A 72089-nucleotide genomic window follows, 5' to 3' on the forward strand; every position below is an offset into this window, starting at 1 on the left:
ACATTTAGATATCTTTAACTTGTAAAAAATGCTAATTAATTTATTATTATTTTTCATTATTATTCTCAAGGCATATAATATTTGTAGGCTACGGGGGAAATAGCCATTGTTAAGATAAGATATACAGTAACTGATAATGAAAATTATTTTTCTTTGGAATAATACTAACTTCCTGGCAATTTCAGAAAGAAACTTTAAGATATTGCTCCATCTCTTAAAAGGAAACTGAAGAGTATGACTTCCATCTGGGGCACATTAGCATATGCATTTAATTACTTTTAGTCTTGCTGTAATCTAAAATTTCCAGAAAGAAACAAATTCATCTGTAAACGACAGGAATTATTGGACCTGATTCTGATTTGGATGAAAAGCAAAAAAGGTAAGTAACTTTGTATCTGGAACAAACCATGGCCCTCATTCCGAGTTGATCGGTCGCAAGGCGAATTTAGCAGAGTTACACACGCTAAGCCGCCGCCTACTGGGAGTGAATCTTAGCTTCTTAAAATTGCGACCGATGTATTCGCAATATTGCGATTACTAACTACTTAGCAGTTTCAGAGTAGCTCCAGACTTACTCTGCCTGTGCGATCATTTCAGTGCTTGTCGTTCCTGGTTGACGTCACAAACACACCCAGCGTTCGCCCAGGCACTCCCACCGTTTCCCCGGCCACTCCTGCGTTTTTTCCGGAAACGGTAGCGTTTTCAGCCACACGCCCCTGAAACGCCGTGTTTCCGCCCAGTAACACCCATTTCCTGTCAATCACATTACGATCGCCGGAGCGAAGAAAAAGCCGTGAGTAAAAATACTATCTTCATAGTAAAGTTACTTGGCGCAGTCGCAGTGCGAACATTGCGCATGCGTACTAAGCGGATTTTCACTGCGATGCGATGAAAAATACCGAGCGAACAACTCGGAATGAGGGCCCATGTTGCCATGCAAGAGAAGCACATTTATATTTTTTTCTGTGCAGGGTTAATACAGGCTGCCTTTGCATGTAGCCCACATATGTTAGACAGCTTTATTTTTACACTGCAATTTAGATTTCAGTTGGGACACACCCCACCCAAATGTAAATCTCTCTGCACATGTTACTTCTGCCCCATCTGCAGTGCAACACGGTTTTGCCCAGGTGCACAGTTACTTGCATTTTTTTTTGTTTCCTTCCAAAGAAAATATAGTTTTCTCTGACGTCCTAAGTGGATGCTGGGACTCCGTAAGGACCATGGGGATTAGCGGCTCCGCAGGAGACTGGGCACAACTAAAGAAAGCTTTAGGACTACCTGGTGTGCACTGGCTCCTCCCACTAAGACCCTCCTCCAGACCTCAGTTAGATTCTTCTGCCCGGCTGAGCTGGATGCACACTAGGGGCTCTCCTGAGCTCCTAGAAAGAAAGTACATTTTAGGTTTTTTATTTTACAGTGAGATCTGCTGGCAACAGACTCACTGCAGAGAGGGACTAAGGGGAGAAGTAGCGAACCTACCTAACTGGTGGTAGCTTGGGCTTCTTAGGCTACTGGACACCATTAGCTCCAGAGGGATCGACCGCATGGAACCGGCCATTGATGTTCGGTCCCGGAGCCGCGCCGCCGGCCCCCTTACAGAGCCAGAAGCAAGAAGTGTTCCGGAAAATCGGCGGCAGAAGACTTCAGTCTTCACCAAGGTAGCGCACAGCACTGCACCTGTGCGCCATTGCTCCTCATGCACACCTCACACTCCGGTCACTGATGGGTGCAGGGCGCTGGGGGGGGGGGCGCCCTGAGCAGCAATATAAACACCTTGCCTGGCAAAATCATCACAATATATAGCCCCAGAGGCTATATATGTGATAAATACCCCTGCCAGAATCCATAAAAAAGCGGGAGAAAAGTCAGCGAAAAAGGGGCGGAGCTATCTCCCTCAGCACACTGGCGCCATTTTCTCTTCACAGTGCAGCTGGAAGACAGCTCCCCAGGCTCTCCCCTGTAGTTTTCAGGCTCAAAGGGTTAAAAAGAGAGGGGAGGCACTAAATTTAGGCGCAATATTGTTTATACAAGCAGCTATTGGGGGAAAAATCACTCAGTTATAGTGTTAATCCCTGCATTATATAGCGCTCTGGTGTGTGCTGGCATACTCTCTCTCTGTCTCCCCAAAGGACTTTGTGGGGTCCTGTCCTCAGTCAGAGCATTCCCTGTGTGTGTGCTGTGTGTCGGTACGGCTGTGTCGACATGTGGGATGAGGAAGGTTACGTGGAGGTGGAGCAGAGGCCGATAAATGGGATGTCGCCCCCTGTGGGGCCGACACCAGAGTGGATGGATAGGTGGAAGGTATTAACCGACAATGTCAACTCCTTACATAGAAGGCTGGATGACGTAAAACAGCTGTGGGACAGCCGGCTTCTCTGCCCGCGCCTGCCCAGGCGTCTCAAAGGCCATCAGGGGCTCAAAAAAGCGCCCGTTACCTCAGATGGCAGACACAGATGTCGACACGGAGTCTGACTCCAGTGTCGACGAGGTTGAGACATATACACAATCCACTAGGAACATCCGTTACATGATCTCTGCAATGAAAAATGTGTTACGCATTTCTGACATGAACCCAAGTACCACATAAAAGGGGTTTTATTTTTGGGGAGAAAAAGCAGCCAGTGTTTTGTTCCCCCATCAGATGAATGAATGAAGTGTGTAAAGTAGCGTGGGTTCCCTCGATAAGAAACTGGTAATTTCTAAAAAGTTACTGATGGCGTACCCTTTCCCGCCAGAGGATAGGTCACGTTGGGAGATATCCCTTAGGGTGGATAAGGCGCTCACACGTTTGTCAAAAAAGGTGGCACTGCCGTCTTAGGATACGGCCACCTTGAAGGAGCCTGCTGATAAAAAGCAGGAGGCTATCCTGAAGTCTGTATATACACACTCAGGTTATATACTGAGACCTGCAATTGCCTCAGCATAAATAGTGCTGCTGCAGCGTGGTCTGATACCCAGTCAGATAATATTAATACTCTAAGACAGGGATAATAGTTTGCTAACATAGAGCATATTAATGACGTCGTCTTAGATATAAAGGATGCACAGAGGGATATTTGCCGGCTGGCATCCAGAATTAATGCAATGTCCATTCTGCCAGGAGGGTATTAGAAACCCGGCAGTGGACAGGTGATGCTGCCTAAAAAAGGCACATGGAGATTCTGCCTTATAAGGGTGAGGAATTGTTTGGGGATGGTCTCTGGGACCTCGTATCCACAGCAACAGCTGGGAAGAAATTTTTTTACCTCAGGTTTCCTCACAGCCTAAGAAAGCACCGTATTTTCAGGTACAGTCCTTTCGGCTTCAGAAAAGCAAGCGGGTCAAAGGCGCTTCCTTTCTGCACAGAGACAAGGGAAGAAGGAAAAAGCTGCACCAGCAGCCAGTTCCCAGGATCAAAAATCTTCCCCCGCTTCCTCTGAGTCCACCGCATGACGTTGGGGCTCCACAGGTGGAGACAGGTGCGGTAGGGGCGCGTCTCGGGAACTTCAGGGACCAGTGGGCTTGCCCACAGGTGGATCCCTAGGTTCTGCAAATAGTATCACAGGGATACAGGCTGGAGTTCGAGGCGACTCCCCCTCGCCGTTACCTCACATCAGCCTTGCCTGCTGCCCTCGGAGAAAGGTAGTACTGGCGGCAATTCACAAGCTGTACTTCCAGCAGGTAAAATCAAGGTACCCGTCCTTCAACAAGGCCGGGGTTACTATTCCAAAATGTTGTGGTACCGAAACCAGACGGTTCGGTGAGACCCATTCTAAAATTGAAAGCCTTGAACACTTATATACGAAGGTTCAAGTTCAAAATGGAATCGCTCAGGGCGATTATTGCAAGCCTGGAGAATTTCATGGTATCACTGGACATCAAGGATGCTTACCTGCATGTCCCTATTTACCCTCTTCACCAGGAGTACCTAAAAATTGTGGTACAGGATTGTCATTACCAATTCCAGACGTTGCCGTTGGTCTGTCCCCGGCACCGAGGTATTTACCAAGGTAATGGCCGAAATAATTATCCCGTACTTGGACGATCTCCTCCTTATAAAGGCGAGGTCCAGGGAGCAGTGTTCGGCGGAGTAGCACTATCTCGGGAAGTGCTACAACAGCACGGCTGGATCCTGAATATTCCAAAGTCGCAGCTGGTTCCTACGACGCGTCTACTGTTCCTGGGTATGGTTCTGGACACAGAACAGGATAAAAAGGGTTTCTCCCGGAGGAGAAGTCCAAGGAGTTGTCGTCTCTAGACAGAGACCTCCTAATACGTATACAGGTGTTGGTGCATCAATGCACGCGAGCCCTGGGAAGGATGGTAGCTTCTTACGAAGAAATTCCATTCGCCAGATCCCATGCAAGGATTTTCCAGTGGGATCTGTTGGACAAGTGGTCCGGGTCGCATCTTCAGATGCATCGGCGGATAACCCTGTCTCCAAGGGCCAGGGTGTCGCTGTTGTGGTGGCTGCAGAGTGCTCATCTTCTAGGGGGCCGCAGATTCGGCATAAAGGACTGGGTCCTGGTGACCACGGATGCCAGCCTTCGAGGCTGGGGGGCAGTCACACAGGGAAGAAACTTCCAAGGCTATGGAAAAGTCAGGAGACTTCCCTACACATAAATATTCTGGAACTAAGGGCCATTTACAATGCCCTAAGTCAGGCTAGACCCTGCTTCAACACCGGCCGGTGCTGATCCAGTCAGACAACATCACGGCGGTCGCTCATGTAAACCGACAGGGCGGCACAAGAAGCAAGATGGCGATGGCAGAAGCCACAAGGATTCTCCGATGGGCGGAAAATCATGTGTTAGCACTGTCAGCAGTGTTCATTCCCGGAGTGGACAACTGAGAAGCAGACTTTCTCAGAAGACACGACCTCCACCCGGGAGAGTGGGGACTTCATCCAGAAGTTTTCAAAATGATTGTACACCATTGGGAAAGGCCACAGGTGGACATGATGGCGTCCCGCCTCAACAAAAAGCTACAAAGATATTGCGCCAGGTCAAGGGACCCTCAGGCGATAGCTGTGGACGCTCTGGTAACACAGTGGGTGTACCAGTCGGTGTATGTGTTCCCTTCTCTGCCTCTCTTACCCAGGGTAATGAGAATAATAAGAAGGAGAGGAGTAAGAACTATACTCATTGTTCCGGGTTGGCCAAGAAGAGCTTGGTAACCAGAACTCCAAGAAATGATCTCAGAGGACCCATGGCCTCTGCCGCTCAGACAGGACCTGCTGCAGCAGGGGGCCTGTCTGTTCCAAGACGTACCGCGGCTGCGTTTGACGGCATGGCGGTTGAACGCCGGATCCTGAAGGAAAAGGGCATTCCGGAGGAAGTTATCCCTACGCTATTTAAAGCTAGGAAAGAAGTGAACGCAAACCATTATCACTGCATATGGTGGAAATATGTTGCATGCTGTGAGGCCAGGAAGGCCCCAAAGGAGAAATTTCAGCTAGGTCGATTTCTGCACTTCCTACAGTCAGAGGTGACTATGGGCCTAAAATTGGGTTCCATGAAGGTCCAGATTTCGGCTCTATCGATTTTCTTCCAAAATAGAACTGGCTTCACTGCCTGAAGTTCGGACTTTTGTTAAGGGAGTGCTGCATAGTCAGCCCCCGTTTGTGCCTCAAGTGGCACCGTGGGATCTCAACGTGGTGTTGGATTTCCTGAAGTCGCATTGGGTTGAGCCACTTAAATCCGTGGAGCTACAATACCTCACGTGGAAAGTGGTCATGCTGTGGGCCGTGGCGTCGGCCAGGCGTGTATCAGAATTGGCGGCTTTGTCATGCAAAAGCCCTTATCTGTATTTTATATGGATAAGGCGGAATTGAGGACTCGTTCCCAATTCCTTCCTAAGGTGGTATCAGTTTTCATGTGAACCAACCTATTGTGGTGCCTGCGGCTACTTGGAACTTGGAGGATTCCAAGTTACTGGACGTAGTCAGGGCCCTGAAAAGTATATGTTTCCAGGACGGCTGGAGTCAGGAAAACTGACTCGCTATTTATCCTGTATGCACCCAACAAGCTGGGTGCTCCTGCTTCTAAGCAGACTATTGCTCGTTGGATCTGTAGCACGATTCAACTTGCACATGCTGCGGCTGGACTGCCGCACCCTAAATCTGTAAAAGCCCATTCCACGAGGAAAGTGGGCTCTTCTTGGGCGGCTGCCTGAGGGGTCTCGGCTTTACAACTTTGCCGAGCTGTTACTTGGTCGGGTCCAAACATTTTTGCAACAGTCTACAAGTTTGATACCCTGGCTGAGGAGGACCTAGAGTTTGCTCATTCGGTGCTGCAGAGTCATCCGCACTCTCCCGCCCGTTTGGGAGCTTTGGTATAATCCCCATGGTCCTTACGGAGTCCCAGCATCCACTTAGGACGTCAGAGAAAATAAGATTTTACTCACCGGTAAATCTATTTCTCGTAGTCCGTAGTGGATGCTGGGCGCCCATCCCAAGTGCGGATTGTCTGCAATACTTGTTTATAGTTATTGCCTAACTAAAGGGTTATTGTTGAGCCATCTGTTGAGAGGCTCAGTTATATTTCATACTGTTAACTGGGTATAGTATCACGAGTTATACGGTGTGATTGGTGTGGCTGGTATGAGTCTTACCCGGGATTCAAAATCCTTCCTATTTGTGTCAGCTCTTCCGGGCACAGTATCCTAACTGAGGTCTGGAGGAGGGTCTTAGTGGGAGGAGCAAGTGCACACCAGGTAGTCCTAAAGCTTTCTTTAGTTGTGCCCAGTCTCCTGCGGAGCCGCTAATCCCCATGGTCCTTACGGAGTCCCAGCATCCACTACGGACTACGAGAAATAGATTTACCGGTGAGTAAAATCTTATTTTTTGTGTTTTAAATGAAACGTTCGCCTGTCTGAGAAACTTAATCCAATCTTTTGTGGTCATTGATCTAGTAAAACATATTCAGTGTATAACTGTTATGAAGGAAATGGGGGATGGACTAACAGTGATAGGAAATTGTAATAGTAACCTACCTGGTCTTGACATGTCCAACTGAAATAGGAACACTGACCTACCATCAAGCAATATTACCCCACAATCTATGAAAAAATACAGCTGAGGACAGGGGGACAGGGAAAAGGAAATGTCTGAAGTACTAAGCTGAAATACTGTAGGGACTCTATACCCTACCCTGACCTTAGTAAATAACACTGTATGTTCTGGCATGGGATGTTGGACTACAGGCAACCACTACAGGTAAGACTTCCGCAGATATACTATAGTCTCTGGAGGTGATGGCAGACCCAAGAGTAACCGCAAAATGGAAGTGTAGAGATGAGCGCCTGAAATTTTTCGGGTTTTGTGTTTTGGTTTTGGGTTCGGTTCCGCGGCCGTGTTTTGGGTTCGAACGCGTTTTGGCAAAACCTCACCGAATTTTTTTTGTCGGATTCGGGTGTGTTTTGGATTCGGGTGTTTTTTTTCCAAAAACACTAAAAAACAGCTTAAATCATAGAATTTGGGGGTCATTTTGATCCCAAAGTATTATTAACCTCAAAAACCATAATTTACACTCATTTTCAGTCTATTCTGAATACCTCACACCTCACAATATTATTTTTAGTCCTAAAATTTGCACCGAGGTCGCTGTGTGAGTAAGATAAGCGACCCTAGTGGCCGACACAAACACCGGGCCCATCTAGGAGTGGCACTGCAGTGTCACGCAGGATGTCCCTTCCAAAAAACCCTCCCCAAACAGCACATGACGCAAAGAAAAAAAGAGGCGCAATGAGGTAGCTGTGTGAGAAAGATTAGCGACCCTAGTGGCCGACACAAACACCGGGCCCATCTAGGAGTGGCACTGCAGTGTCACGCAGGATGTCCCTTCCAAAAAACCCTCCCCAAACAGCACATGACGCAAAGAAAAAAAGAGGCGCAATGAGGTAGCTGACTGTGTGAGTAAGATTAGCGACCCTAGTGGCCGACACAAACACCGGGCCCATTTAGGAGTGGCACTGCAGTGTCACGCAGGATGTCCCTTCCAAAAAACCCTCCCCAATCAGCACATGATGCAAAGAAAAAGAAAAGAAAAAAGAGGTGCAAGATGGAATTGTCCTTGGGCCCTCCCACCCACCCTTATGTTGTATAAACAAAACAGGACATGCACACTTTAACCAACCCATCATTTCAGTGACAGGGTCTGCCACACGACTGTGACTGATATGACGGGTTGGTTTGGACCCCCCCCAAAAAAGAAGCAATTAATCTCTCCTTGCACAAACTGGCTCTACAGAGGCAAGATGTCCACCTCATCATCACCCTCCGATATATCACCGTGTACATCCCCCTCCTCACAGATTATCAATTCGTCCCCACTGGAATCCACCATCTCAGCTCCCTGTGTACTTTGTGGAGGCAATTGCTGCTGGTCAATGTCTCCGCGGAGGAATTGATTATAATTCATTTTAATGAACATCATCTTCTCCACATTTTCTGGATGTAACCTCGTACGCCGATTGCTGACAAGGTGAGCGGCGGCACTAAACACTCTTTCGGAGTACACACTTGTGGGAGGGCAACTTAGGTAGAATAAAGCCAGTTTGTGCAAGGGCCTCCAAATTGCCTCTTTTTCCTGCCAGTATAAGTACGGACTGTGTGACGTGCCTACTTGGATGCGGTCACTCATATAATCCTCCACCATTCTATCAATGTTGAGAGAATCATATGCAGTGACAGTAGACGACATGTCCGTAATCGTTGTCAGGTCCTTCAGTCCGGACCAGATGTCAGCATCAGCAGTCGCTCCAGACTGCCCTGCATCACCGCCAGCGGGTGGGCTCGGAATTCTGAGCCTTTTCCTCGCACCCCCAGTTGCGGGAGAATGTGAAGGAGGAGATGTTGACAGGTCGCGTTCCGCTTGACTTGACAATTTTGTCACCAGCAGGTCTTTCAACCCCAGCAGACTTGTGTCTGCCGGAAAGAGAGATCCAAGGTAGGCTTTAAATCTAGGATCGAGCACGGTGGCCAAAATGTAGTGCTCTGATTTCAACAGATTGACCACCCGTGAATCCTTGTTAAGCGAATTAAGGGCTCCATCCACAAGTCCCACATGCCTAGCGGAATCGCTCCGTGTTAGCTCCTCCTTCAATGTCTCCAGCTTCTTTTGCAAAAGCCTGATGAGGGGAATGACCTGACTCAGGCTGGCAGTGTCTGAACTGACTTCACGTGTGGCAAGTTCAAAGGGCATCAGAACCTTGCACAACGTTGAAATCATTCTCCACTGCGCTTGAGACAGGTGCATTCCACCTACTATATCGTGCTCAATTGTATAGGCTTGAATGGCCTTTTGCTGCTCCTCCAACCTCTGAAGCATATAGAGGGTTGAATTCCACCTCGTTACCACTTCTTGCTTCAGATGATGGCAGGGCAGGTTCAGTAGTTTTTGGTGGTGCTCCAGTCTTCTGTACGTGGTGCCTGTACGCCGAAAGTGTCCCGCAATTCTTCTGGCCACCGACAGCATCTCTTGCACGTCCCTGTCGTTTTTTAAAAAATTCTGCACCACCAAATTCAAGGTATGTGCAAAACATGGGACGTGCTGGAATTTGCCCATATTTAATGCACACACAATATTGCTGGCGTTGTCCGATGCCACAAATCCACAGGAGAGTCCAATTGGGGTAAGCCATTCCGCGATGATCTTCCTCAGTTGCCGTAAGAGGTTTTCAGCTGTGTGCGTATTCTGGAAAGCGGTGATACAAAGCGTAGCCTGCCTAGGAAAGAGTTGGCGTTTGCGAGATGCTGCTACTGGTGCCGCCGCTGCTGTTCTTGCGGCGGGAGTCCATACATCTACCCAGTGGGCTGTCACAGTCATATAGTCCTGACCCTGCCCTGCTCCACTTGTCCACATGTCCGTGGTTAAGTGGACATTGGGTACAACTGCATTTTTTAGGACACTGGTGAGTCTTTTTCTGACGTCCGTGTACATTCTCGGTATCGCCTGCCTAGAGAAGTGGAACCTAGATGGTATTTGGTAACGGGGGCACACTGCCTCAATAAATTGTCTAGTTCCCTGTGAACTAACGGCGGATACCGGACGCACGTCTAACACCAACATAGTTGTCAAGGCCTCAGTTATCCGCTTTGCAGCAGGATGACTGCTGTGATATTTCATCTTCCTCGCAAAGGACTGTTGAACAGTCAATTGCTTACTGGAAGTAGTACAAGTGGGCTTACGACTTCCCCTCTGGGATGACCATCGACTCCCAGCAGCAACAACAGCAGCGCCAGCAGCAGTAGGCGTTACACGCAAGGATGCATCGGAGGAATCCCAGGCAGGAGAGGACTCGTCAGAATTGCCAGTGACATGGCCTGCAGGACTATTGGCATTCCTGGGGAAGGAGGAAATTGACACTGAGGGAGTTGGTGGGGTGGTTTGCGTGAGCTTGGTTACAAGAGGAAGGGATTTACTGGTCAGTGGACTGCTTCCGCTGTCACCCAAAGTTTTTGAACTTGTCACTGACTTATTATGAATGCGCTGCAGGTGACGTATAAGGGAGGATGTTCCGAGGTGGTTAACGTCCTTACCCCTACTTATTACAGCTTGACAAAGGGAACACACGGCTTGACACCTGTTGTCCGCATTTCTGGTGAAATACCTCCACACCGAAGAGCTGATTTTTTTGGTATTTTCACCTGGCATGTCAACGGCCATATTCCTCCCACGGACAACAGGTGTCTCCCCGGGTGCCTGACTTAAACAAACCACCTCACCATCAGAATCCTCCTGGTCAATTTCCTCCCCAGCGCCAGCAACACCCATATCCTCCTCATCCTGGTGTACTTCAACACTGACATCTTCAATCTGACTATCAGGAACTGGACTGCGGGTACTCCTTCCAGCACTTGCAGGGGGCGTGCAAATGGTGGAAGGCGCATGCTCTTCACGTCCAGTGTTGGGAAGGTCAGGCATCGCAACCGACACAATTGGACTCTCCTTGTGGATTTGGGATTTCGAAGAATGCACAGTTCTTTGCTGTGCTGCTTTTGCCAGCTTGAGTCTTTTCATTTTTCTAGCGAGAGGCTGAGTGCTTCCATCCTCATGTGAAGCTGAACCACTAGCCATGAACATAGGCCAGGGCCTCAGCCGTTCCTTGCCACTCCGTGTCGTAAATGGCATATTGGCAAGTTTACGCTTCTCCTCCGACAATTTTATTTTAGGTTTTGGAGTCCTTTTTTTTCTGATATTTGGTGTTTTGGATTTGACATGCTCTGTACTATGATATTGGGCATCGGCCTTGGCAGACGACGTTGCTGGCATTTCATCGTCTCGGCCATGACTAGTGGCAGCAGCTTCAGCACGAGGTGGAAGTGGATCTTGATCTTTCCCTAATTTTGGAACCTCAATATTTTTGTTCTCCATATTTTAATAGGCACAACTAAAAGGCACCTCAGGTAAACAATGGAGATGGATACTAGTATACAATTATGGACTGCCTGCCAAGTGCAGACACAGAGGTAGCCACAGCCGTGAACTACCGTACTGTACTGTGTCTGCTGCTAATATAGACTGGTTGATAAAGAGATGTCTATGTAACTATGTATGTATAAAGAAGAAAGAAAAAAAAACCACGGTTAGGTGGTATACAATTATGGACGGACTGCCTGCCGAGTGCAGACACAGAGGTAGCCACAGCCGTGAACTACCGTACTGTACTGTGTCTGCTGCTAATAATATAGACTGGTTGATAAAGAGATGTCGTAGTAGTATGTATGTATAAAGAAGAAAGAAAAAAAAACCACGGTTAGGTGGTATACAATTATGGACGGACTGCCTGCCGAGTGCAGACACAGAGGTAGCCACAGCCGTGAACTACCATACTGTACTGTGTCTGCTGCTAATATAGACTGGTTGATAAAGAGATGTCTATGTAACTATGTATGTATAAAGAAGAAAGAAAAAAAAACCACGGTTAGGTGGTATACAATTATGGACGGACTGCCTGCCGAGTGCAGACACAGAGGTAGCCACAGCCGTGAACTACCGTACTGTACTGTGTCTGCTGCTAATAATATAGACTGGTTGATAAAGAGATGTCGTAGTAGTATGTATGTATAAAGAAGAAAGAAAAAAAAACCACGGTTAGGTGGTATACAATTATGGACGGACTGCCTGCCGAGTGCAGACACAGAGGTAGCCACAGCCGTGAACTACCGTACTGTACTGTGTCTGCTGCTAATATAGACTGGTTGATAAAGAGATGTCTATGTAACTATGTATGTATAAAGAAGAAAGAAAAAAAAACCACGGTTAGGTGGTATACAATTATGGACGGACTGCCTGCCGAGTGCAGACACAGAGGTAGCCACAGCCGTGAACTACCGTACTGTACTGTGTCTGCTGCTAATATAGACTGGTTGATAAAGAGATGTCTATGTAACTATGTATGTATAAAGAAGAAAGAAAAAAAAACCACGGTTAGGTGGTATACAATTATGGACGGACTGCCTGCCGAGTGCAGACACAGAGGTAGCCACAGCCGTGAACTACCGTACTGTACTGTGTCTGCTGCTAATATAGACTGGTTGATAAAGAGATGTCGTAGTAGTATGTATGTATAAAGAAGAAAAAAAAACCACGGTTAGGTGGTATACAATTATGGACGGACTGCCTGCCGAGTGCAGACACAGAGGTAGCCACAGCCGTGAACTACCGTACTGTGTCTGCTGCGACTGGATGATAAATGATATAAAAAATATATATATATCACTACTGCAGCCGGACAGGTATATATTATATATTATATAATGACGGACCTGCTGGACACTGTCTGTCAGCAGAATGAGTTTTATTTTTATAGAATAAAAAAAACAACAACACACAAGTGAAGTCACACGACGAGTGTTTAACTTTTTCAGGCAATCACAATATAAGTATACTACTAACTATACTGGTGGTCAGTGTGGTCAGGTCACTGGTCAGTCACACTGGCAGTGGCACTCCTGCAGCAAAAGTGTGCACTGTTTAATTTTAATATAATATTATGTACTCCTGGCTCCTGCTATAACCTATAACTGGCACTGCAGTGCTCCCCAGTCTCCCCCACAATTATAAGCTGTGTGAGCTGAGCAGTCAGACAGATATATAATATATATAGATGATGCAGCACACTGGGCTGAGCCTGAGCAGTGCACACAGATATGGTATGTGACTGAGTCACTGTGTGTATCGCTTTTTTCAGGCAGAGAACGGATATATTAAATAAACTGCACTGTCTGGTGGTCACTCACTATATAATATTATGTACTCCTGGCTCCTGCTATAACCTATAACTGGCACTGCAGTGCTCCCCAGTCTCCCCCACAATTATAAGCTGTGTGAGCTGAGCAGTCAGACAGATATATAATATATATAGATGATGCAGCACACTGGGCTGAGCCTGAGCAGTGCACACAGATATGGTATGTGACTGAGTCACTGTGTGTATCGCTTTTTTCAGGCAGAGAACGGATATATTAAATAAACTGCACTGTCTGGTGGTCACTCACTATATAATATTATGTACTCCTGGCTCCTGCTATAACCTATAACTGGCACTGCAGTGCTCCCCAGTCTCCCCCACAATTATAAGCTGTGTGAGCTGAGCAGTCAGACAGATATATAATATATATAGATGATGCAGCACACTGGGCTGAGCCTGAGCAGTGCACACAGATATGGTATGTGACTGAGTCACTGTGTGTATTGCTTTTTTCAGGCAGAGAACGGATATATTAAATAAACTGCACTGTCTGGTGGTCACTCACTATATAATATTATGTACTCCTGGCTCCTGCTATAACCTATAACTGGCACTGCAGTGCTCCCCAGTCTCCCCCACAATTATAAGCTGTGTGAGCTGAGCAGTCAGACAGATATATAATATATATAGATGATGCAGCACACTGGGCTGAGCCTGAGCAGTGCACACAGATATGGTATGTGACTGAGTCACTGTGTGTATCGCTTTTTTCAGGCAGAGAACGGATATATTAAATAAACTGCACTGTCTGGTGGTCACTCACTAGTAAACTCTCTGCACTCTCTACACTTCTACAGTACTCCTCCTAGTCCTAAGCTCCAGTAAATCTCTCTCTCTTATAATCTAAATGGAGAGGACGCCAGCCACGTCCTCTCCCTATCAATCTCAATGCACGTGTGAAAATGGCGGCGACGCGCGGCTCCTTATATAGAATCCGAGTCTCGCGATAGAATCCGAGCCTCGCGAGAATCCGACAGCGTCATGATGACGTTCGGGCGCGCTCGGGTTAACCGAGCAAGGCGGGAAGATCCGAGTCGCTCGGATCCGTGTAAAAAAAGCTGAAGTTCGGGCGGGTTCGGATTCCGAGGAACCGAACCCGCTCATCTCTAGTGTAGACACTCAGTGGATTATGTGCTGTCTTCCTTTTCTTGATTGGAGATTGTCAACTTGAAGAATGACTCCTACAAAGGGGTACAGCACATTAGCCCTCTTACAGCACTCAAATATATACTAGTAAATGATACCACCCCCCAAGTGGTAGCTACAATCATCATCAGGCACCACAGAGCACACTGAAGATCCAAACAAGATCCACGTTAAGAGTCTGATACAATCCTGAAGCTCCTGCACTCCACCCCGGGCACTGACACCAGCTGGACCGTGGTGACCTGACCATGAGTATCTGTCAACATAGCCTAACTCTTACCCTGATACCCTAACCTTCACCCTTAATCCTAACACTAATACCCTAACCATTAATCCTAATACCCTAACGCTCATCTTAATCCTGATACCTTAACACTAGTACCTTAACCCTCACCTTTAAGCGCCTTGAGTATTGGAGAAAGTCTGCTATATAAATAAAATTATTCTTATCATTCCTAACCCCAAACATTAATACACTAACCCTCACCCTTAACCCTCTATGACCCATTGCATGTTTTCAGTGTATCCCAGTGATAAAGTATATAAATTACACTAACCCTCACCCTTAACCCTCTATGACCCATTGCATGTTTTCAGTGTATCCCAGTGATAAAGTACATAAATGAGGACCTAAGTAACCCCAAAATATATGGTTTGGTTATTTATACCCAATGTCCATCCTGATGGACAACGATTTGCTAGCATTGTAGCTCGTATACCAAATCATTCTGATTCTTTCTAACTCAATATTTTGATACCCTAGTAACTACAATTACTGTTCGCATAACAATTTTACCAAAATTGGATTGTTAAAGTACATTGTTTTACAAAAAATAGGGGCGTGGCTTCATAGGGGAGGGGCATGGCCACATTTATGCCCCCAGATTTGCCCCAAGTAGTGGGTGATCGTGTTTGGCTGTCTACAAAGAATTTGAGGTTGAGAGTTCCTAGCATGAAGTTTGCTCCCCATTACATCGGTCCTTTTCAAATTGAACAAGTTATCAATCCTGTTGCTTACAAACTCCAGTTACCCCCATTCTTGAAAATTCCTAGGACATTCCATGTTTCCCTTCTGAAACCGCTGATTCTGAATCGATTCCATTCTGCACTACCTTCGGCTCCTAAAGTCCAGACTCAACGGGGAGTTGAGTATGAAGTTGCCAAGATTCTGGATTCACGTTTCCGTTATGGTCAGTTACAATATCTTATTGATTGGAAGGGCTATGGCCCTGAGGAACGCTCTAGGACCAATGCTTCAGATGTCCATGCTCCTACCTTGGTCCGGAATTTCCACTCCAGATTTCCTCAGACTAAGAAGTGTCCTGGGGCCACTCCTAAAGGGGGGGGGTGCTGTCACGATCCGGGTATCTGGACGCCATTATTTACCTTTCAGGTGTCTCCTGAGGCTGGCTCAGCGTCCTAGGCCCGGTTCCCAGCTGTGTTGCTAGCATTCATATGTTACGTCTCATCTCTGCTGGTTCGTGGATATTGTCCTTCCAGTGCCCGGGCGACTGGCATGGCGTCACCTGCCGGCGGGGCCTCGGGCATCGTCTTTGTATTCTCAATGCATTACAGGTTATGTGGCACTCCTCATCTACTGCGGCCGCGGCTGTCCGTGCTGGAGGTCTGAGACGCAAGTCAGCGTTCTCTGTGTTCACCGCTGCCATTACAGATGAATCTCCATGTGGTGTTACAAACAAGGTTTCCCTCCACTGGCCGGTATGGGCGCAGCCATCTTAGTTCTAGTTACATGATCCTGTTTTCCAATCCATAGCTCCGCTGAAGTCTGCTTAATTGCTCATCCAATCCCTGCATACCTAAGGGTATAAAGGGATTGAGCCTGAACCAGGAAATGGTCAGTGCTTTGGTTGTCAAACCTTGTTTCCAGTCTCTCTCTCCTGTGGTTGTTTCTATTCCAGGTTTCCAGCTCCTGTGTCCAGATTCCACTAAGAGACCCGCACCAGCCTAGCATCTTGCGGTGCAGCCTGACTCTATAGTCTCCTGTGTTTGTTCCAGTCTCCAGCTACAGTCTCATCTGCTTCCAGCGGTCAGCTTCCAGCAGTGATCAGCTTTCTTAAAGAGCCGGTGCTTTTCCAGCGGTTACCTGTATACCATCAGTTACCTGCATACTATCGGTACCTTCAAACCATCGGTTTCTACATCTTCGCTCCCTAGCTTCATTCTACTATCTGGCTGGTTCCATCCAGCATCTACTCCATGTCTTAACACCTGGCTGGTTCCATCCAGCGTCCTCAGCAGCTACCTCAACTACAGTGCTACCAGCCTCCAGTGAAACATCTGCTGGTGTGTTCCTTGGCTATATCTCATACTACGGACGGGTCTGGTAAGGACGTTCCATCTCTGGGACATAAAGAACTGTACCTAATGCTACCAGTACCCTGTGGCCGTTGCCAACCCGTAGTTCTCCAGGAACTGTTTTTACCAAATCTGCTGTATATCTTCATTGACTTATTACTGCTGTGATTACATGGAGTTCTGTTAATAAATACTTATTGACTTTTAATCCTGGTTGTCATGGTCACGCCTTCGGGCAACCTTTCTACATCCTACTCGTATGTCCAGGGGTCTGATAAAACCTCCGAAGTTTAGCTTCACCCCAGCTCTACAACTGAGGCTTCCTCCTGTCAGCTCAGGCCCTCAGTTTTGACACATGGTAGATATGTTGCATTACACTGCACTAAACTATTGTGTATTTCAAGCCTCTGTGGAGGCTGGCCACACTTCCTTTGTAGGCTGGCCACACCCCTAAGTATGTGCCCCTACAACTGCATACCCCAGGTGGGCCCTTCATGCCACAGTCCGACACTGCCTAGATATCTTGCATGAGTCATTGAGTTGGACTTTTGAGCTTTTCCTGTACTTTACACTTATCTTGCAATTGACTCTTGCTGTTTTCTTTCTGTTCTTGCATCTTAAATAAACATTTGAAATGACAGTTTGTTGTGTTAGACCTTGCACTAAAGGCCCATATAGACAGGCCGATGTGGGAGAGATGTGTGTTGAGCGAACCGCTCAGCACACATCTCTCCCGCCGCTCAGCACAGCGCGATCTGTGCTGAGCGTGCGGGTGGAGACGGGGGGGCCGCTCACTTCACCTAGAGGGTGAAGTGAGCGACCCGCTAGATTGGCCTGCATGCAGGCCAATCTAGCACCAGCGATAGCGATGCGCGGGGCTGCGCATCGCTAACGCTGTAGGGGGTACAGACGGAGCGATAATGCTCAAATTCTAAGCAATCTAGTCAGATTACTTAGAATATCGCTCCGTAAGTACCCCCCTTAATTTCTTACTTTTATATAAGGGTCACAGTTTAGCACGCACAATTTACATTGATTTATTGTATGTAAACATTTAGATATCTTTAACTTGTAAAAAATGCTAATTAATTTACTATTATTTTTCATTATTATTCTCAGGGCCAGGGGCGGAACTACTGGCGGGGCAGGCAGTGCAGTGCACTGGGGCCCCGCCGCACTAAAGGGCCCACAGCCGCCGGCCGGCATTTAGAACAGATTAACATGCGGACGAACGTCCGCATGTCAATCTGCGGTCTCCTCTCCCTCCCTGCTGTGGTGCCTGCTCCCCCGGCCCCCCCTCCTATGTGTTGGAGGGACACGAGCGCATCGCGCGTCTCTCCTGTGTCCCTCCTGGCTCTCCCCCGGCCGATCTAAGGAAGCATGTGCCGTTCGTGAGCTCTGATTGGCTCACGAACGGCACTTCCTTCATTAGACCGGCCGGGGGGAGAGCCAGGAGGGACACAGGAGAGACGCGCGATGCGCTCGTGTCCCTCCAACACATAGAGGGGGGAGGGGGGAGGGGGGGCCGGGGGAGCAGGCACTGCGGCATATACCTGGCACTGGGGGGACATATATCTGGCACTGGGGACATATACCTGGCACTGGGGGGGCATATACCCGGCACTGAGGGCATGTACCTGGCACTGGGGGGGCATATACCCGGCACTGGGGGGGCATATACCTGGCACTGGGGGCATGTACCTGGCACTGGGGGCATATACCTGGCACTGGGGGGGGCATATACCTGGCACTGGGGGGGAGGCATATACCCAGCACTGGAGGCATATACCTGGCACTGGGGGGGAAGCAGGCACTGGGGGGGAATATCTGGCACTGGGGGCATATACCCGGCATTGGGGGGGCATATACCTGGCACTGGGGGCATATACCCGGCACTGGGGGCATATACCTGGCACTGGGGGGGGAAGCAGGCACTGGGGGGGAATATCTGGCACTGGGGGCATATACCTGGCACTGGGAGCATATAACTGGCACTGGGGGGGCATGTACCTGGCACTGGGGGCATATACCTGGCACTGGGGGCATATACCTGGCACTGGGGGCATATACCTGGCACTGGGGGGAATATCTGGCACTGTGGGAGAATATCTGGCACTGGGGGGGCATATACCCGGCACTGGGGGCATATACCCGGCACTGGGAACATATACCTGGCACTGGGGGGGAAGCAGGCACTGGGGGGGAATATCTGGCACTAGGGGCATATACCTGGCACTGGGAGCATATAACTGGCACTGGGGGGGCATGTACCTGGCACTGGGGGCATATACCTGGCACTGGGGGCATATACCTGGCACTGGGGGCATATACCTGGCACTGGGGGGGAATATCTGGCACTGTGGGAGAATATCTGGCACTGGGGGGGCATATACCCGGCACTGGGGGCATATACCCGGCACTGGGAACATATACCTGGCACTGGGGGGGAAGCAGGCACTGGGGGGGAATATCTGGCACTGGGGGCATATACCTGGCACTGGGGGCATATAACTGGCACTGGGGGGGCATGTACCTGGCACTGGGGGCATATACCTGGCACTGGGGGCATATACCTGGCACTGGGGGGGAATATCTGGCACTGTGGGAGAATATCTGGCACTGGGTGCATATACCTGGCACTGTGGGGGAATATCTGGCACTGGGAGCATATGTGGCACTGGGAGCACGGCCCTAGCAACAAGCACTACCCACTAGCAACGAGCATGACACCCAGTGCATGAAACCCCTGGCAACGAGCATGACATCCTGGCACCGTGCATGGAACCAAGTGCATGAAACCCCTGGCAACAAGCAGGTAATTTAAAAGTAATTGGAAGCCTTACTGTAGAACTTAATGTGTAATGGGCATTGTGGTATGTGGTATAATGTCTCAGGATCATTGTGGTGTGTGTCATACCGTGTCACAGACATTGTATGTGCTATAATGTATCAGGGGCATTGCAGTGTGTAGCATAATGTATAACGGGCAATGCGGCGCACGCATTTTTCTACCTTTGCTAGTGCCAATTACGGGGTGTATGGGGGGGGGCGCCGAAGGATTTTTGGCTTGGGGGAGAAAAATTTCTAGTTACGCCACTGGTCACAATGACTCATTGTATGTCATGCCGCAGCCGCACCCCAGCGCTCCCGTGACCCGCCCGTCATAAGGAACGATTCTGGCCACCCGCACACGAAGGAGGGAGGTGGGTCCGTCCCTCCCTCCCTCATATACAAACAGGTCACAGTCTCTCAGTGAAGGAGAGAGCCGCAGCAGCGCTTTGTTACTGGTGGAGGCGCTGCTGCTGCTGCTCCTCTGCTTCACTATAGGCTGTCTCTGAGAACAGCCTATAGGGAAGCAGAGGGGCAGCAGCAGCAGCGCCTCCACCAGTAACACAGCGCTGCTGCGGCTCCCTCCTTCACCTCCCTCCTCCTTCTTCTCAACTGCCCGGGAAGCTGCACCGAGGAGCCTGAGCCAACAGAGAGGGTAAGTATAATTCTTCTTTCTTTCTTTCTTTCTTTCTTTCTTTCTTTCTTTCTTTCTTTCTTTCTTTCTTTCTGTCTCTTTCTTTCTTTCTTTCTGTCTCTTTCTTTTTTTATTTGTTGGGACTGCCTGCCGCAATGTGTAACGAGGGCACGCTGTCTGCCATTGTGTAAAAAGTGTATGCTGTCTGCCGCTATGTGTAACGAGGGCACGCTGTCTGCCGCAATGTGTAACGAGGGCACGCTGTCTGCCATTGTGTAAAAAGTGTATGCTGTCTGCCGCTATGTGTAACGAGGGCACGCTGTCTGCCGTTATGTGTAAAAAGTGCACGCTGTCTGCCGTTATGTGTAAAAAGGGGAATCTGTTCGCTGTAAGGAGTAAAAGGGTCTCTACCTGGTGTAATGGTGCTACTGTGCGGCGTAATTTGAAGAATGGAGACTACTGTGCACCGTTTTATGAATTGGTATTATTTTGTGGACACACCCCTTCCCCACGAAGCCACGCCACTATGTATTTTTGCGCGCGCCTACGGCGCGCACTGCCCATGGGGTGGACTTGGATGGGATGGGGGGGGCCCAAAGCATTTTGTTGCACCTGGGCCCACCGCTTGCTTGTTCCGCCACTGCTCAGGGCATATAATATTTGTAGGCTACGGGGGAAATAGCCATTGTTAAGACAAGATATACAGTAACTGATAATGAAAATTATTTTTCTTTGGAATAATACTAACTTCCTGACAATTTCAGAAAGAAACTTTAAGATATTGCTCCATCTCTTAAAAGGAAACTGAAGAGTATGACTTCCATCTGGGGCACATTAGCATATGCATTTAATTACTTTTAGTCTTGCTGTAATCTAAAATTTCTAGAAAGAAACAAATTCATGTGTAAACGACAGGAATTATTGGACCTGATTCTGATTTGGATGAAAAGCAAAAAAGGTAAGTAACTTTGTATCTGGAACAAACCATGTTGCCATGCAAGAGAAGCAAATTTATATTTTTTTCTGTGCAGGGTTAATACAGGCTGCCTTTGCATGTAGCCCACATATGTTAGACAGCTTTATTTTTACACTGCAATTTAGATTTCAGTTGGGACACACCCCACCCAAATGTAAATCTCTCTGCACATGTTTACTTCTGCCCCATCTGCAGTGCAACACGGTTTTGCCCAGGTGCACAGTTACTTGCATTTTTTTTTGTTTCCTTCCAAAGTAAATATAGTTTCTTGTGTTTTAAATGAAACGTTCGCCAGTCTGAGAAACTTAATCCAATCTTTTGTGGTCATTGATCTTGTAAAACATATTCAGTGTATAACTGTTATGAAGGAAATGGGGGATGGACTAACAGTGATAGGAAATTGTAATAGTAACCTACCTGGTCTTGACATGTCCAACTGAAATAGAAACACTGACCTACCAGCAAGCAATATTACCCCAAAATCTATGAAAAAATACAGCTGAGGACAGGGGGACAGGGAAAAGGAAATGTCTGAAGTACTAAGCTGAAATACTGTAGGGACTCTATACCCTACCCTGACCTTAGTAAATAACACTGTATGTTCTGGCCTGGGATGTTGGACTACAGGCAACCACTACAGGGAAGACTTCCGCAGGAATACTATACTCTCTGGAGGTGATGGCAGACCCAAGAGTAACCGCAAATGGAAGTGTAGACACTCAGTGGATTATGTGCTGTCTTCCTTTTCTTGATTGGAGATTGTCAACTTGAAGAATGACTCATACAAAGGGGTACAGCACATTAGCCCTCTTAAAGCACTCAAATATATACTAGTAAATGATACCACCCCCCAAGTGGTAGCTACAATCATCATCAGGCACCACAGAGCACACTGAAGATCCCAACAAGATCCACGTTAAGAGTCTGATACAATCCTGAAGCTCCTGCACTCCACCCCGGGCACTGACACCATGAGTATCTGTCAACATAGCCTAACTCTTACCCTGATACCCTAACCTTCACCCTTAATCCTAACACTAATACCCTAACCATTAATCCTAATACCCTAACGCTCATCTTAATCCTGATACCTTAACACTAGTACCTTAACCCTCACCTTTAAGCGCCTTGAGTCCTATTGGAGAAAGTCTGCTATATAAATAAAATTATTCTTATCATTCCTAACCCCAAACATTAATACACTAACCCTCACCCTTAACCCTCTATGACCCATTGCATGTTTTCAGTGTATCCCAGTGATAAAGTACATAAATGAGGACCTAAGTAACCCCAAAATATATGGTTTGGTCATTTAGACCCAATGTCCATCCTGATGGACAACGATTTGCTAGCATTGTAGCTCGTATACCAAATCATTCTGATTCTTTCTAACTCAATATTTTGATACCCTAGTAACTACAATTACTGTTCGCATAACAATTTTGCCAACATTGGATTGTTAAAGTACATTGTTTTACAAAAAATAGGGGCGTGGCTTCATAGGGGAGGGGCATGGCCACATTTATGCCCCCAGATTTGCCCCAAGTAGTTGTGCCCCCCAGTTGATTTGCCCCAGTAGATTTGCCCCCTGTAGCTGTGCCCCCATTAGTTGTGCCCGTCGCTTGTTGTTTTGCCCCCAGTAGTTGTGCCCCCTGTTGCTTTGCCCCAGTAGTTGTGCCCTCTGTTGCTGTGAACCCTATTGCTTTGCCCCTAGTAGATTTGCCCCAGTAGTTGTTCCCCCAGTAGTTGTGTCCCCTGTAGTTGTGCCCTCTGCTGCTGTGCACCCTGTAGTTGTGCCCTCTGCTGCTGTGCCCCCTGTCGCTGTCAAACACACGCACAAAAAAACCCCCAATACTTACCACTGCCCCGCTCCTGCTTCCCGACCGCCACCGCTGCTGCTGCTCGGTCTCTGGTCTCCCGCGGCTCCTCTCTACGAGAGAGACGTCATGACGTCTCTCCCATAGCAGCGCCGCACAGACACTAGAGGTCAATAATGACCTCTAGTGTGTCAATGGAGCTGGCTGCAGCGGACGACCACACAGCCCACGGCATCCGCTGCAACTGGGGAGCGGAGAGCAGGGTGCGGCTAGACGGCGGTGCCTGCAGGGTGACTGCGGCCGCGCCCCCAGGCCGCAGCGTCCCGGGCGCAGGCACTGCTTGCCCGCACCAAGAACCGCTCCTGAAAGTGGGATACTCACCTCGTGGAAATCTTTCTAGGGGAAGCGGTCTTTCAGACTTGCAGTGACCGTTACAAACCAGTGCCGGGAAATTTTCACAGTATTTTCCTACTTTTAAATGAACATTGGGATTTGAATGTCAACTTTCATCACAATACAGACTCTACACAATACATCTTTTAATAATGTCCATTTAAATGGACCAGGGGTCATAGAGGGTTAATTTTAAACACCAGCACAAATTCCCACGCCTTCAAAATGAATCCTACTACCCAGGGACGTGCGGTGAGCTAAATGGCTCAGAAGGCACTGGCTAACCCCAGAGCCAGATTTACATGCAATATATTAGCCAAAGGGTGCATCTGGTCATTAACATTATACACAGTTGCAGCAGTATAAAGTCCTGGAAATTTGGTGAGTTTTGAACAGAGATGTGCGGAAAAGATAGGAGTGCCTCACCTGCCATAGACTTTTTACTCCAGAGTTTAGGCTATAAAAATTATTAGAATAATGCAAAGAAGATATTTAAAACAAATTATCAGTATTTTTCATATATTTTATTCAGTCAAAACTCTGGTTTAAACGTAAGTACGACAGGAAAGGCTCTGCCTCACCCGCCTCACCCCACCGCACGTCACTGCTACTACCGTAACACTAACATCCCAACCCTTACCCTTATTCCGAACCCTGACCCTAATATCCAAACACTAATAATACCCTAACCAAACCCCTAACCCAACTCTTACCCCTAACCCTAATAACTGCACCCTAAAAGGTAAGACTAGATGTGCCAAATGGTTCTTATCTGTTGTCACATTCTATGTTACTAACAACACACTATTTGACCAATAAGAATAAAAATCACTCCATGATGTTTAGTGTACTAACCTAACTATAGTGCAATTAAATACTCACACTGCAGAACAAAGATTGCACACAACAAACTATATGTGAGGCTCAATAAAATAAAAGGAAACACTAAGAGCCTACATTTAATGGGGGTTGAGGGAATCCTATAGCAAACCATGGGAAAGAAAGCAAAGCTTCAAAGAGAAATGTTTGGCGGTAAAAGGACAGGAAACTACACCAAGAGGTAGGGGTGGACTGGCCCACAGAGGTATAGGGAAAAACCTCGGTGGGCCCTGCTCCCTGAGGGCCCATCCCTTCCTCTAGGGACAAGGCTCCATTTCCCTGGTAGGCCCTTCATGTCCCAGTCCAACACTGCCAAGAGCTACAGTATTGATGTTCCTCTGGCCTAGTCCCTGCATATCTAGTTGCTAAAGATATAATGCCTTAGGGGCTAATTCAGATCTGATCGCTGCTGTGCGTTTTCGCACAGCGAGTGATCAGGTCCAAACTGCACATACGTATGCACCGCAATGCACAGGCGCGTCGGACGGCTACAATGGGCATTGCCGGTCAGTGAGAGGATGGTGCGAAGAATCCATTTGCATGGGCGTTTGCAAGTTGATTGACAGGAAGAGGCCGTTTGTGGGTGGCAACTGACCGTTTACATGGAGTGTCCGGAAAAACGCAGGCGTGTCCAAGTGTTTTCAGGGAGGGTGTCTGACGTCAGCTCTGGCCCCGATCAGCAGGATTCAATTGCACTGGAAGAGCCAGTCCTGGGCTGCGCAGAGACTGCACAAACTGATTTTTAGCAGCACACACTTGCACAGCGAAAATATACTCCCCCTGTAGGCGGCGACTATCTGATGGCAGGTCTGCAAAAGACGCAGCCCAGCGATCAGGTCTGAATGACTCCCTTTTGGGCGGGAGGGGGCGAAACGGTGGCGTTTGGCCGCCATTTCGTGGGCGCGGTCCGGCCAACGCAGGCGTGGCCGGACCGTGCGGGGAGTTGCCCGCAGCGGTTGCGTGATGTCACACGCAGCAGCTGCGGGCCGGGGAGCGACGAGTAGCTACAGCTGCGCTGGCCGGGAGCTACTCTTGAAGTGCAAAGGCATCGCCGCTGTGCGATGCCTTTGCACTTCTGCGAGGGGGTGGGGGGAGGAGGCGGCACTGACATGAGGGGGGGGACTAGCCCTGTGCTGGGCGTCCCCCCGCATGTCTGAGTTCATGATTGTAGCTGTGCTAAATTTAGCACCACTACGATCAACTCGGAATGACCCCCTTAATACGGACCTTCTGAGACAGAATCAATGTAGCTTGCTAATCTGAGCTCATTGGCCCCATGGAGCGATTCTCGTTGTGCTGCTTTAGAGTTTTTTCTCCCTTGGACCACGTTGGATTTAGAAAGAAGATCAAGAAAAGTACGAATAAAAACTCTACAGGTCCTAGAGCAATTCTCTGTAACAACGCTTGGCCAGGAAGGCACTTCATTCCCCAGTCTTCCCTGAATGTTGATGTTCTGCAACTATTATTAGTTTCCCCTTCACTATAGTAGCTCGTTTTTATTAGAGATGAGCGGGTTCGGTTTCTCTGAATCCGAACCCGCCAGAACTTCATGTTTTTTTTCACGGGTCCGAGCGACTCGGATCTTCCCGCCTTGCTCGGTTAACCCGAGCGCGCCCGAACGTCATCATGACGCTGTCGGATTCTCGCGAGGCTCGGATTCTATCTATATAAGGAGCCGCGCGTCGCCGCCATTTTCACACGTGCATTGAGATTGATAGGGAGAGGACGTGGCTGGCGTCCTCTCCGTTTAGAATAGATTAGAGAGACACTTGATTTACTAATTTTGGGGAGCATTAGGAGTACTCAGTACAGTGCAGAGTTTTGCTGAGAGTGACCAGTGACCACCAGTTTTATTTATAATCCGTTCTCTGCCTGAAAAAAGCGATACACAGCACACAGTGACTCAGTCACATACCATATCTGTGTGCACTGCTCAGGCTCAGGCCAGTGTGCTGCATCATCTATTATCTATATATAATATTATATATATCTGTCTGACTGCTCAGCTCACACAGCTTATAATTGTGGGGGAGACTGGGGAGCACTACTGCAGTGCCAGTTATAGGTTATAGCAGGAGCCAGGAGTACATAATATATTATATAGTGAGTGACCACCAGACACACAGTGCAGTTTATTTAATATATCCGTTCTCTGCCTGAAAAAAGCGATACACACAGTGACTCAGTCAGTCACATACCATATCTGTGTGCACTGCTCAGGCTCAGGCCAGTGTGCTGCATCATCTATATATATTATATATCTGTCTGACTGCTCAGCTCACACAGCTTATAATTGTGGGGGAGACTGGGGAGCACTACTGCAGTGCCAGTTATAGGTTATAGCAGGAGCCAGTAGTACATAATATTATATTAAAATTAAACAGTGCACACTTTTGCTGCAGGAGTGCCACTGCCAGTGTGACTAGTGACCAGTGACCTGACCACCAGTATATATAATATTAGTAGTATACTATCTCTTTATCAACCAGTCTATATTAGCAGCAGACACAGTACAGTGCGGTAGTTCACGGCTGTGGCTACCTCTGTGTCGGCACTCGGCAGCCCGTCCATAATTGTATATACCACCTAACCGTGGTTTTTTTTTCTTTCTTTATACATACATACTAGTTACGAGTATACTATCTCTTTATCAACCAGTCTATATATTAGCAGCAGACACAGTACAGTGCGGTAGTTCACGGCTGTGGCCACCTCTGTGTCGGCACTCGGCAGCCCGTCCATAATTGTATATACCACCTAACCGTGTTTTTTTTTTTCTTTCTTTATACATACATACTAGTTACGAGTATACTATCTCTTTATCAACCAGTCTATATATTAGCAGCAGACACAGTACAGTGCGGTAGTTCACGGCTGTGGCTACCTCTGTGTCGGCACTCGGCAGCCCGTCCATAATTGTATATACCACCTAACCGTGGTTTTTTTTTCTTTCTTTATACATACATACTAGTTACGAGTATACTATCTCTTTATCAACCAGTCTATATATTAGCAGCAGACACAGTACAGTGCGGTAGTTCACGGCTGTGGCTACCTCTGTGTCGGCACTCGGCAGCCCGTCCATAATTGTATATACCACCTAACCGTGGTTTTTTTTTCTTTCTTTATACATACATACTAGTTACGAGTATACTATCTCTTTATCAACCAGTCTATATATTAGCAGCAGACACAGTACAGTGCGGTAGTTCACGGCTGTGGCTACCTCTGTGTCGGCACTCGGCAGCCCGTCCATAATTGTATATACCACCTAACCGTGGTTTTTTTTTCTTTCTTTATACATACATACTAGTTACGAGTATACTATCTCTTTATCAACCAGTCTATATATTAGCAGCAGACACAGTACAGTGCGGTAGTTCACGGCTGTGGCTACCTCTGTGTCGGCACTCGGCAGCCCGTCCATAATTGTATATACCACCTAACCGTGGTTTTTTTTTCTTTCTTTATACATACATACTAGTTACGAGTATACTATCTCTTTATCAACCAGTCTATATATTAGCAGCAGACACAGTACAGTGCGGTAGTTCACGGCTGTGGCTACCTCTGTGTCGGCACTCGGCAGCCCGTCCATAATTGTATATACCACCTAACCGTGGTTTTTTTTTCTTTCTTTATACATACATACTAGTTACGAGTATACTATCTCTTTATCAACCAGTCTATATATTAGCAGCAGACACAGTACAGTGCGGTAGTTCACGGCTGTGGCTACCTCTGTGTCGGCACTCGGCAGCCCGTCCATAATTGTATATACCACCTAACCGTGGTTTTTTTTTCTTTCTTTATACATACATACTAGTTACGAGTATACTATCTCTTTATCAACCAGTCTATATATTAGCAGCAGACACAGTACAGTGCGGTAGTTCACGGCTGTGGCTACCTCTGTGTCGGCACTCGGCAGCCCGTCCATAATTGTATATACCACCTAACCGTGGTTTTTCTTTCTTTCTTTATACATACATACTAGTTACGAGTATACTATCTCTTTATCAACCAGTCTATATATTAGCAGCAGACACAGTACAGTGCGGTAGTTCACGGCTGTGGCTACCTCTGTGTCGGCACTCGGCAGCCCGTCCATAATTGTATATACCACCTAACCGTGGTTTTTTTTTCTTTCTTTATACATACATACTAGTTACGAGTATACTATCTCTTTATCAACCAGTCTATATTAGCAGCAGACACAGTACAGTGCGGTAGTTCACGGCTGTGGCTACCTCTGTGTCGGCACTCGGCAGCCCGTCCATAATTGTATATACCACCTAACCGTGGTTTTTTTTTCTTTCTTTATACATACATACTAGTTACGAGTATACTATCTCTTTATCAACCAGTCTATATATTAGCAGCAGACACAGTACAGTGCGGTAGTTCACGGCTGTGGCTACCTCTGTGTCGGCACTCGGCAGCCCGTCCATAATTGTATATACCACCTAACCGTGGTTATTTTTTCTTTCTTTATACATACATACTAGTTACGAGTATACTATCTCTTTATCAACCAGTCTATATATTAGCAGCAGACACAGTACAGTGCGGTAGTTCACGGCTGTGGCTACCTCTGTGTCGGCACTCGGCAGCCCGTCCATAATTGTATATACCACCTAACCGTGGTTTTTTTTTCTTTCTTTATACATACATACTAGTTACGAGTATACTATCTCTTTATCAACCAGTCTATATATTAGCAGCAGACACAGTACAGTGCGGTAGTTCACGGCTGTGGCTACCTCTGTGTCGGCACTCGGCAGCCCGTCCATAATTGTATATACCACCTAACCGTGGTTTTTTTTTCTTTCTTTATACATACATACTAGTTACGAGTATACTATCTCTTTATCAACCAGTCTATATATTAGCAGCAGACACAGTACAGTGCGGTAGTTCACGGCTGTGGCTACCTCTGTGTCGGCACTCGGCAGCCCGTCCATAATTGTATACTAGTATCCAATCCATCCATCTCCATTGTTTACCTGAGGTGCCTTTTAGTTGTGCCTATTAAAATATGGAGAACAAAAATGTTGAGGTTCCAAAATTAGGGAAAGATCAAGATCCACTTCCACCTCGTGCTGAAGCTGCTGCCACTAGTCATGGCCGAGACGATGAAATGCCAGCAACGTCGTCTGCCAAGGCCGATGCCCAATGTCATAGTACAGAGCATGTCAAATCCAAAACACCAAATATCAGTAAAAAAAGGACTCCAAAACCTAAAATAAAATTGTCGGAGGAGAAGCGTAAACTTGCCAATATGCCATTTACCACACGGAGTGGCAAGGAACGGCTGAGGCCCTGGCCTATGTTCATGGCTAGTGGTTCAGCTTCACATGAGGATGGAAGCACTCAGCCTCTCGCTAGAAAAATGAAAAGACTCAAGCTGGCAAAAGCAGCACAGCAAAGAACTGTGCATTCTTCGAAATCCCAAATCCACAAGGAGAGTCCAATTGTGTCGGAGGCGATGCCTGACCTTCCCAACACTGGACGTGAAGAGCATGCGCCTTCCACCATTTGCACGCCCCCTGCAAGTGCTGGAAGGAGCACCCGCAGTCCAGTTCCTGATAGTCAGATTGAAGATGTCAGTGTTGAAGTACACCAGGATGAGGAGGATATGGGTGTTGCTGGCGCTGGGGAGGAAATTGACCAGGAGGATTCTGATGGTGAGGTGGTTTGTTTAAGTCAGGCACCCGGGGAGACACCTGTTGTCCGTGGGAGGAATATGGCCGTTGACATGCCAGGTGAAAATACCAAAAAAATCAGCTCTTCGGTGTGGAGGTATTTCACCAGAAATGCGGACAACAGGTGTCAAGCCGTGTGTTCCCTTTGTCAAGCTGTAATAAGTAGGGGTAAGGACGTTAACCACCTCGGAACATCCTCCCTTATACGTCACCTGCAGCGCATTCATAATAAGTCAGTGACAAGTTCAAAAACTTTGGGTGACAGCGGAAGCAGTCCACTGACCAGTAAATCCCTTCCTCTTGTAACCAAGCTCACGCAAACCACCCCACCAACTCCCTCAGTGTCAATTTCCTCCTTCCCCAGGAATGCCAATAGTCCTACAGGCCATGTCACTGGCAATTCTGACGAGTCCTCTCCTGCCTGGGATTCCTCCGATGCATCCTTGCGTGTAACGCCTACTGCTGCTGGCGCTGCTGTTGTTGCCGCTGGGAGTCGATGGTCATCCCAGAGGGGAAGTCGTAAGCCCACTTGTACTACTTCCAGTAAGCAATTGACTGTTCAACAGTCCTTTGCGAGGAAGATGAAATATCACAGCAGTCATCCTACTGCAAAGCGGATAACTGAGTCCTTGACAACTATGTTGGTGTTAGACGTGCGTCCGGTATCCGCCGTTAGTTCACAGGGAACTAGACAATTTATTGAGGCAGTGTGCCCCCGTTACCAAATACCATCTAGGTTCCACTTCTCTAGGCAGGCGATACCGAGAATGTACACGGACGTCAGAAAAAGACTCACCAGTGTCCTAAAAAATGCAGTTGTACCCAATGTCCACTTAACCACGGACATGTGGACAAGTGGAGCAGGGCAGGGTCAGGACTATATGACTGTGACAGCCCACTGGGTAGATGTATGGACTCCCGCCGCAAGAACAGCAGCGGCGGCACCAGTAGCAGCATCTCGCAAACGCCAACTCTTTCCTAGGCAGGCTACGCTTTGTATCACCGCTTTCCAGAATACGCACACAGCTGAAAACCTCTTACGGCAACTGAGGAAGATCATCGCGGAATGGCTTACCCCAATTGGACTCTCCTGTGGATTTGTGGCATCGGACAACGCCAGCAATATTGTGTGTGCATTAAATATGGGCAAATTCCAGCACGTCCCATGTTTTGCACATACCTTGAATTTGGTGGTGCAGAATTTTTTAAAAAACGACAGGGGCGTGCAAGAGATGCTGTCGGTGGCCAGAAAAATTGCGGGACACTTTCGGCGTACAGGCACCACGTACAGAAGACTGGAGCACCACCAAAAACTACTGAACCTGCCCTGCCATCATCTGAAGCAAGAAGTGGTAACGAGGTGGAATTCAACCCTCTATATGCTTCAGAGGTTGGAGGAGCAGCAAAAGGCCATTCAAGCCTATACAATTGAGCACGATATAGTAGGTGGAATGCACCTGTCTCAAGTGCAGTGGAGAATGATTTCAACGTTGTGCAAGGTTCTGATGCCCTTTGAACTTGCCACACGTGAAGTCAGTTCAGACACTGCCAGCCTGAGTCAGGTCATTCCCCTCATCAGGCTTTTGCAGAAGAAGCTGGAGGCATTGAAGAAGGAGCTAAAAGGGAGCGATTCCGCTAGGCATGTGGGACTTGTGGATGCAGCCCTTAATTCGCTTAACAAGGATTCACGGGTGGTCAATCTGTTGAAATCAGAGCACTACATTTTGGCCACCGTGCTCGATCCTAGATTTAAAGCCTACCTTGGATCTCTCTTTCCGGCAGACACAGGTCTGCTGGGGTTGAAAGACCTGCTGGTGACAAAATTGTCAAGTCAAGCGGAACGCGACCTGTCAACATCTCCTCCTTCACATTCTCCCGCAACTGGGGGTGCGAGGAAAAGGCTCAGAATACCGAGCCCACCCGCTGGCGGTGATGCAGGGCAGTCTGGAGCGACTGCTGATGCTGACATCTGGTCCGGACTGAAGGACCTGACAACGATTACGGACATGTCGTCTACTGTCACTGCATATGATTCTCTCAACATTGATAGAATGGTGGAGGATTATATGAGTGACCGCATCCAAGTAGGCACGTCACACAGTCCGTACTTATACTGGCAGGAAAAAGAGGCAATTTGGAGGCCCTTGCACAAACTGGCTTTATTCTACCTAAGTTGCCCTCCCACAAGTGTGTACTCCGAAAGAGTGTTTAGTGCCGCCGCTCACCTTGTCAGCAATCGGCGTACGAGGTTACATCCAGAAAATGTGGAGAAGATGATGTTCATTAAAATGAATTATAATCAATTCCTCCGCGGAGACATTGACCAGCAGCAATTGCCTCCACAAAGTACACAGGGAGCTGAGATGGTGGATTCCAGTGGGGACGAATTGATAATCTGTGAGGAGGGGGATGTACACGGTGATATATCGGAGGGTGAAGATGAGGTGGACATCTTGCCTCTGTAGAGCCAGTTTGTGCAAGGAGAGATTAATTGCTTCTTTTTTGGGGGGGGTCCAAACCAACCCGTCATATCAGTCACAGTCGTGTGGCAGACCCTGTCACTGAAATGATGGGTTGGTTAAAGTGTGTATGTCCTGTTTTGTTTATACAACATAAGGGTGGGTGGGAGGGCCCAAGGACAATTCCATCTTGCACCTCTTTTTTCTTTTCTTTTTCTTTGCATCATGTGCTGATTGGGGAGGGTTTTTTGGAAGGGACATCCTGCGTGACACTGCAGTGCCACTCCTAGATGGGCCCGGTGTTTGTGTCGGCCACTAGGGTCGCTAATCTTACTCACACAGTCAGCTACCTCATTGCGCCTCTTTTTTTCTTTGCGTCATGTGCTGTTTGGGGAGGGTTTTTTGGAAGGGACATCCTGCGTGACACTGCAGTGCCACTCCTAGATGGGCCCGGTGTTTGTGTCGGCCACTAGGGTCGCTAATCTTACTCACACAGCTACCTCATTGCGCCTCTTTTTTTCTTTGCGTCATGTGCTGTTTGGGGAGGGTTTTTTGGAAGGGACATCCTGCGTGACACTGCAGTGCCACTCCTAGATGGGCCCGGTGTTTGTGTCGGCCACTAGGGTCGCTAATCTTACTCACACAGCTACCTCATTGCGCCTCTTTTTTTCTTTGCGTCATGTGCTGTTTGGGGAGGGTTTTTTGGAAGGGCCATCCTGCGTGACACTGCAGTGCCACTCCTAGATGGGCCCGGTGTTTGTGTCGGCCACTAGGGTCGCTAATCTTACTCACACAGCTACCTCATTGCGCCTCTTTTTTTCTTTGCGTCATGTGCTGTTTGGGGAGGGTTTTTTGGAAGGGACATCCTGCGTGACACTGCAGTGCCACTCCTAGATGGGCCCGGTGTTTGTGTCGGCCACTAGGGTCGCTTATCTTACTCACACAGCGACCTCGGTGCAAATTTTAGGACTAAAAATAATATTGTGAGGTGTGAGGTATTCAGAATAGACTGAAAATGAGTGTAAATTATGGTTTTTGAGGTTAATAATACTTTGGGATCAAAATGACCCCCAAATTCTATGATTTAAGCTGTTTTTTAGTGTTTTTTGAAAAAAACACCCGAATCCAAAACACACCCGAATCCGACAAAAAAAATTCGGTGAGGTTTTGCCAAAACGCGTTCGAACCCAAAACACGGCCGCGGAACCGAACCCAAAACCAAAACACAAAACCCGAAAAATTTCAGGCGCTCATCTCTAGTTTTTATGCACATTAGTGTTACAAATCTGATCTGTTTACAGTTAAATCACAGTCTGTTATTTATGTGCAGTAAATGATCTCTAGCGTTACTGAAAAGATAAATATTTACTTAACATAATTGGCCATAGTCAGTAAATTACTTTCTTTCTGTGAATGTTCCCTTAATGAATGTAGTTAAATGTTAATTATTCTTAACTTGTTATGTAACAGCAATTTATTTAATTTATTTTCCACTACATGTCAGCTCATTAAACAGAAAGAGCAAAAACACTGTAAATGTAAATTTGTTAGGTCATGTCAATAATTCTCTATTAAGCTCTGTCCCTCTAGCAAAGCCATTGTGCTGGAAGGGCAAAACATGTGTATAGCTTGTGTGCCACCAGGTATCACAATGCACCTGCTCAGGAATTATATAGCCCTTGTGCCAGCAGGTATTTCAATGCACCTGCTCAGTCAGGAGTGTATTGCTTGTGTGCCACTATGTACTGTATGTATAGATTTTTATTGTAGGGTGTCCCTATTTATCTTTGGCTATGTAAGGCTTTGTGTGAACCCAATTTCCACTGTTATGTTGTTTATTACTGTTCCAGTGTTTCAATGATAACCTCATTTAAGGACAAAACGATGAAAAAATCGGAGTAAATGTGTGAAAAGCACAAACATTATCCGATTGGTCTGATTCTGCATATGTTACAGCAGTGTTTTTCAACCACTGTGCCGTGGCACACTAGTGTGCCCTGAGCAGTCTCCAGGTGTGCTGCCATAGAAGCACAGCCAGGCCCGTCAGTGTTTTGCCGTTACTGAGGCCCTGGAACGATCAATACTGGTGGGTTTAGTGGTTGCAGAGCCAGTTCTTATTTAGGACCCGGGCAGTGTTGGGCTCTTCTGGGCTTTCTCAGATGTGGCTCAGGCGTTACCTATGGAGAAGCTGCAACATGACATCATAGGACATGCAACTGCACCATGCATCACCATTATATTTGAATGTGCCTTGGCAATACTTAAATCTTGTTCAGTGTGCTGCGAGTTGTAAAGGGTTGAAAATCTCTGTGCTACAGTGTCGTCACCATGTTGTTATAAAAACAACAAAAGACGAGCATTGGTAAAGGGGCTGCTGGAGGGGCCTGGCAGAAGCCCCAGTTTGCTACCCCTCCCCAGTATGCCTGTGCTGTAGCCAGTGGCAGTGGCGCCATCTTCATAGTGATCTCTTCTGGTAGATGGCACTGCACATAGAAAGCAAAGACTCTGGCACTGCTCCTGATTGGCTTCTGGTCCGTGAACACGGACCGGCACCTGATTTAAGATACCCGTGCCATCGCCGGAGACCGGACTGGGGAGCAAGAGAGGTGTGCGCTGTGCTCTCCTGCCCTCGCAGCAAGCAAGGTGGTTGGGCCGCAAAGGACCCCTGCCCGCGGGCCACAAAAGGATGCGGTAGGAACTGCGAGTTTGACACCCCTGCCCTAGAGTTTCAGAATTTCTGTCATGGCACCCCAAGACCATAGTTTCTTAGTGAGAAATTTAGAAAAAAATATAAAATGAAGTAAATTGTGTTTATAATATGTCATCCTTAGGTTCAGTTATGTGGTGAAGGACTGGTTTTGCCAATTAAATTCAGTATAAGCAATTTGAATTGTTCATGGACCACCAAACTACGGCACCACTGCAAGGCCTCCCCTTCCCCCCCCCCCCCCCCCCCTTCCCACCTTTCCCGAGGAACCCCAGGGTCTCACGGCCCCCTGTTTGGAAACTACTGCCATAAAATAAACTTATTTTTATAACTACATGTAATACACCTTAGATCTCAGTTCCTTTAAGGTTTTATATCCTTGTATACAGTAAACTACACATATTTGAAAATCCTACACCAGGCACAAGTAATAATTCAGATGCGTTGTTGACCGGCGGCCGGGATCCTGGTGGTCAGCATACCGATGACGGGATCCTAACTGCCAGCATGCCGGGAGAGGGGCAAGCGAAACGAAGCCCCTTGCTGTGGGCTTCACGCTGCGAGCTTGGTGGCTTGCTGCGCTCGCCACAGGTTCTATTCCCTCTCTATGGGTGTCATGGACACCAACTAGTGGGAATAGTCCTCGGCCCCACTGACTGCATTCGGTGGCCGGGAGCCCGGAGGTGGTAAGCTGACCGCCGGGATGGTGACTACATCCCATTTAGATGACTATGTGGGAGTTTTATCATTATTATCCTATTTGTATGTAAAAAGTGTTGAAAGGGGAGAGCGCTACTGCGCAGATTCCATACTGTTCCTTCAGGAAGGCTTCACTCCCTGTACCAAGATGGCTGCTGACCTAAATCCTGCACATAAATGCGGCGGCATCTTGTCAATGTCTTAGAGCATCACAGTGGGAGACAGTAGTTTTTCACTTAACTCCTCAGAGACCTGAGATTATCAGAGATCCACAACACTTCCAGTGATCCTGCCGAATAACACCCCACTCATCTCAACCTCCGCTCAGTGAGAACCAGTGAGTAACAGTGATTAAGTGGGGTTCATAGAAATATTTTATGCAATTCACAGTATGAGCTTACCATCTTCGGAGTGTTGGAGAATTATTATACATTTTTATTTTTTATTTTTTGGTCAGAGAATTTTTTTTAATTATTTTATAATGTAACTGGACCCTGTATTGTTATTTTCCCCTCAGCTCACTTTAAAATAGTTATAAAGGAGAAAGATATCTAAAAGCAAATATAGAGTGAGACCATTTTCCTTACTGTGTAAGCTGCAAACTAGGTGTCCTGTTAGTTGCTTTTCATTTTACCTTTGTATGCCTTACTGCCATGTTTTACTTATTGCACAGTGTAATCTATGTAGTGGACCCAAAATGGCTGCCTCACATGGTACTCTCTTGTGTAGAATAAACAATGCATGGTTCTAAACTCTCCTAATATATTTGTCTCCCTAAATATGTGTCATTTCCAGAGGCGTAACAAGGGTAGGGCGAGTGGGGCACGTGCCCTGGGCGCCTTGGCAGGCCCAGGAGAGGGGGGCGCCGCCGGCGGCAAGGGCATCATTCCCCACTCGCTTCCATCACGCCAAAATGTGAGGGGAGGAGAGCGCAGCGTCTCTCCCTCCCCTCACCGCCGCCAGCACTTGCAGTGCTGCCAGCAGCGCTGTGTGTGTCCGGTCTCCGGCGTTAGCCAATCAGAGCTTGCGGACCGGCTCGTGATTGGCGCCACACAGCCGCCGGAGACCTGGAGCGGTGAGGGGAAGGAGAGGCGCTGCGCTCTCCTCCCCTCACAGACACAACAGGCGGTGAGTGACGGGGGGGGGGGGGATATGGACGACTCGGGGGAGCACAGTGGGGCAATGTATCTGGCACAGTGGGGCAATGTATCTGGCACAGTGGGGCAATGTATCTGGCACAGTGGGACATGTATCTGGCACTGTGGGGCATGTATCTGGCACTGTGGGGCATGTATCTGGCACTGTGGGGCATATAACTGGCACAGTGGGGCATGTATCTGGCACAGTGGGGCAATGTATCTGGCACTGTTGGGCAATGTATCTGGCACTGTGGGGCATGTAACTGGCACAGTGAGGCATGTATCTGGCACAGTGGGGCATGTATCTGGCACAGTGGGGCAATGTATCTGGCACTGTGGGGCAATGTAACTGGCACTGTGGGGCAATGTAACTGGCACTGTGGGGCAATGTATCTGGCACTGTGGGGCAATGTATCTGGCACAGTGGGGCAATGTAACTGGCGCAGTGGGGCATGTATCTGGCACAGTGGGGCAATGTAACTGGCACTGTGGGGCAATGTATCTAGCAATGTAACTGGCACAGTGGGGCTATGTAACTGGCACTGTGGGGCAATGTAACTGGCACTGTGGGGCAATGTATCTGGCAATGTAACTGGCACTGTGGGGCAATGTATCTGGCACTGTGGGGCATGTAACTGCACTGTGGGGCATGTATCTGGCACGGTGGGGCATGAATCCGGCACTGTGGGACATTGTATCTGGCACTGTGGGGCAATGTAACTGGCACTGTGGGCCATTTCCAGTGGCCACACCCCTTCTGGTGCGTGGCCACACCCCTTATGGGGTGTGGTCACGCCCATTTTTGCGGCGTGCGTGCCTTCGGCGCACGCACATGCTTCTTTTGCTGTGTTTTTTTTTTTTTTTGGGGGGGCGCCATTTTCCATCTTGCCCTGGGCTCCAAAATCCCTAGCTACGCCTCTGGTCATTTCTTGCCCTTTTGAGAGAATTTATTTATTAAGACAACTTCAAGCAAAATATATTTTAAAAATAAATGTCTATTTTTATTTTAAGTAAAATGTAGCCTATTTTTGGTCTACTTCTTCTTCTTCTTCTTCTTCTTCTTCGTCTTCGTCTTCTTCTTTAAAAACACCACACCGTCTTTAAAAAAAAAAGTTTATTAGTCAGGGTCTTCACCTGGGGGCGGCGGCCTTTAAGCTCTTTTGCATGGCTGCCGCCTTCCCTGGGCATCCAGCGTCTTCACCTGGTGGGCGGCGGCTGTTAAGCTCTTTTGCATAGCACTTGGAGAACCACAATTGCCAGCATGTCCGGACATAAAGGGCCCGCTGGCACCTGTAAAGAAAATATTCAAATAAAAACACCACACCGTCTTTAAAAAAAAGTTTATTAGTCAGGATGTTCACTGTGGGCGGTGGCATTTATTCTCTTTTGCATGGCCGCCGCCTCTCCAGGGCTTCCGCCGTCTTCACCTGGGGGGCCACCGCCTCCCCAGGGCTTCCGGCGTCTTTCTCCGGCGTCTTCACCTGGGAGGCAGCGGCCTTTAAGCTCTTTTGCATGGCTGCCACCTTCCCAGGGCTTCCAGCATCTTCATCTGGTGGACGGTGGCTGTTAAGCTTTTTTGCATAGCAATTGGAGAACCACAAGTGCCAGCATGTCTGGACATAAGGGGCCCACTGACACCTGTAGTCCACCTGTAAAGAAAATATTAAAATAAAAACACCACTCCGTCTTTAAAAAAAAGTTTATTAGTCAGGATCTTCACCTGGGAGCGGCGGCCTTTAAGCTTTTTTGCATGGCCGCCGCCTCTCCAGGGCTTCCGACGCCTTCACCTGGGGGGCCGGCACCTCCCCAGGGCTTCCTGCGTCTTCACCTGAGAGGCAGCGGCCTTTAAGCTCTTTTGCATGGCTGCCGCCTCCCCAGGGCTTCCGGCGTATTCACCTGGGGGGGCGCCGCCTCCCGAGGGCTTCCGGCGTCTTCACCTGGGAGGCAGCGGCCTTTAAGCTCTTTTGCATGGCTGCCACCTTCCCAGGGCTTCCAGCGTCTTCACCTGGTGGGCGGCTGTTAAGCTCTTTTGTATAGCACTTGGAGAAACACAAGTGCCAGCATGTCCGGACATAAAGGGCCCGCTGGCACCTGTAGTCCACCTGTAAAGAAAATATTAAAATAAAAACACCACACCGTCTTTAAAAAAAAGTTTATTATTCAGGGTCTTCACCTGGGGACGGCGGCCTTTAAGCTCGTTTGCATGGCTGCTGCCCATCCAGGACTTCCAGCGTCTTCTTTCTTCAGGAGCTCTTCCGCCGTCGGACTGACGCCGATGCCTCGCGCTGACTTATATAAGACAGCCGGAGGGGCCGGGGTGATGACTCAGCGAGCCGTGATTGGCTCATGGTTGCCATCTTGAATTTCAAAAATTACGCTGAGGCGCCATTTTTTAAATTGGTACTGCTCTGCTGCCAAACTCTGCAGAATGGTAGTGCCACTAATACTCTCACTGCCACCGATGCCCGCACCTCCGCGCACCCATACATTGATGGCAGCAGATCCAGTGACGGATCCTCTGGCCAATCACTGTGGCCTCACTGACAGGGGCGTGCTTTCATGGGTTGAAAGCACGTCCCTGTATGAAAGTAGCACCTCTAATGGTGCCGCTTTCCCATGCATTTCCAATGGACTTTTAATGCCCATGGCTAGGCCCCGCCCACCCCCGCTCCCACACCCTTCCCCATTCACAATGGGAGGCACCACGATCGGTGCCTCCCAAACACATTTAAACAGGGATAATGATTAGATTAATATAAAGGAGATACTTATGACACAGAATACAGTATGTGTCTTAAGTATCTTCTTTATATTATTTTAATCATTAATGACAGGGGAGGCACTGCCTCCCTGCCTTCCCTGACTGCAAGTCCCTGGTTTGCCCAGGCCACCCGCCCACCAACTAACCTTGCCTAACTCAGTCTTCCCATCTGTCGCCTCAAATCTGATATTTTGACCTATTTACCCGGCAGGAGAAAAACGCACCTATACTTCAATGGTGAGAGAGTGAAAAAAGAGAGCAAGAAATGAGTGGGGCATGGAGAGCCCACCGGGGGAATGCAGAGGTAAAGGCCCATGCTTAGGGGTGTGGCCTGCTGCCACAGAGGCTTGGCTAACATGGTATAGGGCCCATGATAAATATATATAGTAAATACTGCTAGTGCATGCATGATAATGTACCAGATTAATAACTTCAATGCACTGTAGATAATATGTATAATGTACAATTCAAGTGCACAGACAGGACCTGATCCATAGACGAGGAGGTGGGCCCCCAGGCAGTAGGGCCCACCAGTGGTTTCCCCTGTACCCATATGGGCCAGTCCAACCCTGAGTGGGAGTGAGGGGGGGAGTCATAACCACCATAGCATTCATTTCTGACGCTAACAGGAATTACAACTGTACAAATGTAGCCATTCTCGTTGTGGCTTCATCTTAAGGCGATTGCGCCTTGTTAGTCGTGACCGCACCGCGTACGTCTAAGACATGTGTGTGCCCCATTCACATGGATGGGGGCGGCAAATGCCGTAACTCGACTTGGCTAGGCACAGGTGCGCATAGCTACGTCGAGGGTGCACGTTTCCCTCAGATGTAGCCATGATCAGCATGGCTACATCTGTATATAGTATTGGACAAAAACAAAAGTAATGATTAAAGCACAATTTAATTCTCTTACATCTCTACATATTAATAAAAATGGATCAGCGTGCAACACTGGCACACTGGGATTTAGGCAGGCAGAGAGAGAGAGAGAGTAAAGCACCCTTCATATATCTCCAATGGCCCATTTGCAGCCGCTTGTGGATGTTAAGTAATGGCACTGTCCCAGTAGGTGTGAGATTTTGTTTTTATCCAATACTATGCTATCCCCAAGGTCGTAAGTCATATATTATAATAGTCATGCTAAACGTCTGCCGACAATTCAAAATAAGCTGCTCTTATCTTTGTCCAGTCACTAACCTTCTACCAGTGTGCTATGCCGTGCCAGGCCTCTGAAAGCATATGCAAGAGACAGTAACAGCATAGCCCTGACATAGGCAGTTTCCATTATGACATCACAGCATGACCTCACACACCCCACCAGACCGGCTAAGACTGGTTATTTCTGGTTTGAGGCCCTTGTCTTTTACATGACTGACCTAAGGGAAATGTGATTTCACTTATTATTTAAAATTATTACATGAGAACATTTTTATTACTGCCATTTGCCGGCAGTTTTGCTCACTTAGTGGCATCTAATATTGTGATGTATATTTAATATTTTACAAATAGGGCCTGATTCAGGTTGGATCGCAATCGCAATAAGCGATCCAACGGTAAAAATTGCTAAGAGGATGCGGGATCCTGCGCAGGGCCCATCCTGCGCATGCGCCTGCATTTTCTACGGTGCCCCACATAAAATGCGATTGCATCTGCCTGTCTATGAGGCAGAGATGGTCGCAGGGGTGGGGGGGAGGCAACGCTCCATTTTAAAGACGGAGATGGAGTATTGCCGGGACGAGACTTCAAAACAGGGGCGGCAACGGAGAAACAGGGGGCGTAGTCGGGGCAGCTGCATGACATCACACGCAGCCGATGCTATCACAAAAATGGCTGCGGGTCTCATGCGGGCGCCTAACATGTGGGGCATACTAGCCCTGTGCTGAGCGTCCCCCCGCATGTCATAGAATCTGATCATAAATGTGCTAAATTTAGCACATCTAGGATCAGGTCTGAATCACCCCCATGGAACAAAAAAAAGGCCCAAATTATGTGATTTTAGTTTTGTTTGTCAATTTTTGAAAACAAAAAACCAAAACCAGTCACGGCAGTTTGGCAAAAACCAAATACAGGTTGAGTATCCCATATCCAAATATCCGAAATACGGAATATTCCGAAATACGGACTTTTTTGAGTGAGAGTGAGATAGTGAAACTTTTGTTTTCTGATGGCTCAATGTACACAAACTTTGTTTAATACACACAGTTATTAAAAATATTGTATTAAATGACCTTCAGACTGTGTATATAAGGTGTATATGAAACATAAATGAATTGTGTGAATGAAGACACACTTTGTTTAATGCACAAAGTTATAAAAAATATTGGCTAAAATGACCTTCAGGCTGTGTGTATAATGTGCATATAAAACATAAATGCATTCTGTGCTTAGATTTAGGTCCCATCACCATGATATCTCATTGTGGTATGGAATTATTCCAAAATACGGAAAAATCCCATATCCAAAATACCTCTGGTCCCAAGCATTTTGGATAAGGGATACTCAACCTGTACAAAGTAGGATGACGAATCAGGGCCAATTCCAAATCCAGCAAAAATGGTCCTGTGCACATCTCTAGTAATATTCTAATATCACATTGAGTTTGCTAGCATTGTATGCCTAGGGATGTGCTGATATGAGACATTCCCTTTAACTCCTGTTTTATTGAGTTTAATAAATTATTCCTGTAGTTTAGCTGGTCATTCAAAACTTGGGATCAGTGCTACCATATGGTCCCTACTGGTCTGCACATGTGCACTGATGTTGCTTGCTAACTGGTAGCTGCATTATAAGTAGTGATGTGCACCGGACATTTTTTCGGGTTTTGTGTTTTGGTTTTGGATTTGGTTCCGCGGCCGTGTTTTGGAATTCGGACGCATTTTGGCAAAACCTCCCTGAATTTTTTTTATCGGATTCGGGTGTTTTTTTTACAAAAAAACCTCAAAAACAGCTTAAATCATAGAATTTGGGGGTCATTTTGATCCCATAGTATAATTAACCTCAATAACCATAATTTCCACTCATTTTCAGTCTATTCTAAACACCTTACACCTCACAATATTATTTTTAGTCCTAAAATTTGCACCAAGGTCGTTGGATGACTAAGCTAAGCGACCCAAGTGGACGACACAAACACCTGGCCCATCTAGGAGTGGCACTGCAGTGTCAGACAGGATGGCACTTAAAAAATTAGTCCCCAAACAACACATGATGCAAAGAAAAAAAGAGGTGCACCAAGGTCGCTGGATGGTTAAGCAAAGCGACCCAAGTGGCCGACACAAACAACTGGCCCATCTAGGAGTGGCACTGCAGTGTCAGACAGGATGGCACTTCAAAAAATAGTCCCCAAACAGCACATGATGCAAAGATAAATTAAAGAAAAAGGAGGTGCAAGATGGAATTGTCCTTGGGCCCTCCCACCCACCCTTATGTTGTATAAACAGGACATGCACACTTTAACAAACCCATCATTTCAGCGACAGGGTCTGCCACACGACTGACTGAAATGACTGGTTGGTTTGGGCCCCCACCAAAAAAGAAGCAATCAATCTCTCCTTGCACAAACTGGCTCTACAGAGGCAAGATGTCCACCTCCTCCTCATCCTCCGATTCCTCACCCCTTTCACTGTGTACATCCCCCTCCTCACAGAGTATTAATTCGTCCCCTCTGGAATCCACCATCTCAGGTCTCTGTGTACTTTCTGGAGGCAATTGCTGGTGAATGTCTCCATGGTGGAATTGATTATAATTCATTTTGATGAACATCATCTTCTCCACATTTTCTGGAAGTAACCTCGTACGCCGATTGCTGACAAGGTGAGCGGCTGCACTAAACACTTTTTCAAGTACACACTGGAGGGGGGGCAACTTAGGTAAAATAAAGCCAGTTTGTGCAAGGGCCTCCAAATTGCCACTTTTTCCTGCCAGTATACGTACGGACTGTCTGACGTGCCTACTTGGATACGGTCACTCATATAATCCTCCACCATTCTTTCAATGGTGACAGAATCGTATACAGTGACAGTAGACGACATGTCAGTAATCGTTGGCAGGTCCTTCAGTCCGGACCAGATGTCAGCACTCGCTCCAGACTGCCCTGCATCACCGCCAGCGGGTGGGCTCAGAATTCTTAGCCTTTTCCTCGCAGCTCCAGTTGCGGGAGAATGTGAAGGAGGAGCTGTTGACGGGTCACGTTCCGCTTGACTTGACAATTTTCTCACCAGCAGGTCTTTGAACCTCTGCAGACTTGTGTCTGCCGGAAAGAGAGATACAACGTAGGTTTTAAACCTAGGATCGAGCACGGTGGCCAAAATGTAGTGCTCTGATTTCAACAGATTGACCACCCGTGAATCCTGGTTAAGCGAATTAAGGGCTCCATCCACAAGTCCCACATGCCTAGCGGAATCGCTCTGGTTTAGCTCCTCCTTCAATGTCTCCAGCTTCTTCTGCAAAAGCCTGATGAGGGGAATGACCTGACTCAGGCTGGCAGTGTCTGAACTGACTTCACGTGTGGCAAGTTCAAAGGGTTGCAGAACCTTGCACAATGTTGAAATCATTCTCCACTGCGCTTGAGTCAGTTGCATTCCCCCTCCTTTGCCTATATCGTAGGCAGATGTATAGGCTTGAATGGCCTTTTGCTGCTCCTCCATCCTCTGAAGCATATAGAGGGTTGAATTCCACCTCGTTACCACCTCTTGCTTCAGATGATGACAGGACTGTTTGCTGGTGCTCCAGTCTTCGGCACGTGGTGGCTGAATTTCGAAAGTGGCCCGCAATTCTTCGGGCCACCGACAGCATCTTTTGCACGCCCCTGTCGTTTTTTTAAATAATTCTGCACCACCAAATTCAATGTATGTGCAAAACATGGGACGTGCTGGAATTTGCCCAGATGTAATGCACGCACAATATTGCTGGCGTTGTCCGATGTCACAAATCCCCAGGAGAGTCCATTTGGGGTAAGCCATTCTGCGATGATGTTCCTCAGTTTCCGTAAGAGGTTGTCAGCTGTGTGCCTCTTCTGGAAAGCGGTAATACAAAGCGTAGCCTGCCTAGGAACGAGTTGGCATTTGCGAGATGCTGCTACTGGTGCCGCCGCTGCTGTTCTTGCTGCGGGTGGCAATACATCTACCCAGTGGGCTGTCACAGTCAAATAGTCCTGAGTCTGCCTTCTCCACTTGTCCACATGTCCGTGGTTAAGTGGACATTGGGTACAACTGCATTTTTTAGACACTGGTGACTCTTTTTCTGAGGTCTGTGTACATTTTCGGTATCGCCTGCCTAGAGAAATGGAACCTAGATGGTATTTGGTACCGGGGACACAGTACCTCAATCAAGTCTGTAGTTGCCTGTGAATTAACGGTGGATAACGGAAAGACTTGCCAGTGACATGGCCTGCAGGACTATTGGCTTTCCTGTGTAAGGAGGAAATTGACACTGAGGGAGTTGGTGGTGTGGTTTGCAGGACCTTGGTTACAAGAGGAAGGGATTTAGTGGTAAGTGGACTGCTTCCGCTGTCATCCAAAGTTTTTGAACTTGTCACTGACTTATGATGAATGTGCTGCAGGTGACGTATAAGGGAGGATGTTACGAGGTGGTTAACGTCCTTACCCCTACTTATTACAGCTTGACAAAGGTAACACACGGCTTAACACCAGTTGTCCGCATTTGTGTTAAAATAATTCCACACCGAAGAGGTGATTTTTTTTGTAATTTGACCAGGCATGTCAATGGCCATATTCGTCCCACGGACAACAGGTGTCTCCCCGGGTGCCTGACTTAAACAAACCACCTCACCATCAGAATCCTCCTTGTCAATTTCCTCCTCAGCGCCAGCAACACCCATATCCTCATCCTGGTGTACTTCAACAGTGACATCTTCAATTTGACTATCAGGAACTGGACTGCGGGTGCTCCTTCCAGCACTTGCAGGGGGCGTGCAAATGGTGGAAGGCGCCACCTCTTCCCGTCCAGTGTTGGGAAGGTCAGGCATCGCAGCCGACACAATTGGACTCTCCTTAGGGGTTTGTGATTTAGAAGAACGCACAGTTCTTTGCTGTGCTTTTGCCAGCTTAAGTCTTTTCATTTTTCTAGCGAGAGGATGAGTGCTTCCATCCTCATGTGAAGCTGAACCACTAGCCATGAACATAGGCCAGGGCCTCAGCCGTTCCTTGTCACTCCGTGTCGTAAATGGCATATTGGCAAGTTTACGCTTCTCCTCAGACGCTTTTAATTTAGATTTTTGGGTCATTTTACTGAACTTTTGTTTTTTGGATTTTACATGCTCTCTACTATGACATTAGGCATCGGCCTTGGCAGATGACGTTGATGGCATTTCATCGTCTCGGCCATGGCTAGTGGCAGCAGCTTCAGCACGAGGTGGAAGTGGATCTTGATCTTTCCCTATTTTACCCTCCACATTTTTGTTCTCCATTTTTTAATGTGTGGAATTATATGCCCGTATCAATAGCAATGGCCTACTACTATATATACTGCGCACAACTGAAATGCACCACAGGTATGGATGGATAGTATACTTGATGACACAGAGGTAGGTAGAGCAGTGGCCTACTGTACCGTACTGCTATATATTATATACTGGTGGTCAGCAAACTGTGCAAAACTGAAATGCACCACAGGTATGGATGGATAGTATACTTGACGACACAGAGGTAGGTAGTGCAGTGGCCTACTGTACCGTACTGCTATATATTATATACTGGTGGTCAGCAAACTGTGCAAAACTGAAATGCACCACAGGTATGGATGGATAGTATACTTGACGACACAGAGGTAGGTAGAGCAGTGGCCTACTGTACCGTACTGCTATATATTTTATACTGGTGGTCAGCAAACAGTACAAACTGAAATGCACCACAGGTATGGATGGATAGTATACTTGACGACACAGAGGTAGGTAGAGCAGTGGCCTACTGTACCGTACTGCTATATATTATATACTGGTGGTCAGCAAACTGTGCAAAACTGAAATGCACCACAGGTATGGATGGATAGTATACTTGACGACACAGAGGTAGGTAGAGCAGTGGCCTACTGTACCGTACTGCTATATATTATATACTGGTGGTCAGCAAACTGTGCAAAACTGAAATGCACCACAGGTATGGATGGATAGTATGCTTGACGACACAGAGGTAGGTAGAGCAGTGGCCTTCTGTACCGTACTCCTATATATTAAATACTGGTGGTCAGCAAAATTATGCACTGTACTCCTACTATATACTACAATGCAGCACAGATATAGAGCGTTTTTAATGCAGAGAACGTATAATACTGGTGGTCACTGGTCAGCAAAACTCTGCACTGTACTCCTCCTATATAATACTGCTGGTCCCCAGTCCCCACAATAAAGCAGTGTGAGCACAGATATATGCAGCACACTGAGCACAGATATGGAGCGTTTTTCAGGCAGAGAACATATAATACTGGTGGTCACTGGTCAGCAAAACTCTGCACTGTACTCCTCCTATATAATACTGCTGGTCCCCAGTCCCCACAATAAAGCAGTGTGAGCACAGATATATGCAGCACACTGAGCACAGATATGGAGCGTTTTTCAGGCAGACAATGTATAATACTGGTGGTCACTGGTCAGCAAAACTCTGCACTGTACTCCTCCTATATAATACTGCTGGTCCCCAGTCCCCACAATAAAGCAGTGTGAGCACAGATATATGCAGCACACTGAGCACAGATATGGAGCGTTTTTCAGGCAGAGAACGTATAATACTGGTGGTCACTGGTCAGCAAAACTCTGCACTGTACTCCTCCTATATAATTCTGCTGGTCCCCAGTCCCCACAATAAAGCAGTGTGAGCACAGATATATGCAGCACACTGAGCACAGATATGGAGAGTTTTTCAGGCAGAGAACGTATAATACTGGTGGTCACTGGTCAGCAAAACTCTGCACTGTACTCCTCCTATAATACTGCTGGTCCCCAGAATAAAGATATTTGCAGCCCCCTGAAACAAAGTGAGAGGACGCCAGCCACGTCATCTCACTATCATTTCCAATGCACGAGTGAAAAATGGCGGCGACGCGCGGCTCCTTATATAGAATCCGAATCTCGCGAGAATCCGACAGCGGGATTATGACGTTCGAGCGCGCTCGGGTTAACTGAGCCATACGGGAGAATCCGAGTCTGCCTCGGATCCTTGTAAAATGGGTGAAGTTCGGGGGGTTCGTATTCCGAGGAACCGAACCCGCTCATCACTAGTTATAAGTAGTGATGTGCACCGGAAATTTTTGGGGTTTTGGTTTTGGATTCGGTTCCGCGGCCGTGTTTTGGATTCGGACGCGTTTTGGCAAAACCTCCCTTAAAATTTTTTGGCGGATTCGGGTGTGTTTTGGATTTGGGTGGGTTTTTTTTTCTTCAAAAAACCCTCAAAAACAGCTTAAATCATAGAATTTGGGGGTAATTTTGACCCTATAGTATTATTAACCTCAATAACCATAATTTCCACTCATTTCCAGTCTATTCTGAACACCTCACAATATTATTTTTAGTCCTATAATTTGCACCAAGGTCGCTGGATGACAGCTTAGCGACCCAAGAGGCCGGCACAAACACCTGGCCCATTTAGGAGTGGCACTGCAGTGTCAGACAGGATGGCACTTAAAAAAATTGGCCCCAAACAGCACATGATGCAAAGAAAAGAGAAAAAGAGGTGCACTGTGGTCGCTGGATGGCAGAGCTAAGCGACACAAACACCTCAATATCACAGAAATTATTTTTGTTCTAATCAATGGTATTATTGGTCCAAATCACTGGAAGAAAATGACAAAATCACTGGAATTATTCGTTCTAATCAATGGTATTATTGGTCCAAATTACTGGAATAAAATGACAAAATCACTGGAATTAAATGGCAGTAATGTCGGGAATTATTTCAAATGGCAGTACCACTTGACATATACGGAAGTGTCAGACAGGATGGCACTAAAAAAAATAGTCCCCACACAGCACATGATGCAAAGAAAAGAGAAAAAGAGGTGCACTGTGGTCGCTGGATGGCTAAGCTAAGCAACACAAACACCTCAATATCACAGGAATTATTCGTTCTAATCAATGGTATTGGTCCAAATCACTGGAAGAAAATGACAAAATCACAGGAATTATTCATTCTAATCAATGGTATTATTGGTCCAAATCACTGGAAGAAAATGACAAAATCACAGGAATTTTCTCTGACGTCCTAGTGGATGCTGGGTACTCCGCAGGAGACTGGGCACTCTTAAAAGAAAGATTAGGTACTATATCTGGTGTGCACTGGCTCCTCCCTCTATGCCCCTCCTCCAGACCTCAGTTAGTATCTGTGCCCGGCCAGAGCTGGATGCACCCTAGGGGCTCTCCTGAGCCTCCTAGAAAATAAAGTGTTTGTTAGGTTTTTTTATTTTCAGTGAGATCTGCTGGCAACAGACTCACTGCTACGTGGGACTGAGGGGAGAGAAGCGAACCTACCTGCTTGCAGCTAGCTTGGGCTTCTAAGGCTACTGGACACCATTAGCTCCAGAGGGATCGAACACAGGCCCAGTCCTCGGTCGTCCGGTCCCGGAGCCGCGCCGCCGTCCCCCTTGCAGAGCCAGAAGAACGAAGAGAAGTTGAAAATCGGCGGCAGAAGACTCCGGTCTTCATTAAGGTAGCGCACAGCACTGCAGCTGTGCGCCATTGCTCGCTTAGCACACCACACACTCCGGTCACTGATGGGTGCAGGGCGCTGGGGGGGGGGGCGCCCTGGGCAGCAATTAGATTACCTTACTTGGCGAAAAGCACATAATACAGTCTGATAAACTGTATATGTGCATTAACCTCCGCCATTAAAGTACATAAAAGGACAGAAGCCCGCCGCTGAGGGGGCCGGGCCTTCTTCCTCAGCACACCGGCGCCATTTTCTCTTCACAGCTCAGCTGGAAGGAAGCTCCCCAGGCTCTCCCCTGCAGTATCCTGGTACACAAAGGGTAAAAAAAGAGAGGGGGGGCACATAAATTTAGGCGCAAAACTGTGTATAAAAGCTGCTATAGGGGAAAAATCACTCAGTATAGTGTACATCCCTGTATTATATAGCGCTGTGGTGTGTGCTGGCATACTCTCTCTCTGTCTCTCCAAAGGGCCTGGTGGGGGAACTGTCTTCAAACAGAGCATCCGCTGTGTGTGTGGTGTGTCGGTACGCGTGTGTCGACATGTCTGATGTAAAAAGCTCCTCTAAGGAGGTGATAGAGCAGATAAGTGTGTGGGAGGGTGTCTCCGTCAACAACGCCGACACCTGTTTGGATATGTGTAAGTGCTGAGGTAAAATTATTGCACAAAAGGTTAGGGAACAGAAAGGAAATCTACCCTGGTCTGTCCCTATGTCACAGAGTCCTTCAGAGTCTCTCTATGCTCACTATCCAAAATAACAAAGTATCGACACAGAGTTTAACTCCACTGTCGACTACGATAATGCAAAGTTACAGCCAAGAGGGCTAAAAGATATTCAATATATGATTATTGGAATAAAAGATGATTTGCATATCACTGATGACTCATCTGTCCCTGACACGAGAGTACACATGTTAAGGGGAAGAATGCTGAGGTAAATTTCCCTCCTCTCAGGAGGAAAAAGAGCGGGAATCTCCAGACAAGAGACGGCAGCTTCCCACAAGAGAATTCTCTGGCTGTATCCTTTCCCCACTAGGGCCAGGATGTGTTGAGAATCTTCCCCTTGGGTGTCCTGTTTGCACTAGCTATTCTCAGGGATCCTGCAGATAGTGTGCACATTCTAGTATACTACCCAGACCGGCGATTGTGTCGGCATGGGTTTATAGCGCTGTGGCAGCGTGGACAGGTACCTTATCAGCAGAGATTGAGACCCTAGTATGCATATAAATACTTTAAGATGCTGTCTTAAGTGATAGATATATAATTATAAAGCATGCCCAAAGGGGACATGAGTATACTGGGTCCTAGAGACAAAAGCTATGTCGATTTCTGCTTGACGTGTCCTGTAGAATATACATTGGACAGATGATGCCGACTTAAGTGGCATATGGAAGGCTGAGGATTGTGTGGAGAAAGGTTCTCGGGCCTGGTCTCCACAGCTATAGCTGGTAATTCTGATATTTTGCCTTATATTCCTGCACAGCCTAGGAAAGCACGACATTATTAAATGCAGCTTTTCGAATAAAGAAACAAGAAAGTCTGAGGTGCGTCCTTTCTTATCAGAGTCGGGGGCAGAGGAAAGAAGCTGTACAACACAGCTAGTCCCCAGGACCAGAAGTCCTCCCCGGCCTCCACAAAAATCCACCGCATGTCGCTGGGGCTCCACAGGCGGAGCTAGGCCCGGTGGGGACACGCCTTCGTAAGTTCAGCCACAAGTGGGTTCACTCCCTGTTAGATCCCTGGGCAAAAGAAATTGTATCGCAGGGATACAGGCTGGACTGTGAGAAGATGCCCCCTCACCGAGGACCCGGCGGGCTTCCCCCCAAGAGAGGGAGCCAGTGTTAACTGCAATTCGTAAATTGTATCTTCAACAGGTGGTGGTCAAGGGTCCCCTCCTTCAACAAGAGGGTGTTATTATTCGACCATGTTATAATCCCGAAACCAGACGGTTCGGTTAGACCCATATTGAATTAAAATCCCTGAACATATACCTGAAAAGGTTCAGGTTCAAGATGGAATCGCTAAGAGCGGTCATTGCAAGCCTGAAATGAATCGGGACATAAGGGATGCATACCTTCGTGTCCCCATTTATCCACCTCATCAGGCGTACCTCAGAATTGCGGTACGGGATTGTCATTACCAATTTCACCAAGGTAATGGCGGATATGATGGTGCTCCTGCGGAAGCAAGGTGTCACTATTATCACATACTTGGATGATCTCATAAAAGCGAGATCAAGAGAGCAGTTGCTGGACAGCGTATCACCTTCTCTGGAAGTGAAACGGCAACACGACTGGATTCTATATATTCCGAAGTCGCAGTTGGTTCCTACAGCTCATCTGCCTCGCCTAGGCATGATCCTAGACACAGACCAGAAGAGGGTTTATCTCCCGATAGAGAGAGCTCAGGAGCTCATGACACTGGTCAGGAATCTATTGAAAACCAAAACAGGTGTCAGTGCATCACTGCACTCGAGTCCTGGGAAGGATGATGGCATCATACGAGGCCATCCCCTTCGGCTGGTTCCATGCAAGGACAATGGAACTTACTGGACAAGTGGTCCGGATCACATCTTCAGATGCATCGGTTAATCACCCTATCCCCCAGGGCCAGGGTGTCTCTCCTGTGGTGGCTGCGGAGTGCTCACCTTCTCGAGGGCCGCAGATTCGGCATTCAGGACTGGGTCCTGGTGACCACGGATGCAAGCCTCCGAGGGTGGGGGGCAGTTACACAGGGAAGAAAATTCCAAGGTTTGTGGTCAAGCCAACAGACTTGCCTTCACATCAATATCCTGGAACTAAGGGCCATATACAACGCCCTAAGTCAAGCGGAGTTCCTGCTTCGCGACCAACCGGTTCTGATCCAGTCAGACCGCAGGGGCTCATGTAAACCGCCAGGGCGGCACAAGGAGCAGGGTGGCGAGGGTAGAAGCCACCAGAATTCTTCGCTGGGCGGAGAATCAAGTAAGCGCACTGTCAGCAGTGTTCATTCCGGGAGTGGACACGACCTCCACCCGGGAAAGTGGTGACTTCATCAGGAAGTCTTCACGCAGTTTTGCAAATTGATGGAAACTGCTTCAGGTGGACTACATGGCGTCCCACCTCAATAAAAAGATAAAAAAGGTTTTACGCTGGGTCAAGGGACTCTCAGGTGATAGCTGTGGTCGCACTAGTAACACTGTGGGTGTTCCAGTCGGTCTAGATATTCCCTCCTCTTCCTCTCAGACCCAAGGGCTGAGAATTGTAATAAACGGAGGAGTGTGAACAATATTCTTTGCTCCGGATTGGCCAAGAAGGACTCGGTACCCGGAACTGCAAGAAATGCTCTCAGAGGACCCATGGCCTCTGCCTCTCAGTCAGGACATGTTGCAACAGGGACCCTGTCTGATCCAAGACTTACCGCGGCTGCGTTGGACGGCATGGCGGTTGAACGCCGGATCCTAGCGGAAAAGGGCATTCCGGATGCAGTTATTCCTACGCTGATAAAGGTTAGGAAAGACGTGACAGCAAGACTTTTTCACTGTATATGGCGAAAATAGGTTGCTTGGTGTGTGGCCGGGAAGGCCCTACAGAGGAATTCCAGGGGGGTCGATTCATGCACTTCCTACAGTCAGGAGTGACTATGGGCCTAAAATTAAGATCCATAAAGACCAAGATTTCGGCCCTATCCCTTTTTCTCTCAAAAAGAACTGGCTTCACTGCCTGAAGTTCGGACGTTGTTACAGGGGTGCTGCATATTCAGCCCCTTTTGTGCCTCCAGTGGCACCTTGGGATCTTAACGTGTGTTGGATTCCTAAAATCCCATTGGTTTGAGCCACTTAAGACCGTGGAGCTAAAATATCTCACGTGGAAAATGGTCATGCTTTTGGCCTTAGCTTGGACTAGGCGTGTGTCAGAATTGGCGGCTTTGTCATGTAAAAGCCCATATCTGATCTTCCATATGGAAAGGGCAGAATGGAGGACTCGTCCCCAATTTCTCCCTAAGGTGGTATCATCGTGTCATTTGAACCAACCTATTGTGGTGCCTGCGGCTACTAGGGACTTGGAGGATTCCAAGTTGCTGGACGTAGTCCGGGCCCTGAAACTTTGTTTCCAGGACGGCTAGAGTCAGGAAAACTGACTCGCTATTTATCCTGCATGCACCCAACAAGCTGGGTGTTCCTGCTTCAAAGCAAACTATTGCTCGCTGGATCTGTAGCACGATTCAGCTTGCACATTCTGCGGCTGGACTGCCGCATCCTAAATCAGTAAAAGCCCATTCCACGAGGAAGGTGGGCTCTTCTTGGGCGGCTGCCCGAGGGGTCTCGGCTTTACAACTTTGCCGAGCTGCTACTTGGTCGGGTTCAAACACTTTTGCAAAATTCTACAAGTTTGATACCCTGGCTGAGGAGGACCTTGAGTTTGCTCATTCGGTGCTGCAGAGTCATCCGCACTCTCCCGCCCGTTTGGAAGCTTTGGTATAATCCCCATGGTCCTTACAGAGTACCCAGCATCCACTAGGACGTCAGAGAAAATAAGAATTTACTCACCGGTAATTCTATTTCTCGTAGTCCGTAGTGGATGCTGGGAGCCCGTCCCAAGTGCGGACTCTCTGCAATACATGTATATAGTTATTGCTTAACTAAAGGGTTATTGTATGAGCCATCTGTTGAGAGAGGCTCAGTTATTGTTCATACTGTTAACTGGGTATAGTTATCACGAGTTGTACGGTGTGATTGGTGTGGCTGGTATGAGTCTTACCCTGGATTCCAAATCCTTTCCTAGTAATGTCAGCTCTTCCGGGCACAGTTTCCCTAACTGAGGTCTGGAGGAGGGGCATAGAGGGAGGAGCCAGTGCACACCAGATATAGTACCTAATTTTTTTTTTAAGAGTGCCCAGTCTCCTGCGGAGCCCGTCTATACCCCATGGTCCTTACGGAGTACCCAGCATCCACTATGGACTACGAGAAATAGAATTACCGGTGAGTAAATTCTTATTATTTGTTCTAATCAATGGTATTACTGGTCCAAATCACTGGAAGAAAATGACAAAATCACAGGAATTATTTGTTCTAATCAATGGTATTATTGGTCCAAATCACTGGAAGAAAATGACAAAATTACTGGAATTATTTGGCAAGATCACTGTAATTAATAATTATAAATCACTGATGTTAATTGGTAAAATCTCGCTATCGCCTGCCTAGTGAAGTGGAATCTAGATGGGATTTTGTACCAGGGACACAATAACTTAATCTATTGTCTAAATCCCAATGCACTAATAGCGGAAAACTGGCGCACGTCTAACAGCACACTGATTATACTGAGAACTGATTATACTGATCACTGATGATACTACGGAGAACTGACACTGAGCAGCGAGAACAGCACTGGACTATTGTACTGTAGTATACTGGTCACCACAATGCAGCACTGACACTGAGCACAGATATTAAGCACTGATCAGGATACTAGAAGTGACATGGTGCAGCAAGATAACGCTATGGCCTACTGTACTGTACTACTATATACTGGTGGTCACCTCAATGCAGCACTGTACTACTATATACTGGTCCCCACAATGCAACACAGATATTGAGCACTGATCTGGAGAAAAGTACTGAGTCTGACACGGAGCTGCAAGATACAGTAAGGGCCTACTGTACTGTACTACGATATAGTGGTGGTCACCACAATGCAGCACTGTACTACTATATACTGGTCCCCACAATGCAGCACAGATATTGAGCACTGATCTGGAGAATAGAACTGAGTCTGACACGGAGCTGAAAGATACAGCAATGGACAACTGTAATGTACTACTATATACTGGTGGTCACCAGAATGCAGCACTGTACAACTATATACTGGTCCCCACAATGCAGCACAGATATTGAGCACTGATCTGGAGAATAGAACTGAGTCTGACACGGAGCTGGAAGATACAGCAATGTCCTACTGTACTGTACTACTATATACTGGTGGTCACCACAATGCAGCACTGTACTACAGGTTGAGTATCCCATATCCAAATATTCCGAAATACGGAATATTCCGAAATACGGAATTTTTTGAGTGAGATAGTGTAACTTTTGTTTTCTGATGGCTCAATGTACACAAACTTTGTTTAATGCACAAAATTATTAAAAATATTGATTAAAATTACCTTCAGGCTGTGTGTATAAGGTGTATATGGAACACAAATGCATTCTGTGCTTAGACTTAGGTCCCATCACCATGATATCTCATTATGGTATGCAATTATTCCAAAATACGGAAAAATCCGATATCCAAAATTCTTCTGGTCCCAAGCATTTTGGATAAAGGATACTCAACCTGTACTATATACTGGTCCCCACAATGCAGCAAAGATATTGAGCACCGATTCGGAGACTAGAACTGAGTCTGACACGAAGCTGCAAAATACAGCAATGGCCTACTGTACTGTACTACTATATGGTATCCGTTCAGATGGTCGACCATGTTATGGTCGACAGTCAGTAGGTCGACCACTATTGGTTGACATTGACATGGTCGACATGGACACATGGTCGACATATGAAAATGGTCGACACATGAAAAGGTCGACATGAGTTTTTTTTTACTTTTTTTTCTTTTGGGGAACTTTTCCATACTTTACGATCCACGTGGACTATGATTGGAACAGTAATCTGTGCCGAGCGAAGCGGTAGCGGAGCGAAGGCACCATGCCCGAAACATGGCGAGCGAATCGAGCCATGCGAGGGGACGCAGTGCACTAATTGGTGTTCCCAGTCACTTTACGCAAAAAACAACACAAAAAAAGTTAAAAAAACTTATGTCGACCTTTTCATATGTCGACCTTTCATGTGACGACCATTTTCATGTGTCGACCATGTGTCCATGTCGACCATGTTAATGTTGACCAATAGTGGTCGACCTAATGACTGTCAACCATAACATGGTCGACCATTCATACCGGAAACCTACTATATACTGGTGGTCCCCACAATGCAGCACTGTACTACTATATACTGGTCCCCACAAAGCAGCAAAGATATTGAGCACTAATCTGGAGAATAGAACTGAGTCTGACACGGCACTGCAAGATAAAGCAATGGACTACTGTACTGTACTACTATATACTGGTGGTCACCACAATGCAGCACTGTACTACTATATACAGGTCCCCACAATGCAGCACAGATATTGAGCACTGATCCGGAGAATAGAACTGAGTCTGACACGGAGCTGCAAGATACAGCAATGGAAAACTGTACTGTACTACTATATACTGGTGGTCACCACAATGCAGCACTGTACTACTATATACTGGTCCCCACAATGCAGCACAGATATTGAGCACTGATCCGGAGAATAAAACGGAGTCTGACACAGAGCTGCATGATAGAGCAATGGACAACTGTACTATACTACTATATACTGGTGGTCACCACAATGCAGCACTGTACTACTATATACTGGTGGTCACCACAATGCAGCACTGTACTACTATATACTGGTCCCCACAATGCAGCACAGATATTGAGCACTGATCCGGAGAATAGAACTGAGTCTGACACAGAGCTGCATGATAGAGCAATGGACAACTGTACTATACAACTATATTCGGGTCCCCACAATGCAGCACACTTGGCACAGATATTGAGCTTTTCAGGCAGAGAACGTAGCCAAGTCCTCTTCGCTCAATCGACAATGCACGAGTGAAAATGACGGCGACACGCGGCTCTTTATATGGAATCCGAATCTCGCGAGAATCCGACAGCGGGATTATGATGTTTTCCTCCGTTCGGGTTTTGCGTGTTAGGCGGGAAAAACCGAGGCTGCCTCCGACCCGTGTAAACCACGTGAAGTTCGGGGGGGTTCGGATCTCGACGAACCGAACCCGCTCATCTCTAGTTATAAGACACAGTGCAACCTATGGCTACATGCATTTTAAATAAAGTTTCTCGTGGCCACTTACAGTATATGGAACCTCTTGTAAAGCACAATACACAAACAAATTCTGCAAAATATAAGAGTTTTTTCTTGAGCAAGTAGATCTTACTAACTTTGGGGCTCATTTACATTTGGATATACTGTAAGTCATTTTTATGATGCCTCTCAGATGGAGCAGTACACGTCCGCAATGATAGTTGTTACTTTCACATCTCCCTGAAATGCTTTTTCAAAAGTAGGCAAGTATGCTTTATGTCGGGTTCTGTTGTATAACCTGGGCAGAGTCAAGGTCTGCAGAAGCATGACCGGAACACCAACTGTCAGTGCAGTGCTATACGCTGGAAGTCCAACTGCACTAAGTGAGTGTAATAATTCCACTCATACTGTATAGTCATTTTGGACAGGTTGGTATTGGGTGACCAGTGGTTGGGAGAGTCACCATACCGACGCCGGGATTCCGTCTGTCAGATGGCCAGCAGGGGGGGTTTCGGCCAGCACAACAAAGACCCTTGCGGGCTCGTTGCGCTTGCCACAGGTTCTATCCCACTCTATGGGAATAGTCCCTGTTGCTCGGCATGCCAACTGGCGTGCATTGGTAGAGGGGCTGCTGGAGGGGCCTGGCAGAAGCCCCAGTTTGCTACCCCTCCCCAGTATGCCTGTGCTGCAGTCAGTGGCAGTGGCGCCGTCTTCATGGTGATCTCTTCGGGAAGATGGCACTGCACATAGAAAGCAAAGACTCTGGCACTGCTCCTGATTGGCTTCTGGTCCGTGAACACGGACCGGCACCTGATTTAAGATACCTGTGCCATCGCCGGAGACCGGACTGGGGAGCAAGAGAGGTGTGCGCTGTGCTCTCCTGCCCTCGCTGCAAGCAAGGTGGTTGGGCCGCAAAAGGACCCCTGCCCGTGGGCCACAAAAGGATGCGGTAGGAGCTGCGAGTTTGACACCCCTGCCCTAGAGTTTCAGAATTTCTGTCACGGCTCCCCAAGACCATAGTTTCTTAGTGAGAAAATTAGAAAAAAATATAATGAAGTAAATTGTGTTTATAATACGTCATCCTTAGGTTCAGTTTTGTGGTGAAGGACTGGTTTTGCCAATTAAATTCAGTATAAGTAATTTGAATTGTTCATGGACCACCAAACTACGGCACCACTGCAAGGCCTCCCTTATACCCCCCCCCCCCTTCACCCCCCACACCTTTCCCGAGGAACCCGAGGGTCTCACGGCCCCCTGTTTGGAAACTACTGCCATAAAATAAACTTATTTTTATAACTACATGTAATACACCTTAGATCGCAGTTCCTTTAAGGTTTTATATCCTTGTATACAGTAAACTACACATATTTGAAAATCCTACACAAGGCACAAGTAATAATTCAGATGCGTTTTTGACCGGCGGCCGGGATCCTGGCGGTCAGCATACCGACGACGGGATTCTGAATGCCAGCATGCCGGGAGAGGGGCAAGCGAAACGAAGCCCCTTGCTGCGGGCTTCACGCTGCGGGCTTGGTGGCTTGCTGCGCTCGTCACAGGTTGTATTCCCACTCTATGGGTGTCATGGACACCAACTAGTGGGAATAGTCCTCGGCCCCACTGACGGCATTCGGTGGCCCGGATCCCGGTGGTGGTATGCTGACCGCCGGGATGGTGACTACATCCCATTTAGATGACTATGTGGGAGTTTTATCATTATTATCCTATTTGTATATAAAAAGTGTTGAAAGGGAGAGCGCTACTGCGCAGATTACATACTGTTCCTTCAGGAAGGCTGCACTCCCTGTACCAAGATGGCTGCTGACCTAAATCCTGCACATAAATGCGGCGGCATCTTGTCAATTGTCTGAGATTATCAGAGATCCACAACACTTCCAGTGATCCTGCTGAATAACACCCCTCTCATCTCAACCTCCGCTCAGTGAGAACCAGTGTGTAACAGTGATTAAGTGGGGTTCATAGAAATATTTTATGCAATTCACAGTATGAGCTTACCATCTTTGGAGTGTTGGAGAATTATTATACATTTTTATTTTTTATTTTTTGTTCAGAGAATTTTTTTTTATTATTTTATAATGTAACTGGACCCTGTATTGTTATTTTCCCCTCAGCTCACTTTAAAATAGTTATAAAGGAGAAAGATATCTAAAATAAATTATAGAGTAAGACCATTTTCCTTACTGTGTAAGCTGCAAACTAGGTGTCCTGTTCAGCGCCGTAACTACGCGTGTGCCAAGGGGGCTTGGCACACAGCGCAGTTGCCCTGAGGGCGCAACGGCCAGCGGCATGTAATGAGTCAAATTGACTCAATACATGCCGCCTCTGTGTGCGCCGTGCGCGGCTGGAGGGAGAGGAGACCAGCGCCGGGTTCAAGGAGGACGAGGGAGGGGGAGCAGGGAGCCGCAGCAGCGCTATTTGATTGGTAGTAAGCGCCGCTGCAGCATCCCCCTCTCCTTCTGTATTGGCTGCCCGGCGCTGCTATGGATGCTGGGATGCGGTTCCTTCATCCCAGCATCCATAGCAGCGCCGGGCAGCCAATACAGAAGGAGAGGGGGATGCTGCAGCGGTGCTTGCTACCAATCAAATAGCGCTGCTGCGGCTCCCTGCTCCCCCTCCCTCCTTCTTCTCATCTCACTGCCTGCACCGAGAGGGAGATGCCAGCACGAGGAGCCTGTCAGCGGGGAGAAGGTAAGTATATCCCTCTCTCTCTTTCTTTCTCTCTCTCTTTCTCTCTCTCTCTCAGGGGGACACCGTCTGCCGCAATGTGTAAAAAGGGGTCCTGGCTGCCGCAATGTATAAAAAGGGGATCTGGCTGCCGCAATGTGTAAAAAGGGGGGGGGGCCTGGCTGCCGCAATGTGTAAAATGGGGTCCTGGCTGCCGCAATGTGTAAAAAGGGGGCCTGGCTGCCGCAATGTGTAAAGAGGGGGCCTGGCTGCCGCAATGTGTAAAAAGGGGGACTGGCTGCCGTAATGTGTAAAAAGGGGGACTGGCTGCCGTAATGTGTAAAAAGGGGTCCTGGCTGCCGCAATGTATAAAAAGGGGGTCTGGCTGCCGCAATGTGTAAAAAGGAGTCCTGGCTGCCGCAATGTGTAAAATGGGGTCCTGGCTGCCGCATTGTGTAAAAAGGGGGCCTGGCTGCCGCAATGTGTAAAGAGGGGGCCTGGCTGCCGCAATGTGTAAAAAGGGGTCCTGGCTGCCGCAATGTGTAAAAAGGGGTCCTGGCTGCCGCAATGTGTAAAAAGGGGGCCTGGCTGCCGCAATGTGTAAAATGGGATCCTGGCTGCCGCAATGTGTAAAAAGGGGGCCTGGCTGCCGCAATGTGTAAAGAGGGGGCCTGGCTGCCGCAATGTGTAAAAAGGGGTCCTGGCTGCCGCAATGTGTAAAAAAGGGGGACTGGCTGCCGTAATGTGTAAAAAGGGGGACGCTGTCTGCTGTAATGTATAAAAGGGGCTCTACCTGGTGTAGTGGCGCTACTGTGCAGCGTAATTTTAATAATGTAGACTACTGTGCACCGTAGTATGAATTGCTATTATTTTGTGGCCACGCCCCTTCCTCGTGAAGCCATGCCCCTATAAATTTTTCACGCGCCTACGGCGCGCACTGCCCCTGTCTTACTTGGGGGGGGGGCGCTACTGTCGTTTCTTGCACACAGCGCTAAAATGCCTAGTTACGGCACTGGTCCTGTTAGTTGCTTTTCATTTTACCTTTGTATGCCTTACTGCCATGTTTTACTTATTGCACAGTGTAATCTATGTAGTGGACCCAAAATGGCTGCCTCACATGGTACTCTCTTGTGTAGAATAAACAATGCATGGTTCTAAACTCTCCTAATATATTTGTCTCCCTAAATATGTGTCACTCATTTCTTCACCTTTTGAGAGAATTTATTTATTAAGAAAACTTCAAGCAAAATATATTTAAAAAATAAATGTCTATTTTTATTTTAAGTAAAATGTAGCCTACTTTTGTTCTACTACTTCTTCTTCTTCTTCTTCTTCTTCTTCTTCTTCTTCTTCTTTGTCTTCGTCTTCTTCTTTAAAAACACCACACCCTTTAAAAAAAATAAGAATTTACTCACCGGTAATTCTATTTCTCGTAGTCCGTAGTGGATGCTGGGGACTCCGTCAGGACCATGGGGAATAGCGGCTCCGCAGGAGACAGGGCACAAAATGTAAAAGTTTGACCACTAGGTGGTGTGTACTGGCTCCTCCCCCTATGACCCTCCTCCAAGCCTCAGTTAGGATACTGTGCCCGGACGAGCGTACACAATAAGGAAGGATTTTGAATCCCGGGTAAGACTCATACCAGCCACACCAATCACACCGTACAACTTGTGATCTGAACCCAGTTAACAGTATGATAACGGAGGAGCCTCTGAAAAGATGGCTCACAACAATAAACAACCCGATTTTTTTGTAACAATAACTATGTACAAGTATTGCAGACAATCCGCACTTGGGATGGGCGCCCAGCATCCACTACGGACTACGAGAAATAGAATTACCGGTGAGTAAATTCTTATTTTCTCTGACGTCCTAGTGGATGCTGGGGACTCCGTCAGGACCATGGGGATTATACCAAAGCTCCCAAACGGGCGGGAGAGTGCGGATGACTCTGCAGCACCGAATGAGAGAACTCCAGGTCCTCCTTAGCCAGGGTATCAAATTTGTAGAATTTTACAAACGTGTTCTCCCCTGACCACGTAGCTGCTCGGCAGAGTTGTAATGCCGAGACCCCTCGGGCAGCCGCCCAAGATGAGCCCACCTTCCTTGTGGAGTGGGCATTGACAGATTTAGGCTGTGGCAGGCCTGCCACAGAATGTGCCAGTTGAATTGTGCTACAAATCCAACGAGCAATCGTCTGCTTAGAAGCAGAAGCACCCAGCTTGTTGGGTGCATACAGTATAAACAGCGAGTCAGATTTTCTGACTCCAGCCGTCCTTGAAATATATATTTTCAATGCTCTGACAACGTCCAGCAACTTGGAATCCTCCAACTCGCTAGTAGCCGCAGGCACCACAATAGGCTGGTTCAGGTGAAACGCTGATACCACCTTAGGCAGAAAATGAGGACGCGTCCTCAATTCTGCCCTGTCCGAATGGAAAATCAGATATGGGCTTTTATACGATAAAGCCGCCAATTCCGACACTCTCCTGGCTGAAGCCAGGGCCAGTAGCATGGTTACTTTCCATGTAAGATATTTCAAATCTACCGATTTGAGTGGCTCAAACCAATGGGATTTGAGAAAATCCAAAACTACATTGAGATCCCACGGTGCCACTGGGGGCACAACCGGGGGCTGTATATGTAGTACTCCTTTTACAAAAGTCTGGACTTCAGGAACTGAAGCCAATTCTTTCTGGAAGAAAATCGACAGGGCCGAAATTTGAACCTTAATGGACCCTAATTTGAGGCCCATAGATAATCCTGTTTGCAGGAAATGTAGGAATCGACCCAGTTGAAATTCCTCTGTCGGGGCCTTCCTGGCCTCACACCATGCAACATATTTTCTCCAAATGCGGTGATAATGTTGTGCAGTCACCTCTTTCCTGGCTTTGACCAGGGTAGGGATGACCTCTTCCGGAATGCCTTTTTCCCTTAGGATCCGGCGTTCAACCACCATGCCGTCAAACGCAGCCGCGGTAAGTCTTGGAATAGACATGGTCCCTGCTGAAGCAGATCCCTTCTTAGAGGTAGAGGCCACGGATCTTCCGTGAGCATCTCCTGAAGTTCCGGGTACCAAGTCCTTCTTGGCCAGTCCGGAGCCACTAGTATCGTTCTTACTCCCCTTTGCCGTATAATTCTCAGTACCTTGGGTATGAGAGGCAGAGGAGGAAACACATACACTGACTGGTACACCCATGGTGTTACCAGAGCGTCCACAGCTATTGCCTGAGGGTCTCTTGACCTGGCGCAATACCTGTCCAGTTTTTTGTTGAGGCGGGACGCCATCATGTCCACCATTGGTCTTTCCCAATGGACTACAATCATGTGGAAGACTTCTGGATGAAGTCCCCACTCTCCCAGGTGAAGATTGTGTCTGCTGAGGAAGTCTGCTTCCCAGTTGTCCACTCCCGGGATGAACACTGCTGACAGTGCTATCACATGATTTTCCGCCCAGTGAAGAATCCTTGCAGCCTCTGCCATTGCCCTCCTGCTTCTTGTGCCGCCCTGTCTGTTTACGTGGGCGACTGCCGTGATGTTGTCCGACTGGATCAACACCGGCTGACCCTGAAGCAGAGGGTTTGCCAGGCTTAGAGCATTGTAGATTGCTCTTAGTTCCAGTATATTTATGTGAAGAGACGTTTCCAGGCTTGACCACACGCCCTGGAAGTTTCTTCCTTGTGTGACCGCTCCCCAGCCTCTCGGGCTGGCATCCGTGGTCACTAGGACCCAGTTCTGTATGCCGAATCTGCGGCCCTCTAACAGATGAGCACTCTGCAACCACCATAGCAGAGAGACCCTTTTTTCCAGGACTCTTGTGCATTGATGCACAGACACTGTCCCTGGTTTTAGGAGGTTCCTGACGAGTTCGGATAACTCCCTGGCTTTCTCCTCCGGAAGAAATACCTTTTTCTGAACAGTGTCCAGAATCATCCCTAGGAACAGCAGACGTGTCGTCGGGATCAGTTGGGATTTTGGAAAATTCAGAATCCACCCGTTCTGTTGGAGCACTACTTGAGTTAGTGCTACTCCGACCTCCAGCTGTTCTCTGGATCTTGCCCTTATCAGGAGATCGTCCAAGTACGGGATAATTAAAACTCCCTTTTTTCGAAGGAGTATCATCATTTCGGCCATTACCTTGGTAAAGACCCTGGGTGCCGTGGACAATCCAAACGGCAGCGTCTGAAACTGATAATGACAGTATTGTACCACGAACCTGAGGTACCCTTGGTGTGAAGGGCAAATTGGGACATGAAGGTAAGCATCCTTGATGTCCAAGGACACCATAAAATCCCCTTCTTCCAGATTCGCTATCACTGCTCTGAGTGACTCCATCTTGAACTTGAATTTTTGTATGTACAGGTTCAGAGATTTCAGATTTAGAATAGGTCTTACCGAGCCGTCCGGCTTCGGTACCACAATTAGCGTGGAGTAATACCCCTTTCCCTGTTGTAGAAGGGGTACCTTGATTATCACCTGCTGAGAATACAGCTTGTGAATGGCTTCCAATACCGTCGCCCTGTCTGAGGGAGACGTTGGCAAAGCAGATTTTAGTAAACCGGCGAGGGGGAGACTTCTCGAATTCCAACCTGTAACCCTGAGATACTACCTGCAGGATCCAGGGGTCCACCTGCGAGTGAGCCCACTGTGCGCTGAAATTCTTGAGGCAACCCCCCACCGCCCCTGAGTCCGCTTGTAAGGTCCCAGCGTCATGCTGAGGCCTTTGCAGAAGCCGGGGAGGACTTCTGCTCCTGGGAAGGGGCTGCTTGCTGCAGTCTCTTACCCTTTCCTTTGCCTCGGGGCAAATATGAATGTCCTTTTGCTCGCTTGTTCTTATAGGAACGAAAGGACTGCGGCTGAAAAGACTGCGTCCTTTTCTGCTGGGAGGGGACTTGAGGTAAAAAGGTGGACTTCCCGGCTGTTGCCGTGGCTACCAAATCCGATAGACCGACCCCAAATAATTCCTCCCCTTTATACGGCAATACTTCCATATGCCGTTTGGAATCCGCATCGCCTGACCACTGTCGTGTCCATAGACTTCTTCTGGCAGATATGGACATCGCACTTACTCTTGATGCCAGAGTGCAGATATCCCTCTGTGCATCTCGCATATAAAGGAATGCATCCTTTAATTGCTCTATAGTCAATAAAATACTGTCCCTATCCAGGGTATCAATATTTTCAGTCAGGGAATCCGACCAAGCCACCCCAGCACTGCACATCCAGGCTGAGGCGATTGCTGGTCGCAGTATAACACCAGTATGTGTGTATATACTTTTTAGAGTATTTTCCAGCCTCCTATCAGCTGGATCCTTGAGGGCGGCCGTATCAGGAGACGGTAACGCCACTTGTTTGGATAAACGTGTGAGCGCCTTGTCCACCCTAGGGGGTGTTTCCCAGCGCGCCCTAACCTCTGGCGGGAAAGGGTATAACGCCAATAACTTCTTTGAAATTAGCAGTTTTTTATCAGGGGTAACCCACGCTTCATCACACACGTCATTCAATTCCTCTGATTCAGGAAAAACTACAGGTAGTTTTTTCAGACCCCACATAATACCCCTTTTTGTGGTACTTGCAGTATCAGAGATATGCAAAGCCTCCTTCATTGCCGTGATCATATAACGTGTGGCCCTACTGGAAAATACGTTCGTTTCTTCACCGTCGACACTAGATTCGGTGTCCGTGTCTGGGTCTGTGTCGACCGACTGAGGCAAAGGGCGTTTTACAGCCCCTGACGGTGTTTGAGACGCCTGTACAGGTACTAACTGGTTTGCCGGTCGTCTCATGTCGTCAACCGACTTTTGCAGCGTGCTGACATTATCACGTAATTCCATAAACAAAGCCATCCATTCCGGTGTCGACTCCCTAGGGGGTGACATCACCATTACCGGCAATTGCTCCGCCTCCACACCAACATCGTCCTCATACATGTCGACACACACGTACCGACACACAGCAGACACACAGGGAATGCTCTGATAGAAGACAGGACCCCACTAGCCCTTTGGGGAGACAGAGGGAGAGTTTGCCAGCACACACCAAAGCGCTATAATTATATAGGAACAACCTTATATAAGTGTTGTTTCCTTATAGCTGCTTAAATATATATAATATCGCCAAAAAATGCCCCCCCTCTCTGTTTTTTACCCTGTTTCTGTAGTGCAGTGCAGGGGAGAGCCTGGGAGCCTTCCTAGCAGCGGAGCTGTGTAGGAAAATGGCGCTGTGTGCTGAGGAGATAGGCCCCGCCCCCTATTCCGGCGGGCTCTTCTCCCGGTTTTTCTGAGACCTGGCAGGGGTGAAATACATCCATATAGCCTCATGGACTATATGTGATGTATTCTTTTTAGCCAGAAAGGTATTAACATTGCTGCCCAGGGCGCCCCCCCCAGCGCCCTGCACCCTCAGTGACCGCCGGTGTGAAGTGTGCCTGAGCGCAATGGCGCACAGCTGCAGTGCTGTGCGCTACCTCATGAAGACTGAAAAGCCTTCAGCCGCCGGTTTCTGGACCTCTTCTTACTTCGGCATCTGCAAGGGGGTCGGCGGCGCGGCTCCGGTGACCCATCCAGGCTGTACCTGTGATCGTCCCTCTGGAGCTAGTGTCCAGTAGCCTAAGAAGCAAATCCATCCTGCACGCAGGTGAGTTCACTTCTTCTCCCCTAGGTCCCTCGTTGCAGTGAGCCTGTTGCCAGCAGGACTCACTGAAAATAATAAAACTATCAAAACTTTTACTGTAAGCAGCTCTTTATGAGAGCCACCTAGATTGCACCCTGCTCGGACGGGCACAAAAACCTAACTGAGGCTTGGAGGAGGGTCATAGGGGGAGGAGCCAGTACACACCACCTAGTGGTCAAACTTTTAAATTTTGTGCCCTGTCTCCTGCGGAGCCGCTATTCCCCATGGTCCTGACGGAGTCCCCAGCATCCACTAGGACGTCAGAGAAAAAAAGTTTATTAGTCAGGGTCTTCACCTGGGGGCGGCGGCCTTTAAGCTCTTTTGCATGGCTGCCGCCTTCCCAGGGCTTCCAGCTTCTTCACAGGGTGGGCGGCGGCTGTTAAGCTCTTTTGCATAGTACTTGGAGAACCACAATTGCCAGCATGTCCGGACATAAAGGGCCCGCTGGCACCTGTAAAGAAAATATTCAAATAAAAGCACCACACCGTCTATAAAAAAAAGTTTATTAGTCAGGGTCTTCACCTTGGGCCGGCGGCATTTAAGCTCTTTTACATGGCCGCCGCCTCTCCAGGGCTTCCGCCGTCTTCACCTGGGGGGCCGCTGGCTCCCCAGGGCTTCCGTCGTCTTTCTCTGGCGTCTTCACCTGGGAGGCAGTGGCCTTTAAGCTCTTTTGCATGGCTGCCGCCTTCCCAGGGCTTCCAGCATCTTCACCTGGTGGACGGTGGCTGTTAAGCTTTTTTGCATAGCACTTGGAGAAACACAAGTGCCAGCATGTCTGGACATAAAGGGCCCACTGGCACCTGTAGTGCACCTGTAAAGAAAATATTAAAATAAAAACACCACTCAGTCTTGAAAAAAAGTTTATTAGTCAGGGTGTTCCCCTGGGGGCGGCAGCCTTTAAGCTTTTTTGCATGGCTGCCGCCTCTCCAGGGCTTCCAACGCATTCACCTGGGGGGCCGGTGCCTCCCCAGGGCTTCCTGCATCTTCACCTGAGAGGCAGCGGCCTTTAAGCTCTTTTGCATGGCTGCCGCCTCCCCAGGGCTTTCGGCGTCTTCACCTGGGGGGCCGCCGCCTCCCCAGGGCTTCCGGCGTCTTCACTAGAGATGAGCGGGTTCGGTTTCTCTGAATCCGAACCCGCCAGAACTTCATGTTTTTTTTCACGGGTCCGAGCGACTCGGATCTTCCCGCCTTGCTCGGTTAACCCGAGCGCGCCCGAACGTCATCATGACGCTGTCGGATTCTCGCGAGGCTCGGATTCTATCGCGAGACTCGGATTCTATATAAGGAGCCGCGCGTCGCCGCCATTTTCACACGTGCATTGAGATTGATAGGGAGAGGACGTGGCTGGCGTCCTCTCCGTTTAGAATAGATTAGAGAGACACTTGATTTACTAATTTTGGGGAGCATTAGGAGTACTCAGTACAGTGCAGAGTTTTGCTGATAGTGACCAGTGACCACCAGTTTTATTTATAATCCGTTCTCTGCCTGAAAAAAGCGATACACAGCACACAGTGACTCAGTCACATACCATATCTGTGTGCACTGCTCAGGCTCAGGCCAGTGTGCTGCATCATCTATTATCTATATATAATATTATATATATCTGTCTGACTGCTCAGCTCACACAGCTTATAATTGTGGGGGAGACTGGGGAGCACTACTGCAGTGCCAGTTATAGGTTATAGCAGGAGCCAGGAGTACATAATATATTATATAGTGAGTGACCACCAGACACACAGTGCAGTTTATTTAATATATCCGTTCTCTGCCTGAAAAAAGCGATACACACAGTGACTCAGTCAGTCACATACCATATCTGTGTGCACTGCTCAGGCTCAGGCCAGTGTGCTGCATCATCTATATATATTATATATCTGTCTGACTGCTCAGCTCACACAGCTTATAATTGTGGGGGAGACTGGGGAGCACTACTGCAGTGCCAGTTATAGGTTATAGCAGGAGCCAGGAGTACATAATATTATATTAAAATTAAACAGTGCACACTTTTGCTGCAGGAGTGCCACTGCCAGTGTGACTAGTGACCAGTGACCTGACCACCAGTATATATAATATTAGTAGTATACTATCTCTTTATCAACCAGTCTATATATTAGCAGCAGACACAGTACAGTGCGGTAGTTCACGGCTGTGGCTACCTCTGTGTCGGCACTCGGCAGCCCGTCCATAATTGTATATACCACCTAACCGTGGTTTTTTTTTCTTTCTTTATACATACATACTAGTTACGAGTATACTATCTCTTTATCAACCAGTCTATATATTAGCAGCAGACACAGTACAGTGCGGTAGTTCACGGCTGTGGCTACCTCTGTGTCGGCACTCGGCAGCCCGTCCATAATTGTATATACCACCTAACCGTGGTTTTTTTTCCTTTCTTTATACATACATACTAGTTACGAGTATACTATCTCTTTATCAACCAGTCTATATATTAGCAGCAGACACAGTACAGTGCGGTAGTTCACGGCTGTGGCTACCTCTGTGTCGGCACTCGGCAGCCCGTCCATAATTGTATATACCACCTAACCGTGGTTATTTTTTCTTTCTTTATACATACATACTAGTTACGAGTATACTATCTCTTTATCAACCAGTCTATATATTAGCAGCAGACACAGTACAGTGCGGTAGTTCACGGCTGTGGCTACCTCTGTGTCGGCACTCGGCAGCCCGTCCATAATTGTATATACCACCTGACCGTGGTTTTTTTTTCTTTCTTTATACATACATACTAGTTACGAGTATACTATCTCTTTATCAACCAGTCTATATATTAGCAGCAGACACAGTACAGTGCGGTAGTTCACGGCTGTGGCTACCTCTGTGTCGGCACTCGGCAGCCCGTCCATAATTGTATATACCACCTAACCGTGGTTTTTTTTTCTTTCTTTATACATACATACTAGTTACGAGTATACTATCTCTTTATCAACCAGTCTATATATTAGCAGCAGACACAGTACAGTGCGGTAGTTCACGGCTGTGGCTACCTCTGTGTCGGCACTCGGCAGCCCGTCCATAATTGTATATACCACCTAACCGTGGTTTTTTTTTCTTTCTTTATACATACATACTAGTTACGAGTATACTATCTCTTTATCAACCAGTCTATATATTAGCAGCAGACACAGTACAGTGCGGTAGTTCACGGCTGTGGCTACCTCTGTGTCGGCACTCGGCAGCCCGTCCATAATTGTATATACCACCTAACCGTGGTTTTTTTTTCTTTCTTTATACATACATACTAGTTACGAGTATACTATCTCTTTATCAACCAGTCTATATATTAGCAGCAGACACAGTACAGTGCGGTAGTTCACGGCTGTGGCTACCTCTGTGTCGGCACTCGGCAGCCCGTCCATAATTGTATATACCACCTAACCGTGGTTTTTTTTTCTTTCTTTATACATACATACTAGTTACGAGTATACTATCTCTTTATCAACCAGTCTATATATTAGCAGCAGACACAGTACAGTGCGGTAGTTCACGGCTGTGGCTACCTCTGTGTCGGCACTCGGCAGCCCGTCCATAATTGTATATACCACCTAACCGTGGTTTTTTTTTCTTTCTTTATACATACATACTAGTTACGAGTATACTATCTCTTTATCAACCAGTCTATATATTAGCAGCAGACACAGTACAGTGCGGTAGTTCACGGCTGTGGCTACCTCTGTGTCGGCACTCGGCAGCCCGTCCATAATTGTATATACCACCTAACCGTGGTTTTTTTTTCTTTCTTTATACATACATACTAGTTACGAGTATACTATCTCTTTATCAACCAGTCTATATATTAGCAGCAGACACAGTACAGTGCGGTAGTTCACGGCTGTGGCTACCTCTGTGTCGGCACTCGGCAGCCCGTCCATAATTGTATATACCACCTGACCGTGGTTTTTTTTTCTTTCTTTATACATACATACTAGTTAAGAGTATACTATCTCTTTATCAACCAGTCTATATATTAGCAGCAGACACAGTACAGTGCGGTAGTTCACGGCTGTGGCTACCTCTGTGTCGGCACTCGGCAGCCCGTCCATAATTGTATACTAGTATCCAATCCATCCATCTCCATTGTTTACCTGAGGTGCCTTTTAGTTGTGCCTATTAAAATATGGAGAACAAAAATGTTGAGGTTCCAAAATTAGGGAAAGATCAAGATCCACTTCCACCTCGTGCTGAAGCTGCTGCCACTAGTCATGGCCGAGACGATGAAATGCCAGCAACGTCGTCTGCCAAGGCCGATGCCCAATGGCATAGTACAGAGCATGTCAAAACCAAAACACCAAATATCAGTAAAAAAAGGACTCCAAAACCTAAAATAAAATTGTCGGAGGAGAAGCGTAAACTTGCCAATATGCCATTTACCACACGGAGTGGCAAGGAACGGCTGAGGCCCTGGCCTATGTTCATGGCTAGTGGTTCAGCTTCACATGAGGATGGAAGCACTCAGCCTCTCGCTAGAAAACTGAAAAGACTCAAGCTGGCAAAAGCACCGCAAAGAACTGTGCGTTCTTTGAAATCCCAAATCCACAAGGAGAGTCCAATTGTGTCGGTTGCGATGCCTGACCTTCCCAACACTGGACGTGAAGAGCATGCGCCTTCCACCATTTGCACGCCCCCTGCAAGTGCTGGAAGGAGCACCCGCAGTCCAGTTCCTGATAGTCAGATTGAAGATGTCAGTGTTGAAGTACACCAGGATGAGGAGGATATGGGTGTTGCTGGCGCTGGGGAGGAAATTGACCAGGAGGATTCTGATGGTGAGGTGGTTTGTTTAAGTCAGGCACCCGGGGAGACACCTGTTGTCCGTGGGAGGAATATGGCCGTTGACATGCCAGGTGAAAATACCAAAAAAATCAGCTCTTCGGTGTGGAGGTATTTCACCAGAAATGCGGACAACAGGTGTCAAGCCGTGTGTTCCCTTTGTCAAGCTGTAATAAGTAGGGGTTAGGACGTTAACCACCTCGGAACATCCTCCCTTATACGTCACCTGCAGCGCATTCATAATAAGTCAGTGACAAGTTCAAAAACTTTGGGTGACAGCGGAAGCAGTCCACTGACCAGTAAATCCCTTCCTCTTGTAACCAAGCTCACGCAAACCACCCCACCAACTCCCTCAGTGTCAATTTCCTCCTTCCCCAGGAATGCCAATAGTCCTGCAGGCCATGTCACTGGCAATTCTGACGAGTCCTCTCCTGCCTGGGATTCCTCCGATGCATCCTTGCGTGTAACGCCTACTGCTGCTGGCGCTGCTGTTGTTGCCGCTGGGAGTCGATGGTCATCCCAGAGGGGAAGTCGTAAGCCCACTTGTACTACTTCCAGTAAGCAATTGACTGTTCAACAGTCCTTTGCGAGGAAGATGAAATATCACAGCAGTCATCCTACTGCAAAGCGGATAACTGAGTCCTTGACAACTATGTTGGTGTTAGACGTGCGTCCGGTATCCGCCGTTAGTTCACAGGG

This window comes from Pseudophryne corroboree, chromosome 1 (genome assembly GCF_028390025.1).
Source record: "Pseudophryne corroboree isolate aPseCor3 chromosome 1, aPseCor3.hap2, whole genome shotgun sequence".
Lineage (NCBI taxonomy): Eukaryota > Metazoa > Chordata > Amphibia > Anura > Myobatrachidae > Pseudophryne > Pseudophryne corroboree.